Source organism: Callorhinus ursinus, unplaced genomic scaffold (genome assembly GCF_003265705.2).
Source record: "Callorhinus ursinus isolate GAN/ISIS: 27379988/994484 unplaced genomic scaffold, GSC_fseal_2.0 scaffold4, whole genome shotgun sequence".
Taxonomy (NCBI): Eukaryota; Metazoa; Chordata; class Mammalia; order Carnivora; family Otariidae; genus Callorhinus; species Callorhinus ursinus.
In genome coordinates, this window is record NW_027397066.1 from 40,698,164 (window position 1) to 40,754,935 (window position 56,772).

Below are 56,772 nucleotides of genomic sequence, written 5' to 3' on the forward strand. Positions count from 1 at the left end.
AACAATCAGGAGAGGCTTCATGAAAACGGGAGCAGACTTGGAGCTGGGTCCTCAAGTGCAGGTGGGATGTACACAGGCAGAACGGAGAACCATGATACCTAGACACAGGAACGGCAATAATTCCAAATACTCGCTGGAATCAAATGATACTAGGAGGAAACAGTTGGCCAAATCCAGGATGTAGGTCACTCTACAGGGCAGTTAAACCTGTTTTTTTCAGCAAGTCAGTGGCAGGGAGAGAGGAGGTGGTGGAGGGAAGGTTAATTTAGATTTGAAGAGACCTACTGCACCTCAGTATAGCAGAGTTCTCTGTCCTCCCTCCCTCTCTCCCTTTAGTCCTTCATTACTGTATTCAACAAACATTTATTCAGCACTCACGATGTCACGGGCATTGGGCTGGTTAGTCAATAAACTCTGTGGGTCCTTCCCTTATCAAGTCTCTCATGTTGGTTCTTGCCTTTCTGTCCCCTTCTCCCCACTTCATTAACTAATACTCAGATTACCTCAGTGGTCTCTATCTTGAGCAGCCCCTCCACACGCCCCACGCGCCCCCCCCTCCCGCCGCACGCGCCCCCCCCCCCCAGTCTCCCTCCAGTCTCACACCCTTTCCACAATTGGTGAAGCTAATGTGAAAACTGGCCTGGAATCAACAAATCCTAGGGAGCCTGGGCAGAGGCCCCTTGGTCACCACCCTGTGTAGGCGGCCTGCCCTGGCGTGGGAGCCCATGGAAAGGGGTGCCGTGGGAGCTCACAGACAAAAATCACGAGAGACCTGGTGAAGACACATAAAGAAGACAAATAGATTACACACCCGGAGTAATAGAAGTAATATTTTCTCTTTTTGAGAAAAATAAATTTGTCTCTTGGAGAAAGAAATTTTTTTTTTAAAGATTTTTATTTATTTATTTGAGAGAGAGAGAATGAGAGAGAGCACGAGAGGGAAGGGGGTCAGAGGGAGAAGCAGACTCCGTGCTGAGCTGGGAGCCTGATGTGGGACTCAATCCCAGGACTCCAGGATCATGACTGGAGCCGAAGGCAGTCGCTTAACCTACTGAGCCACCCAGGCGCCCCAAAAGAAATGGATTTTCATTAAAAGGCACTATGAACACTCTTACACCTAAATGTGTCTTTAAGTGGGCACTGTATGTAAATATAACCAGAGAGAAGGGATCCTAACAAATCCACCCTGTTGGTTCTAAATATAGACAGGATATTTACAAATCTACCCTGTTGGTCTTACATATTATTGACATGATATTTACCAAGTTCCCTGGTCAGTTTTCTATAAAAGACTGACCATAAAAGCCCTCAGTGGTAACCATTCTGGACTCCTCTCACTCTAGAGAGCTTTCCCTTTCTGTTCTCCCATTCAGTTAATAAATTTTCACTTCACTTTACCCTTTTGTCTGTGAGATTCATTCTTCCACTCGGAGAGACAACCCTGCAACAGTGCTATCAGTACTTTAGCAAGTACATGATCATTTCTGGTATTTGAAACAGTAGCTGTGGTCAAAATAACAAGGCTTGTAATAGTCTCAAAACCCAAACACAACAGGAAGCTGTGTTAATGTTTCAACCCCATCAAAACAAGGGAATGTGAGGAGTAACCGGTAATGGGATTGTCTCAAATATGGCCGCCAAATCCTGCAGCGTGAAATCTTATTATTCATCCAGTAGTTTTATTATCTGGGTTAATAGTAACATTTTTACTTTGGACTCATTTTGTGTGGAAGGATAAAACAAACAGGTAGTTATATTATTTGACTTTTTAAAAAGTTTTTACTTAAACTCCAGTTAACATACAGTGTTATATTAGTTTTACGTGTACATATAATGAATCGACACTTCCATACACAGTCAGTGCTCATCACAAGTGCCCTCCTTAATTCCCTTCACCTGTTTCACCCATCCCCCACCCACCTCCCCTCTGGTAACCAGAAATTTGTTCTCTAGAGTTAAGAATCTGTTTCTTGGTTTGCCTCTTTTTTTCCCTTGCTTGTTTTGCTTCTTAAATTACAGGTATGAATGAAATCATATGGTATTTGTCTTTCTCTGACTTATTTCACTTAGCATAATACTCTGCTCCATCCATGTTGTTGCAAATGGCAAGATTTCATTCTTTTTTATGGCTGTGTATATCAGGTCACGCCTGTCAGAACGGCTCTAATGAACAACACAAGAAACTACAGGTGTTGATGAGGATGTAGAGAAAGGGGAACCCTTCTGCACTGTTGGTGGGAATGCAAACTGGTGCAGCCACTCTGGAAAACACTATGGAGGTTCCTCAAAAAGTTAAAAATAGAACTACCCTGTGACCCAGCAATTGCACCACTCGGGATTTACCCAAAGGATAGAAAAATACCAATTCAAAGGGATACATGCACCCCAATGTTTAGAGCAGCATTATCTACAACAGCCAAAGTGCCCATCGACTGATGAGTGAATAAAGATGTGGTATATATTATTTGGCTTGGCAAATTAGGAAAGAAAAGCAGTTAAAATTTGGAATAGCAACTACAATTTTCAGTAGGTGTGTCACAGAGCAGATCTAAAATGAAACCTAAGAGTATTAATGTGAACTCTTGTATACAAAGGAGATCTTTTCTAGCTCTGCCCATAAATCGCCGGGCTGCAGTTACCCCATCACTACACTTGTCACGGGTCTTGGAGCCTCAGGTTCTCTAAACAATAGAAATTGACCAGAGGCCAAAAGGGAGTTCAGGGGAGGCTTTTACTCCCTCCTGCACAGGGGAGAGGGCCCAAAGGAAAGGGCCCTTTAGCCTAGCTCCCCATACAAAGGCTGGGGAAGTTTTTAAAGAGGCTGAGGTGGGAAAGGAGTAACCTCTAAGTCCTTTGGGGCGGGGAGAGAGACAGGAGGTTGGGCACGCAGGTGCAGTGGACAGACCCTGCACTGCATGTCACAGCATGTGAAATCTCCACCCCCGGGCGTCATTTTTAGTCTTATAATGAGGGAGAAAGTCGGTAAAAGGTCAGTGCTGGGGGTCCACCTTGGCGCAGACAGGTTTGGTTCGGTCTTTAGTCTTCTCAGTTGAGTCCCTCCTTTAGGTACGCATCCTGCTTCCTCGTTTCTGCAAGAAATGCTACTCAAGGGGCAGAGGGTTTCAGCTATCCAGGAACGCTGGATTTTGTGGTTGGGGCTGAGGGGACCCCAGTCCTGTCCCTGCTCTGTCTCACACTGAACACAAATAACCTATTCTGCATTCCCAGGCCTCATTTTTACACGCATTCCTCTATGTTCTGATACAACTATGCGCACACAAACCACCCTACAACATAGTGGCTTAAAAAAGCAATTTACTATTCTCTCTCACAGTTCTGGGGGCTGATGGGTTCAGCTGAGTTTCTCGTGCTGTGGCTCTTACGGGGTTGCAATCAGGGGGTGGCTGTTGCTAAAGTCATTGTCTTTATTCAGTGTCTGGCGTTCAGGCTAGGATGTCTGGGACATCCGGGAACTGGTTGGGCATCTCTCTCTCCATGTGGCTTCTCCACATGGCTAGCTTCAGCGTCCTTATGCTATAATAGTCTTAGGGTAATTGGACTTCCTACGTGGTAGCTGCTTCCTCCAGAGCAAGCTTCCAGGACACCCCAGGCAGAAGCTATAGAGCTCCTTCTGCAGCCTCAGAAGTCCTGCATGTCACTTCCGCTGTCCCCGTTGGTTCAAGCAGTCACAAGTCAGCTCCGATTCGAGGAGGTATGTGGAAGGATAGCCATCCCCTGCCATGTGCACTGCACGTGCACAGAGGGAAGAACTGATGGTTTCACGAAGCACGTTTCTACATGAATTCCTTCATACACGACTGGAGAATGATGTCGGTCTACCCTAGAACCCACGTTCGAGCATCTCGGATTTCTTTCCAGCCAGGGGCAGCCAGCACAGCAAGAGTAGCATCAGAACCTTCAGCAGGAAAGAAAAGAAAATCCCACAACTAAGCTGCTGTACTGTGTACTGGCAGCAGGATTCCTTTCGCTGTGTTTTATGAAAATTAAAAGGGAGCACCTGCCCCAGGCTCTCCAGACAGGCCCGGGCTGGTGCATCTGGGTCAGGGGCCGCTCTCGGCTGCCATGCCAGGGAAGCTCCCAGCTCAGATTTCCTTCCGCCTGCATTGTCCCAGCACCCCCAGCTCTCTCTAGCTCGACTGGCCAGTTTTGCCCTTCAAGGGGCTATGTGAATTTTCCCCATGAACCGTTGTCAGCCTGTACCAATGTTTACCTGCCTGCGGCACCCAAGGTGACTGTCAAGGTACCAATGACTATTTTCCTTAATGCTCTGGCCCCAAGGTCACCTAACGTTGGAGTGGTCTCCCCGACTTTGTTTGTCCCAAAGTCCCATGGCTTTTAATGTGTGACTTTACAGAACGGGAGATTTTTCAGAAATGCAAATTTCATATTATGGCAGAAAAACCTGAACTCTTTATTCTCTGCTAAGAGAAAGCAGGAATCTTTGGAGCAAAGCTGGTTCCATTCTTGGGGTAATGTTCTAGCCTGGTGTGGAACTTTTATTGCCAGAAAGCGATGAGGCTTTAGAAATTCTGGAGAAAGACACAGAAACCGGGTTAAAGGTGGGTCTATTGGCCAGGTTACAACAAATTGATTATCAAAACAAAAACAAAAAAATATGGTTAACTCAATATGTTGAGTCATGAAAAGCAAGAGTCAATAGATATTTAAAGAAAAATAATGAGAATTTTCTTTTTAAATAACAAATATTATATTTGCATTGTATTTATTCAGATGAGCAAAGATGTTACTCATGCTTAATCGTACAAATTGCTTCAGGACTATAGATACATAGACACCCAAAGGGAGATGAAATATATGTGAGAAAAAGACTGGAAAAAAGTGTAGGCCCCGGTTTGGGATGTCCTTGTCTATTACGGTGACCGAGGGGCATTCATTATATGCTAAATTATAAAGACTCTGTAAAACTTAAAAATTCAGTAACACTTTCATTGCCCACATTACCCAGAATCTTCAGATAGTAGTAGAACGTTAAAGTGGGATATTGAAAAATATAATTTAGCAGAAGTTTGTGCAGAAACTAGATTCAGTTAGCTAGAGGCCTTGTCCTCAAACTCTCGTGAATATGTGATTTTCAGGCAACAGAAAGAAGGCACCCTCTTCGCTTGCTTATTGGTGGACAGGCTCGTGAGACCTCCTGTTGTAAGGCCGTAGCCTGCCATTCACATTTGCCTAATGACATAGCAATCTAGTGTAAAGCACTCATGAAATTCATCAAAGCCTTTCATTCAAAGGCTATAAGAACCCCTTCTCCTCCTCCCACCTTCATTTCCCTTGGGTCTCAAGGCACTTCAAAGAAATTGTAGCCTTGAGTGGATTCGATTTTGTCTTTTAAATAGACTGGAAATGAGGAGACATCTGCTTGCTTGCATATATTTGCTGTTTGGTGGTTCCAGCGGTTACCCCTCATGACTCCCTTGATTTTCCCCTGCCCTGCATGACCACCGCAAAGAACCAAAGGCTTCTGGAGGGGAGAGAGAAAGGCCCAAGCCCTCACATCTTGAACCATTCTAGAGGGCTAAGAAAAAGGTTTTACCAACTTGGTTGAAAATGAGTTTACTGACACCCAGATATTAATATAACATTGTGTGTCAGCTTTTTCAATTAAAAAAAAAATACATTGAACCTGAAGGTGTTGTAGGAGGGAACATTAAAAAGACAATTCATTTATGGCACTGGTTGCTCTTCAAGAAGAATAAGGTATTTTCCCCCTGTTTTATTGAGATTTAATTGACATTCAGCACTGTATAAGTTTAAGGTCTATAGCATAATGACTTGACTTAAGAAGACTAAGATTTTAATGTTTCATATTTTGGGTTTACAGTCATTGGTCCAAGACTTATTTAATAGGTTTAGAAACATGTAAAGGTAGATTATACAAGGGACTCTTCAGAGTCCCTTAGATGAAAATATGCTATTATGGAATTGTGAGGCTGATAAAAATTGGAGCTACTTTGCTAGAAAAATGCAAACAGATTTATCCTAATGAAAGTAAGGTAAGTTTTAAAGGTCACTTATGCAATCATAGAACGAGAGACCTAATCAACATAAGGGAAGCTAAAACAGAGGGGAAACTTGAGGTGAAGAAGATCTGTGGGACTTTAGGTGGTTACAAATTTGAGGCAGTTTGCAGGCAGACCCCAAAGGTGAGCCGTTTTGGAAATCTGGAAGTCACAGGCCTCGGATCTCAATCACACCGAGCAGTGTCAGCCACGTTTACAGCAGGCACATTGAGAGGGGTTGTAAAAATTTATTTTTACAAGCGCTTGCTGAGAAACGGGGCTACTTACCTGCAATCCCTTTGGTGTTTATGCCACATTACCAGAAGCCTTTTTTTTTTTTTTTTGGAAGCGTGAAGAAAAACAAACAAAAACAGTCAAAACTGTGTATTTGCCAGAAGAGAAAGTAATTTTTCACCTCATAAAATAACCGCCCACCCTGAGATGATTTTCTGCTTCATAGACTCTAAGTCAGAACTGAATTTCACCCAACCGTTGCAAGTTGGCCAACAGAAGATCCGCTAGAAGATCTCACTCACGCCATGTGAAGCCATGTTTCTTCCACAATTCGCAGGGGCACAGTGGGGGCCCTGGGAAGAAGGAAGTGGTCCACTCTGCTTGGGCAGAATGAGCTGAGAAAGACTCACAGAAGTGATCCTTACACTGTATCTTGAAAGCAGAGTAGGTATTTGCCAAGCAGTTGAGGCAGGGCTTAGTGGAAAGGTCATCGGTACAACCCAGGAAGTGGGAGCAGTACGGGCTAAGGGGTGGTGGGGTGACATCGTCTGGGCCCCTTGTGACTTTGGAGGTCAGGAAGGAGGTAAGGCACAATGAAATAAATATGGGGTGGTGCCCGGAAAGCAGGGCCAGATTCATGGACATCCTTGTACGTCGTGCTCAAGAATTTATTTTCATTCCTTTATTTAATAAATTGGTGTGTTGAAAACGTACTAAACAACAGGCCTTGGGGAGATAAGACACATTTTGTTGTTGTTGTCCTCGTGGAGGTTATAGTATAAAAAGGGCAGAGACAGACATTAAATCAATAATCACACATATAACTACTTAATTTTACTTGTGATAAGCTCCTGTGGGTGAAGGACAATGCTTGTGTCATGAGAGTTTGTAATGGAAACATCTAACTTAATCTGAGGATCACAGAAGTCTTCCCTGAGGAAGTGACCATGAACCTGAGAACAGAGTAGAGGCTACTGAGTCAGAGGAGGGCTTATTTGGGTGGAGTTGTTGGGTGGGGTTGGAAAGAACGTTGAGGGCAGATGTGACAGGGGCAAAGGCCTGGGGATAGGGAGTTTGGTGGGGCTGTAGAAAAGCCAGAAGCCTATGGATAGACTCTAATCAGAGGAGCCTTGTGATCGTATTTGCATTTAAGAAACCCTCCCCAGGCGGTAACGTGGGATATAGCAACAGCATACGGGACTGGAGGTAAAGAGACCGTGTCCCGTGTCGCTGTGTGCTGTTATCCTAGCTCCAGTGGGAGGGTCAAGGTGAGAGCTAAAGCTGTAACAGTGTGGACAGAGAGGAGGGAATAGATTTGGTAGATAAAGGGCTACAAATGGCTGTTCTTTTTTAATTAAAATTTTTTTAAATCATTTTATTTATTTGAGAGCGAGAGTGAGTCAGAGGGGGAGCAGCAGAGGGAGAGGGAGAAGCAGGCTTCTCGATGAGCAGGAAGCCCGATGCGGGGCTCAATCCCAGGACCCTGGGGTCATGACTTGAGCCGAAGGCAGACGGGTAACCGACTGAGCCACCCAGGCGCCCCAGAAATGGCTGTTCTTAATGACCAGTGAATTAGATTGGAAAGAAAGGAGGAGGAAGTCAAAAGAATGACTCTAGGGTTTCTGGATGGAGCAACTGGGTGGATAGTGAAATGGAGCACAGAGATCAGATGTGGTGGAGGATTAGGAGGAGCCAAGGAGCTTCATTATGGACACGCTTGGTTGGAAGTGCCTACAGAAACGTCCCATAGGCAGCTGGATGCGAGCGTAAAGTTCCAGGAAGATTTCAAAGCTGGAGTCACAGAAATGAAACATATCAGCAATTAAGTGGTGGTGGAATTGAGAGCTCACCCCAGGAACGTGAACTGAGTGAGGAGACCAGAGTTTCCAAGACCACACCCTGGGAAACATAGCTATTCAATAGGTGAGCATAGAAAGAAGAGGTAGAAAGGAGCCCGAAGAAGAATGACCAGAGAGGTGGAAGAATCAGAAGAAAGTGTATGCTGGATATTCTCCATCTGCCCCTCCAACTCTGCGTTCTTCCCTTCTTCATCCTGCTTTGTGACCCCTGTGGACTGCATCTACTGGCTCACTGGCTCTCTCGCTCTCTGGCTTCTAGAGGTCAGTGGCTGGGAGGCACTGACAGAGAAGGGAGGGCCAGAAGAGAGAGAGAGAGAAGCTGGGTGATTCCTCCTGCTGGATTCTGGATTGTTAGTGGCTCTGTTCCTCTACCCAAGTCCACACCCCTGTTGTGCATGCATAGCTGCGGTTCTTTCGTCTCTGCAGACCTAAGGGTGGGAAAGGTGGTCCTCCTGTTGCTAAGTCCTTAGGTCCCTCATCTTCCTTTGCTGGTTCACCTTAATCCCATCTAGAGCTTTTCAAACAGTTCCTTCATTAACCTCTCTCCAGTCATTCCTGTTTCTTGCCATCTGCATCCTGTTGGGATCCTCACCTTTACAGAGTTCTAGCACAAAGCCACAGAATGAGTTTCGAGGTGGGGGTGGTCTCCAGCGTCAAATGCTGTGGAGACCTTGTTTGATGAAGGCTGAGGAGTCCATGGTATGTAGCAACTGGAGGGTGTTGTGGCCTCAACTGGCACAGGCTAAGGGAATGATGGGCTGGAGCCCGATGGCAGCACACCAAGGAGTCAATGGAGAGGCGCTGACCATTCCTTTGAGGAGCCTAGCTATTTAAAGAGCAGAAGGTGATATTTTGAGGGAGGTGTAGGGTGGGGTTTTCTCCCTTTGATTTTTAAAACATTTTTAAAAAGATTTTATTTATTTATTTTAGAGACAGAGAGCATGAGTGGGGGGAGGGGCAGAGGGAGAGGGACAAGCAGTCTCTGTGCTGAGCGTGGAGCCCGATGTGGGGCTCCATCCCAGGACCCTGAGATCACGACCTGAGCTGAAATCAAGAGTCGGATGGTTAACCACCTGAGCCACCCAGGCACCCCTCTTCCTTTTATTTTAATGTTGAAGGGACTTGGGCACTCTTTTAGTCAGTAGGAAGGAGCCACTAGACAGAGAAAGCTTGGAAGTGAAGGAATGGGAAACATGAATGGATCCATGCCCAGGACTGTAGCAGGAGCTGACCGGAGGGATTAAGCTTGACCACAGCAGAATGCCGACTTCTTAGCTCATAGCCAAGGAGTGAGTGTAGATGTGGACAGTAAATGTGTACTGCTGTGGGGTAGGGAAATGAGGGGGTTTCTTCCTGACAGCCTAAATTTTCTCAGTGAAAGTTCAAGGGCAAGGAAATTTCAAAATTGCAATTGTGAACAACGGGAGAAACTGATCAGGGACCAAAGAAGGTCTCAAAAGTTTGCTAAAATAAATGAATAAATGATTGGTCTAAATGATATAAACCAGAATGCAGCATGTGTGAAGTGATAATGTCATGAGATACAGTTGGAAAGGTAGGATGTATCTAGATTATGGAATTTGGTCTTTATATAGGCAATGGGGAGCATGAAAGTTTTCTGGGTTTTTGTTTGTTTGCTTATTTGTTTTTTTTAGTAACCTCTACACCTAACGTGGGGCTTGAACTGACAGCCCTGAGATCAAGAGTTGCATGCTCTACCGACTGAGCCAGCCAGCCACCTGCACTGAAGGTTTCTGATTAGTGGAGAGATGAAGAGAACATAAGACTTTTGGGGGGGGTGAGTGGGGGCAAGGAGAAGTACTAAAGGTTACAAAGAGGCCTTAAAATAATCTAGGAGCTAGATAAGGATGTGCCTTATTTGGGGGTTGAGAGTAGAGATGACAAAGTTAAGAGCCACTGAGGAGCTAGATCCTATGAGACTAGTGGTGATGCCAGCAGGTGGATTGGGGGATGGTTAGTTCCTTTCCCCAAATTCAATCCCCTCCCATCTTAATCCACCCTAAATATACACTCTGAGCAAAAGCAGGGTGCTTTCTGTGCAAACGCCGGTTTGACATGAACTGCCTAGCCCCATCCAGATTGCTACACTGAAATGTCTCCTTGCATAGACATACACGAACTTCCACGGCACAGAGGTTAGAAGTTACTCAGATACAGGAACTACAAGACAAAGAGTTGGAGATAAGGCAGCAATTTCAGTTGGCTTTTCTGGGTGGATGTCATGATACTGTTGATCAAGAAAGATCACATTTGTGAAGGAAAATGATGAATTTTAGGTCCCGGGATGATTTATGTGGATTTGGGCCATTGGGGTTGAGAATGTGAGTCTGGAGCTTGGGAGGGAGGCCGGGCCTCGCGGCGCCGATGCAGGTGCGGTCTGTATGGGGCTGATGGTGAAGTGGTGGGGCCCAGGGAGAGCGGTGCCTAAGAAAGACCGGGAACAGCTCTTTGAGGAATGCTCTCTGAGAGGGCAGGCAGAGGTGGACAAGGGGTGTCAGGAAGGAAAAGGAGAAAATGCCAGAAAAACAGGAGGATACACAGAAGAACACAGCTCCTGACAGCCCAGATTGGAGAGTCCCGCCCAGGAAGGGCTAACTGAGGATAATGGCATGGTAGCTTTTCCTTTTTACAAACAATACCACGTCTCTTCGTGAAGACTGACTTCTAATTTACAGTTCGGTCTACAAAATGGTCCCTCTTTTAACATCACTTATGAGCAAATATTTAGAGTTGCTGTGAATCCCCTAACCTTGTAGTTTCACAGTCACTGTCCAGAAAGCTGTGCCGTCCTGTGTGGAATTTGTTTAAAGAAAATCTGTTCAGCGGTTCTAAGGGCTTCAATCTGAACTCAAAATGTTACTTGAATTCCCTTTGATTTTCAAGTTCCACATCGTAGTAGAGCAGGTCCTCATACAGCAAGCCAGCTCCCAACAGGTGGCCCTGGGTCTGCATTTGAATATTTTCTAACTGCAACAGGTTCTCTTCTGAGTATTTACCCCAGTCTCTGCCACTGAAGGGCTCCTGCATTCCTGGTGAACTGGTTTCACTTGGGAGCTCTTGTAATAATGGCACCTGGCTTCTGGAACGGCTTTCAGCACAACCCCCCTCTCCTCTTTCACACTGAAGAGCCGTTTCATCGCTACAGGATTGTAACAATTGTGTGCGGCTTCTAACCTTTCTGGAATCCGAGTCCTCAAGAGTGCATACCAACCCCTCATTCGCATCAGTGTCCGTTAGGTGGGGATTCATGTTGCCCCCTTCCGAATTTTGTTGTGAGGGTGCTAAGTTTTCACCGGCAGTGATCTTGAGAGGAACATCATTTTGAGCTGTGTTTATTTCCTGAAGGCAAGGTTCATATTTACAAATGTCTGAGTCTCTTTCATGACAGTCGCTCTCATCAGGATCTGAGGGAACTTCAGCGGACCATGGTGGTGTTTGTGGTACAACATCTACATTTAAATCTAAGTCTCCAAGTGAGTGAAGCCACTCTACGGCCTCAGATTGGAGAGCTCTGGCATAATCACAGACGACCGTGCCTGGGGTCTCATCCCTGGAGGGACTGCTACTGCCCAGAGACCCAGGCAGGGTCAGTGGACCCTCAGATGTGTCGGTGTTAGAGGCACCTTCCAGATGAGTCTCACACAAGCCTGAGTCTGGACCAGAAATGAGAGGGTTTTCAAAACAGTCCTCCTGATTCTCATCCTTCTCCAGAATCTTCTGGCAGGGGATATAGTCCTCAGGGTCCTCTAATGATGTAACATTGTCCTTCCTCACCCCCGAGGCCTCGTCCTCTGGGGGCTTGCTGGGTCTGTGGCTCTTCTCACCATGTGCCTCTTCTTCGGTCACATTTCTTGCATCCTCTGAACTCACTGAACTTAGAGTAAATAAAGACCCTTCATCAGAATCAGAATCATAGCTGCTGTCCAATGGGTACTGAGGGTCAGAAGGAGCATGTTTCTGCCCTGGTTCCACGTCACTGAGTGGGACCGCACCATGGGAGGCGGGAAGCCCTTCCTCAGCACTGGCCCCCTGGAGCCCTCGCTGTCGTGCGTCCAGTAAATTCAGGTAAGTGCCCACTTGCATTTCCTTGGAAAACTCCGAAGGTAACCACTCATTCTCTCCAGCCCCCTGTGCTTTCGTATGCGTTTGCATTTTAGAGATAGAAGCTGCCATTTCTCCCGAGAGCGGTGTGTTTAACTCACTCGAGTCACTGTGAATTGAGCCAGAGACCGTCTGCAATCTGCCAGCTCGCACAGGGGCACCCGCTGAATGCGCACTGGGAGAACCTTCCGGGGCCAGAGTTGCGTAATTTACTTCCCCGAGAGCATCTTCCCTGCGGATGTGATCCTGCCCTGCTGGAATTCGTTGGTTATGACCAGCATTCGGCTGTCCTTGGAGAATGGAATGGGCTGCGCTGTCACTCAGAAGTATGTACTCCTTCCCACCTCCTGGCCCTCTGCTGTCCCCACACGGTCCCCTGCTCTGCCGCCTGCCAGGCTCCCTTCCGCCCTCTCCTAGAGGGCCGTCGGGGATGACAGCAGCGCAGGGGCTGGCGGGCCCTGGGAGGGGCTGATCTGTTCTCGGGTGCTGGGCGTTCCCTGCAGCTTCAATGTCGCCACAGAAGCCCTTGTTTGAGTACGCGTTATCCGCGTTGTCCGAGCTGGGCCTTTTGCGTGCGCATCTCTGGTGCCACAGTCTGTCAATGAAAGGCCTGGCGAAAGCCCCCAGGCAGAAAGCCACGAAGAACGTGATGAACACGGCCAGGCAGATGGCCAGGGCGAGGTCCTGGGAAGTGTCTCCCTGTCTGCCAGCTGTGGGCACATCCCTGGGGCTCCTAGCCCCTCTGGGCAGCCTGCGCGGCCTCTCGCTGGCCGGGGAGCCCGCGGGGCCCTTCCTCTGCACGGTGCCAGGGTGCTCAAACCAGCCTGCCTGGGGCCTTTTGGCTTGGCCAGGCGGGAAGCTTTTCACAGGCTTTGCAGGATGGTGAGGAAGGTGGGTCTCCCTGGAAATTTCGCTTTGGAGGGTCCACTGGTCTGCCTTCTCGTTCCCTGGAAGCAGGGTGGGGGGAAACACACAGTGAGTGGACACGGAAGTAAGGCTCTGTGGGTCCTCCTCAGTCCTTACCTGGCTATGTCTCAGGTGTACATTGCATGACAGTAAGCAGCTTTCCTGGCTGATCAATTGGTTGTAACCAGTAGTATGTCTCCGGCCACGTGTGCTTTTACACCTTTTACACCTGGCGGTCAGGCTTCCGCCTGCTACTTAGAGACCTGGGAGGCTGTCCGTTTCTTAGGCTTCTTGCCTGATTGCTGCTCATGGGAGGAAAGAAAACAGACGGGGACAGCTATACCACTTCTCCTTCCTCTGACTCCTCCACCTACTGCACATTTTGGAGAACATCCCATCAGCTACCTGCACAACCTGCCTTGGCTCTGCCTATGTGCACGATATCAATTTCTCACTGTGCCCCAGGGCTGGCAAACACAAACATTCAGGTTTCTCACTGGCTCCTGACATCCTGCCTTCCATACCCAGAATGCCAGTGTGGTTTTTACAGAGGAATGAAACAGGGCGGCTGACATTAAGACCTCTGTGATCCCGGCGCCTGGGTGGCTCAGGCGGTGAGCATCCGACTCTTGGTTTGGCTCAGGTCATGATCTCATGGGTGGGGAAATCCAGCCCCCATTGGGGCTCCACATTCAGTGGGGAATCTGCTGGAAGATTCTCCCCTTATGCCCCTCCGCCCACTCGCTTTCTCTCTCTCTCAAATAAATAAATAAATCTTTAAAATTCATAGATTTCAGGGTGCCTGGGTGGCTCAGTCGTTAAGCGTCTGCCTTCGGCTCAGGTCATGATCCCAGGGTCCTGGGATCGAGCCCCGTATCGGGCTCCCTGCTCCGTGGGAAGCCTGCTTCTCCCTCCCCCACTCCCCCTGCTTGTGTTCCCTCTCTCGCTGTGTTTCTCTCTGTCAAATAAATAAATAAAATCTTTTAAAAAATTAAATAAAATTCATAGATTTCTTCTAAACCTAGTAAGCATGGCCATTTTCTACTTTAGTGACAGTCATGAACAGAACAGAGTCCAGGACTCATTACAAAAAACCTTACCTCCCCCCCCCCCCCCCCCCCCCCCCCCCCCCCCCCATATCCAGTGAGGAGTTTGAGATTTAGCCAAGATAGTTAATGGCAAAAAAAGTTTTCCAGAATGTTCAACTCTAGTAACATAGTCTAGCATTTTGGTAGAATGTCAGGGAACCAATCAAAGTATACTTTTGAAATATATGTGTTTTTTTGTGTGTATATATATACATAAACATATATATACATATATAAACATATATAAACATATATATACAAACATTCATATATATATATACACACATACATATAATATATATAACAGGATTATACTTTCATAGGGTTAGCAAGCATTTTATTTTATTTTAATTCCAGTATAGTTAACATATGGTGTTATTTTCAGAGGCAAACACTTTAATCATGTTTTACGTTTTAAAAGTTTCTTTGATCAGTTATTTGTTAAGAATTGGGATTGGGGCGCCTGGGCGGCTCTGCTGGTTAAGCGTTTGACTTGAGCTCTGGTCATGATCTTGGGGGCCTGGGATCAGCTCAAGTTGTGATCTTGGGGGCCTGGGAATCCGCTCGAGCCCCACCCCCACCTCAGGCTCCGGGCTCTGCAGGGAGTCTGCTTCTTCCCCTCCATCTGCCCCTCCCCCTGCTCCTGTGCGTGCCCTTGCTCACACTCTCTCTCAAATAAGTAAAAATCTTAAAAAAAAAAAAAGAATTGGGATAAAAATGTGACATTTGGGGGCTTTTCTCTCCCTGTGAAATTACTGTTTTTGACCAAATCCAATTGTTTCTGAGCAATTTGAACTAGGTTTCTTTGACCATGTGAAGAAAATCATCCATGAACTGAGGGAAACAGGTACCAGTGATTATTCTGTGACACAGCCCGAGGCTGACTTAATCCCTAATCAACACTCTTGCTTTCAAGGGGACTGTCATGGTTTCCAATGAGACTAAATTTTTCATGGGTTTTTCTCAGTTCAGCTGGAACCACTTCAGAGAGACGAGATGCCACTGACTTACCTATAGACTCACTGCAGATGACATTCCATGTTTTCCTCCAGGATTCAGAAATGACCTTTTGGAAGGCTGCCACGCTATAATCACACTGCCATTGGTTATCAGCCAAGTCCACCTCCAGATGGGGAAGCTCCAGAGCAATGACCATCATGGGTAGGATGGTGGTCAGAACATTGTTGCTGAGGTCTACCACCTGTTTGAGAAGAAACAAGTTGAGGGCAGTCTGTGAATCAAGACATTTAGAGACAAAATAAATACTAGTTACAGGTATTGTTTACATTGCTAGGGAGGCAATACAAATTTAGCCCTGATTTGAGAGTTAGAGAATACTGGGTTTAAATTTCTGCTCTGCCCCCTAACAACTCTGTGAGCCTCAGCAAACTGTTCACTTTTTAGGAGGCTCCCTCCAAGGGTTGTTGTAAGGGTCAGATGTATGTGAAAGCTTTAAGTATGGTGCCTATATTAGATGCCCAGTCCTTTCCCCTCCCTTCTTTCCTATGAATTGTAATTTGTGCTCAGACAAAACTGAAACTCCCGGTGGTTATCAAGGTCTAGAATTAGATACCAGGTTGAGAATTTCTGGAAGCACTGTGATCTTGAAAGTGACCAAAGATACGGGGCCATGAGAACATAGAACACAGAAGAATTGTGGTTGACCAGAAGTAGCAAAGAGAGATCTTTTGCATCAACAATTATCTCAAGGGTGGTAGTACAATTCCCTGCATCCATGGCCACCTGGTATATACAAGATGACTCATTTTTCTAGTCTAATCAGAAACGAAGATGAACCTGGGGACCAAAAAGGCTTCAGTGGCTCTAGAAACATAGAGCAGGATCTGTGGAAGTTGGATATGGCCGTGACATGATTCAGCAGGAAAGGTAGTTGGGTGTAGCTCTTGCTACCATCCATTTGCAGAGTGCTGCTATGTACCAGTCATTCTACTGGGTGCTTCAACCTTCTCCTCCTCCTTTTCACAGAGGAGGGAACTGGGCTAGGTCACACAGTACATACCACAAAGCCCCTAGTACCAGGGCCTGGTACACAGCGGGTCCTCAGTAAATAATGGAGAAAGGAATGAATGAACGGAGTGGCAAAGTTGAGATCTGATCTAGCTCCACAGCTGCGTGCTTTCCACTCTGGAACAGGCTCTCTTGGAGCCTGGGCTCCCACTGCCCGGGACGGAAGGGCTGGGTGGAGGAGGCCTGCAGCAGGAGGCAGCAGGGGTGGGGGGTCGTGGGGCTTAGGGAGGGGCAGGTTGGTAGTTAGAAGAACAGAAAATCATAAAAGAGAAAATGTAAACCTTGCTGGAAGGGGAAAAAAAAGAAAGGAAAAGAAAATTGGACCATGAATGAAAGCCAGAGACGATGAATGTTATCCAGGTCAATGGTTTTATAAACATCAGGGAAAAAACAGCGTTGGCATCCTGGGTTATATAAATTCCTAAGAAGAACTGATTCAAACAATCAAATAGCACCATGACCAAGACCACTACGTGTAGAATCAGAATTCTCCCTGAACTTAGGTAGTGAGGGTGACCTTTCCAGTGCTGAGTAACCAAGCAGTCTTGACTCCCAAAGGAAGGTTGCCGAAAACAGGAAGGAGGAGACTTGGGGGCTCGGGGTAGAAAGAACCACTTCGCTTGGTCAGGCCTTTCCTGTGATCAATAGCTTTCTTATGTACCCCTCCTCAGCAACAGAGTGGAATACTCCGATGTGCTTCGGGTAGTTATTTTCCTTTTAGTGCACATCTGTATTTTCTTCATCCCAGAATCTTATTATATTAGAAATTACGGAACTGAAAACAAAACTGGATCAAGGACAGAAAACTAATAAAATGATTAAGGAGGAATAATTTCCAAGGAAAGATTAAAGCAGAACAGTCTAATTTGCCTAAAGAAAAAGCCATCCACCATCATTTGAAAGGGGTGTACACTATAGAAAGATTGGAAGAGGCAACTAATGTTGCTACACAAGTCATCGCATCTAAGAAGAATGGGAAAGATTAAGAAAAGAAATGCTAATTTGAAATGCCAGTGAAACTTACTTCGTTCCATTTAAACATGAGGATGAATTTATGCTTTGAAAACTCTATCTGGCTTCTGAAGATTCCCACATGGGAAGACACATAGCACAGTGCAAGTACTAGATGCATCTCCCGAAAAAGAAAAAACCAACATCTATTTTGATATTCAGCTTTCTGGTACCAAATAGTTCCATCAAGTTCCAAAACCAGTTTTTAGAGTTATTGGCAAACATGTAGAAGGGATAATGGAGGAGAAATTGTATGATTCTGGGCAGTTCAGGTGAAGCGAGAATTAGATGATTTCAAACATTCTTCAGGCTAAATGTTTTATGCTAAAAACACTTTTAGTTTGCCTGTAGCATCTCTTACCTGTGAGCTACAGAACACTTAACTTAACTTAGCTACAGAACACTTAAAGGGAAATAACAGACATAGGGCAATCGCAAACACAAATACACCTATGATCACTATACAGTATACTAAATGAGGTTCCCAGGCAATCCAACAACTCATTTGTGGGGAGCTGGGGAGCACTGCCAAGTTAAGCAGGCTTTCTCATCTGCTCTGATAATTACTGCAGCAAAGATGCTCCCCAATGGTCCTGCCTTCTGGTATTCACGCCCTTAAGGAATGTCCTCCCCTGGAGCACAGGCAGGGCCTATGACTTGGTTCTAAGCAATCAAATATGGCAAAAGCAATGTGATGTCACTCCCCTGATGACATTATATTAGCTTGTAATGTTTTTCTTGCTAGCAGGCTCTCCTTCAGGCTCTAAAGCAAGCCGCCATGCTGTGAACTGCCCTATGGAGAGGCCCATGTGGCACAGGACTGAGGCTGACAGCCAGTAAGGAACCAGTAAGGAACTGAGCCCTCAGTCCCAGAGCCCACAAGGACCTGAGTCTTGTCAACAACCACGTGCGCTTGGCAGTGGGTCCATCTCCAGCTGGGCCTTAAGGGGAGTCTCCAACCCTGGCCAACACCTTAACTGCAGCCTCTTGAAATACCCTTAGCAAAGGACCCAGGGCCTTGCCGGGCTTCCTGACCCCCCAAATCATGAGATAATATGTGTGTAGTTTTAGACTGCTAAATTAGTAGTTATTTGTGATATACCTATTCATGATCATCATCCATTTATTCATTCCTTTGTTCAGCAAGTGTTTTTAAATATGTGTTATGAATTAGACATATGCTAAGCACTAGAAAACAAAATAGATTATGATGTACGTCCTCAAAGAGATTGGGGGGATATAGGCATTAACAATTAAGCATACCTAAAGCTAAATAATTTCAGTTGTGATAAATGCAATGAGGAAAAAACATAGCACATTATAAGTGTATATAAAAGGGCGATGAATTCAATCTGGAGGCCCCAGGAAGGTTTGCTTGAGGAAGTGACATTGGAAAGATTCAGAAGAATTAGTTTTCCCAGGCAAAGGATCAGCACGGGATCCTTCAGCCTTGGTGTGAAGACAGAAACGGAGTGCAGTGAACAAGGGAGAGTGGTTTGCCATGAGGCTGGAGAGCTGGGCAGGGGCCAGTCCCTTGTTGGGAAAGCTCAGAAGGATTTTTAACAAGAAGTGGCACAATCAGATATGTATGTTTAGAGGGTGGGATACTGTGGCCACTTTAGAATTTCTACATGCAGTTTACATTTATAAAAACCTTGCTAGGGCGCCTGGGTGGCTCAGTCGTTAAGTGTCTGCCTTCGGCTCAGGTCATGATCCCAGGGTCCTGGGATCAAGCCCCGCATCGGGCTCCATGCTCAGCGGGAAGCCTGCTTCCTCCTCCCCCACTCCCCCTGCTTGTGTTCCCTCTCTTGCTGTGTCTCTCTCTGTCAAATAAATAAATAAAATCTTAAAAAAAAATAAAGACCTTGCTATATTCCAAGTACTATTCGAAGCACTTTATATGCATTAAAACATTTAATTCTCACAAACTTCTATGAGAAAGGAATGAAGTTACCTTCATTTTTCAGAGGAGAAAACTGAGGCACAGAGAGATGTGGTGACTTGCCCAAGATCATGTGGCTGCAAAGCGGCAGAGCCAGCCCAGGCTGCTGAGCCCAGAGCCCACCCACCTTACCACGGCCTCACTTTCCTCCCTTCCGTAGAGGAGGGACTTGGGGGCCCTGGCTGACAGGTGGCAGTTGGAAATTCATCTCCCACCTATACTTGAAGAACGCTTTTCTTAAACCTGGGGAAAATCAGCTGTCTATGTTGATGCTGTCTAATATGATGGCCCTTAGCCACACGTGGCTTTTCAAGCATTGAAATGTGACTCGTCCCATTGGGATGTGGGTTTGAAGTCTTAGCATGAAAAACAACGTAAAATTTCTCATTAATAATTTGTATATTGGTTACCTGGGTAAAAGATAATATCTGGGTATACTGGGTTAAAAAATACATTACTAAACGAAATTCACCTTTTTTTTTTACTTTTTGAATCTAGTTACTAGAGCGTCTAAAATTGCGTATGTGGCTCGCAGCTGGTTTCTACTGAATGATGCGGGCCTGTCTAAAGAGTGAGGGACTGTGATGGAGGATATGGAGGACTGAATCTTTCCCTAAGACCTAGCTAGATGTCCCGCTAGACGTCCCACTGGAAGCCCCCTGGCCTTTCTAAAGGAGCGCTGCGGGGAGACTGTAAATTATCCCCCAGAGAAGAGTGGGGAAGGTGGAGGAAAGTGCTTGGGGCAGGGGCTGAAGCGGCCAAGCCCGGAGCAGGGCTTTGGGGGGCCCGGGGAGCGGGGGGGTTCCTTCCCTTCACAGCTGTCAGCATTAGTGAGATTAACTGCAAGGCGCTTGAGAGACAGGGGTCCGAGATGGGTCCAATGTTTGTTCAGAGCAGTATATGGTACGTGGTAAGTACTCTACAAGTATGGGCTGTTATTATGATCATTTTTATTATTTAGGGCCCCGTTTGGGTTTGGAAGCAACAGTGTCGCAGGCCTTCAGAGCCCCATATCGTCCCAGGCTGCTCAGCATTGCCTGGGGTGGCTCAGAGGGGCCTCCTCAAGTGCTCCAGATCGCACAAGACCCCAGGGACCTGTGACCCACCTTGCAGCTCAGGGCGGGAGCCTCAATTATAACCCAGATTGAATTTCCTGCCAACTGGTAAGTGGAAACTTGGAGTTGGGTTTAATTTGATTTAGAAAAATAGTGTGCCAATTCTTGCGGTTGAGTATTATGTTCGAGTAAAATTCATGTCCATTACTGAGGCGTTTGAGTTCTGAGGCAAGAGAGAGACTTCAATTTTAGCAGAGCCTTAAAATAGAGTTTTTGACTAATAGCCCGTACTCCTGGGTGTGGAGAAACTCTTCCATAGAAATATTCTTCTAATGCAATGGCCCGGATGTCTGCGTATTTTAAATACTCTAAAAGTCACTTTATAACCTGTAACTTCTTGAGGTCCTTGAAGGCTTCTGGATGAATCCTGAATATCTTGTTGCTCTTTAAGTAGAGGTTTTCCAGCCGCAGGCAGTGTCTAAGGTCAGACAAACCGATCTGCGCTATCCTGTTGAAGGACAGATCCAGACTCTGTAATGATTTCAGTTTCCACAGTCCTGTTAAAATGAAAAAGCACGTTAAAATACACACGGGTGATATTTACTGTTGGTTATCAAGGTCAGACAGTGGAGGCACCCTGCCGGGGCTGTCCGTGCAGGACAGGCTGAACGGCGGAGGCTACAGGGATCTGCGCACGACCCACCGCGCAGGAAGGAAAAGGTTCTGTTGCAGACGTTCTTGGGAAAAAAAAGAGCCACATGCAAACAGATACCTATGTTCTGAGCCAGCGGAGGAAAAAGGCCGGGAGGGAGCTGAACAGAGCGATCAGTAGTAGTAACACTCCAGAGTTCTTGTTGATCCTGTAACATTTCTAGGCACTCGCTTATTTTTCAGAGGTAATAAGTTGTAGCGAGGTTTTGTTTTCTGACAAAAAGAATCTAATTGGGTCTTGGTCTCCAGCTTTGTATTTCACTTGATTCCAGAGAGTAACCAGGAGGCCCATTTGGCACAGAACATAAAGGCTGGGAAGGAGGTGCCAGTCATAGCAGACTTCCAAATCTGATTTCCCATATGAGTCTCATACGGATGCCCTGCATTTTCACATTTCCCTTCTGCTCTGTTCTCACATATAGCTTGTGTCTCTCTCTCTCTCTTTTAAGATTTTATTTATTTGAAAGAGAGCAAGCAAAAGAGAGAAAGAGAGAGCACGAGCAAGGGGGAGGGTCAGAGGGAGAGGAAGACTCCCGCTGAGCAGGGAGCCTGAAGTGGGGCTTGATCCTAGGACCCTGAGATCGTGACTTGAGCTGAAGGCAGATGCTTAACCGACTGAGCCACCCAGGCTCCCCCTACATGTAGTTTGTGTCTTTAACCAACTACTACTTAACAGATCAGGTTGGTTCAATTCCAGAAGGGCTTATTCCTTGTCTACTGTCTGCAAGATGCTCATTATCAGACTGATTATGCAGAGATGATGACTTAATGTAAATAGCTGTACCTCAATGTTATCTTATGTGCACATCAGCTGTACAGATTAAGTAAGAGATCATTAGGACAACTCAATCAAAACATTATGAGCCAGGCACTTCGTGCTGAGGACAGAGCATAGCATCCTTGTGTCTGAGTGAGTGATAAGACATACACACAAGAAAAAGTTACTAGTTATACAAGACGTTACACCCCCACCATCCTACTATAAAATTAACTGTTGTTTGCCTGTCAGCCTCTCCATCAGATGATTAGTCCCTTCGCGGAGGAATTCATATTTTTGTTAACTCTTACAATGCCTGGAATATAATATGTATTCAATAAGCCGGAGGTCACAGTGTTTGACCCGCACAGAGATTTAAAAATTATTGAGCTAACAATAAAGATTCAGCACAAAAATTCGCATTTCTAGCTTCTCTTGAAAAATTAAAGTTCCAGTGGCACAAGATAATGCTTTGTGAGAGCTGAATGAGGGCTGTCTGCTTTAGCTGGGGCAGGCACTTACAGAGGAAGATGGTTTCTTTGTACTCATGCCTCTATCAAAAACAGGAAAACAAGGGACAGACCAAGAAGCTGCATGTTTAAAAAAAAAATGGGAGAGAACCAAGGCTGATACTCAGCTGGCATAGGCTAGTAAGAAATATTTCCATATTGGTTTGTAAATAACCATTGCTGGGCCCTTGTGGGCTGCCCCACGGCCCTAGAAACCCAGTGGGAAAGCCCAGGTTATAGGCCAGTTGTTAAATATTTTGAATATAACCCCTAGAGAAAACATGTTTCTTCATGGAGTGAAGACTATTCCTATACATTTTAATATGCAAACATATGGGTCTGTGAGAAAAAACTGCAGCAGAAGACAACAATATAAAAGACGCTATAGTTTCCTTAACATCGTCATGGCACTTGCCTGGCCTACATATGGCTGTGAGCTCATAGTTCCTGTAATATCTTGCTGCTTAATTGAATGGAACACGGACCCTAGGAGTTCAGTGGAGGGAAGAAATCATTTTTTTTTTTTAAGATTTTATTTATTTGAGAGAGAGAGAATGAGAGATAGAGAGCACGAGAGGAAAGAGGGTCAGAGGCAGAAGCAGACTCCCCGCTGTGCGGGGAGCCTGATGCGGGACCCGATCCCGGGACTCCAGGATCATGACCTGAGCCGAAGGCAGTCGCTTAACCAAGGGAGCCACCCAGGCGCCCGGGAAGAAATCATTTTAAAACTCCTGTTTAATTGTATACTCTCTTTATGCTCTAAGCACTTCACAAACATCTCCTCTTAATCCTCACAAAGCCCTGGGTGTTGTTACCATCTTGTAATTGACAAAACCTAGGTGCAGTGAAGTTAGGAACTTGCCCCATGTCAGAGTAGGTGGAGCTGTGGAGCTGGGATTGAAACTTGGGGATCTCTCAACCATTTTGTTTAACCATGAACATTTCATACAAAACAAACAAAAAGGGCAAAAATAGTAACATGTATTGTAGGACTCACAATATATATGTAGAGGTAAAGTGTATGACAAAACTTGCACAAACACCAGGAGAAGAGAGGTGCAAGAATATTGTTGTTAAGTTTCAGGTATTATGGGCAAGTAGTATAACACCAAATAAAGATGTTAGGATGTATACTGGAAATCCCAAAGTAACCACTAAAACAACACAACAACAGCAAAGAATTATGGCTAGTAAGCCTACAAAGGAGATAAAGAGGATTAATTTTAAAGATACACAGTTAATGCAAAAAAAGGCAGAAAAAGATAAAAGGGGGAACAAAGAACAGAAGGAACAAATAGAAAAAATATCAAGATGATAGGTAGAAATAATAGTTTAAAAACACCGAATAAAAGGCAAAGATTCCAAGTTTGGATAAAAATTCGAGTCAACGATATAATTCCTACAAGAAACCTACTTTAAATATAGAAACATGAGTAGGATACATGTAAAAGGATAGAAAAAATAGTCTTTTCTACAAATGGTGTTGGAATAATTGCATATCTTTAAAACTTTTATAAGTTATTCATACCATGTACAAAAAATTAACTCAAACTATTTTAAAACTATCATAAACCTAAATGTAAAACCTAAATTTAAACCTAAATATAAATAAATCATAAACCTGTAATATAAAATGTAAAAAAGTAAAGTTATAAAACTTCTAGAAGAAAACATAGGAGAAAGATCTTTGTGACTTTGGATTAGGCAAAGATTTCTTAGATATGACACCAAAACACAATTTATAAACTAACAAAGTGATGAACTGTACTTAACAAAAATTTAAAATTCTGCTCTTTGAAAGATATTGTTAAAATAAAAAAAAAATACTCAAGCCACAGACTGGGAGAAAATATTTACAAGTCATATATCTGTGAAAAGTCTTGTATCCAGAAGATATAAAGAACACTCAAAACTCAATAATTAAAAAAAATTAGAAATTGGCCAAAGATTTATATACATCATCAGAGACATACAGATGGCAAATAAACACACAGAAAGGTAATTCAATATTAGTCATTAGGGAAATCCAAACTAAAACCACAATGATATACCACTATACATCTATTGGTATGGCTAAAATTAAAAAGATGGCCCATATCTGGTATGCGTAAGGATGTAGGACAACTGAAATTCTTACACAATGCTGGTGGGAATTTAAAATGGTACAACCACTGCACACAACACTGGTGATTTCTTCAAAAGTTAAACATCTACTTGACATACAACTCAGCCATTCTCCACCTAGGTTTTTTACCCAAGAGAAATGAAAGCATATATCACCACAAAGACTTTGTTTCATTCTTCTTTTAATGTTGACAGGAACAGTAGCAATGATCCCTCTTTCATCTCTAATACTGACAATTTGTGTCTTCTTATTTTTTTTCTTGGTTTGGCTAGAGGATTATGAGTTTTATTTTTTTTTCAAAGAAACACCTTTTGGTTTTGTTGATTTTATCTATTGTTTTCGCTGTTTTAAATTTCAATTATTACTGCTGCAATTTCTATTATTTCTTTTCTTCTGCTTGCTTTAGGCATACATTGCTCTTACTTCTTTAATTTCCCAAGATGGAAACTTATATTATTGATTTTAGACTTCTCTTCCAGTGGATGCTTTTAATGCTATACATTTCCCTCGAACTGCTGCTTTTGCCACATCCCGCAAATTTTGATAAATTGTATTTTCATTTTCACTTAGCTTAAAATATTTTCAAATCCCTCTTGAGACTTCTTCTGTGACACATGTGTTATCTAGAAATGTGTTGTTTAATTTCCAGAGATTTGAGGGGTTTGCTGCTTTCTGTTGCTGATTTCCAGTTTAATTCCATTGTAATCTGAGAACATACTTTGCATGATTTGTTTGTTACTCAAGTTTGTTAAGGTGTGTTCTATGGCCCAGAATGTGGTCTGTCTTGGGAAATGTTTCATGTAAGCTTGAAAAAAATGTGTATTCTACTGTTGTTGGAGGGAGTATCCCATACATGCCAATTATATCAAGTTGATTGATAGTAATATTCAAGTCAACTACATCTTTATTGATTACCTGCCTGCTTAATCTATCAATTGACAGGGGAGTGGTGGAAGTTTCCAATGATAGTGGATTTTTCTAATTCTCTTTTCAGTTGTCAGTTTTTCCTCACGTTTTGACACTCTACTGTCAGGTGCATTCACATTTAAAATTATTAGGTTTTCTTCAAGAATTGGTCCCTTTATCCCCTTTATATAGTGCTTTATTTATCCCTGATAGTTTCCTTGTTCTAAAGTCTCCTTTGTCTGAAATTAATATAGTCACTCCACTTTTCTTTTGACTAGTGTTTATCTAAATGGTTTATCTTTCTTTTTTTTTTTTTAAGATTTCGTTTATTTATTTGATAGAGAGGGAGAGAGAGAACACAAGCAGGGAGAGCAGCAGAGAGAGAGGGAGAAGCAGGCTCTTCACCAAGCAGGGAGCCCAATGCGGGGCTTGATCCCAGGATCTTGGGATCATGACCTGAGCCGAAGGCAGACCCTTACTGAACCACCCAGGCGCCCTTAATGGTTTATCTTTCTCCATCCCTTTAGCTAGCAGCTTTTTTAACAATAGCCAAAAAAGACAGCCTAAGTGTCCTCCACTAACAGGAAAACACATATCCATACAATGAATTCTGGCAATGAAAAGGAATGAACTTTTAATACATACAACACCATGGATGAATCTCAAAATAATTACGCTGAATGCAAGGAGCTATACCAAAAATGAAAGTACATATCATATGATTGCATGAATATAAAATTATGGAAAATACAAACAAATCTATAGTGTCAGAAAGGACATCAGTGGTTACTTGGACAGAAGGGAGAGGATGGGTGGGAAAGATAAATTATAAGGGGCATGAGGAACTTTTGGGGGTGCAGATAGTTCATTATCTTGATAGTAGTGATGGTCTCATGGGTCAGTGTGGTTCAGTGAGTCAAAGGACAGATCAAAGAGTGCTCAGAAGACAGAGGAGAAGGGGCCTCCAACAATGTACAGACTTACGGAAGTCTGAGCAGTAACAACAGAATTGTTGATAGGCACTTTGAACTTAAGAAAGAGAATGGAAATCACCTACAGTTACCCACTGTACCTCAAATCACAGACGTGACCATCACAGCAAAGACTGGGATGGTGGGGAACACAATTAGAGACTCAGGATGGTGAAAGGCACTAGAGGGGAACTGACATTTTTGAGCACCAGTTACGTACCATATGCTGTGAGAAATGTTTCACATGTATCATCACTCTCTGTGTTAAAAGTTTTTACAAATACCGGGACTCCTGGGTGGCTCAGTCGGTTAAGCGGCTGCCTGCGGCCCAGGTCATGATCCCAGGGTCCTGGGATCGAGCCCCACATCGGGCTCCTTGCTCAGCAGGGAGCCTGCTTCTCCCTTTCTCTCCCTCTGCTTGTGCTCTCTCTGTCAAATAAATAAAATCTTAAAAAAAAAAAACTTTTTACAAATACCATCTCTAACCCTCATATCCTCCCTGTATACACCACCATCCTCAGTTAAAAATAAGAACCAGGCAGGTTTTTATAGGTTAAGTGTCTTGTTTAAGGTCAATTAACAGGTAGAGTAATACAAGAAATATAAGAGTATAGAAGAAGAGTATAAGAGTTAATAAGAAGGATGGGACCAGAACATCCTAAGCATGAGGGGGGAGGGGTGGGGACTTTGAAGGCAGAGAGTTATAAGGATAACCCCTTATTCGACTCCCTTCATAATATCAAGCTAAGATTCCCCAAGAAGAAGGTAAACTTCTGCAGATGGGAATTAAGACTGTTAAGTGCAGTTACAACTCCTACATGAAAAATTTCCATCTATTTCCAATTTTAGAGAGTTAAGGTTTAATTGTATTAAGAGAACTGGTGGGGTCCTATAAATGACATTGTTTGTTTGGGGTCTCCCAGGAGAGAGTTGGGAGATTTGAGTAAACTCTTCCACAGTACTTGGCTGCATTTCTCAATGGGGGAAATGTGTTCTTTTAAAAATTTTGCATGGTGAATCAATGTTTAGGGGGGTACTCTGGTGAACAAAAGAAGTTGGGAGGGGCATTCATGGCCGAGGCATGGACATCAGAGGGTAGGTTCCATGTTTCAACAGAGGGGAGTTGAACACTGGGAGGAAAATACGGAGGCACTTTTGTGGAGAAGGAATTATTTATTGAACTGCTTTCTGATGATCACATAAGCCACGGGAAGCAGGAATCTGATCAGCTTTTGCATTTAGGTAGCCAGAGGCATTTTATTATTTCCAAGAAATTGTCTCAGTGTCTATTAGAAGAAAGGCCATAAAGGGTACGCCCAGACACTAAATTGCCTATGAATGTTCCTTTGGACTATGAACTTCCTAAATACTCTCCGAAAGCGATAATCTGATAACACAAAAAAATGATATTCAGGGGGTTATGGTTTCAAGTTCAAAGAGTATTAAGAATTGGAAGAGTCTGGAATGGTCCTAGATATTTTATTCATAAGGTCAGCCCTCAACGTGGTCAGTTTTATATAGGTGAGCCAAAGACTTTGCCCTCTTAGCTTACTGACATACATTCATGTTGCTATTTTAGAACCTGACCTGGTTTTGAGAACATAGGTTATTGGTATTTCCATAATCCAACAGCAATCAGGAGGAAATATTTAATTCCCTAAAAATAAGTAAGAATATAACATATTTTTGTTTTTACCATACACTGTTTTTTTTGTCTTTTTTTTTTTTTCCTCCACCAGTTTCAAAAGTCGGGTATTATTTCATCTCATTTGTAACACATTTATCTCTTGGGTTTAACTGGAGATTTATCCCATTGTTTTAAATGTTTTAAAACTGATTTTTCTGTTATTAACACTGTACTCCAGAGATCTGGGAGAAAGGTGGACTCATCAGGAAGCTTAAATTCATAGCTAGCTAACTGTTTTGTAAATTGCATTGGCTGACACCTCCTCTGGGTGTTTTTCCCAACATGAAGCTTACTGGTGACATCAGAGCTGACTCTGAAGGTATGGGATCAGTTGACTCTGGATTAGTTAGTGTGAGCTTTCACTCTTACAAAGATGGGCTTTCCTGAGTGAAAGCAACTTTTAGTTGCTTCTATAAGCTGTCACCATTTGAAGATGTGAGACATGATTTATAAAAGTACACATGTGTTACAAGGCCAGTTGCTTGATTGCTACTTTGTGAGAATCTCTGATTTATTATTATTTTAAATGAGTGCAAGCACTTATATAAATAGGTAGACACAAATGATTCTCTGCTCATGAATTATAGTGGGCTAGGAGTTCCATCTACTGCAATAGTTATTTAACATTTTAAAAGATAACTTGAGATTTAGACAAAACCGAATTTATAATTTGTTTCTAAATAGAATGCTATCCTGAATTTGTGCCAAGAGAGTAAAAATAACTAATATTTGCAAAGTACTTTACAAGTATACAAAGTACTTTTCACATATTTTAATAGCTACCATTTATTATGCCAAATGCCATGTTACAGTAGGTTCTTGAAATACATTTTTCCTTTAATCCTCATAATTCTATGAGTAAATATTACATTACCAAGATGTTACCTTTTTAAAAAAATGTTTTTAAGTAAACTCTACCCCCAATGTGGAGCTCAAACTCACAACCCCAAGATCAAGAGCGGCAAGCTCTACCCACTGAGCCAGGCAGGCGCCCCCAGATGCTACCTTTAAACAGGCTTAGAACAAAGGAATCAAAGAACAAAGGGAAGGTCAGAAATAGAATGGTACTCCAGGCAGCACCTCCCCTTTACCAGCTTTTTCCCTCCAAAATGGGATTTCAAAGTCAGAGTGACTGAGCCACAGTCCCAGAATCATAGAATGGCAAAGGGACGTTACAGGGGGCTCAACTGAAATATGTGATGATTAGAGGAAAAAAATTCAAATCACAAAATTCTATGGATAAAAGAACTCTGAATTATATCCAATTAGGTTCAGGGCTTCCATTGGCCTTCCATCATCAATTGGTTTCATTCATCTCTCTATGGTTTCATCTGCTAGAGTTCTAATAGAATTTCAGATACATGATTCGCTCATTTCACTTTTTATTCTCCTTTGTAAGTGTAACATTTTTCCTGATGTTTTCGGGAGGCAGAAGTTCAACTCCGAAAAGAAAGATGGGGTTGTATGTGCATTTTATAGGGGTGTTTGGTCCTTAAATGGAATTGTATTCCCTCTGACCTCCAATTAGCTCTGGGGAATTAATTCATCTGCCTTAAGGAGATATGTTAAGTGGCGGGATAATATTTTGATATATTAATCTTTTATCTCTATGTCTCTCTTTCCATTTCTCCCCATTCAACCAGAAAGTAGGCTCTGTGTTAATTACCCCAGGGGAGGCACAGTGCAAGGCAGAAAACAGAGGAGTCTACAAGTCTTTCTGGCTTTTGTTTTCCAAAGGCCTAAAACTTTAGAGGAAAGGAATTTCTAGATCTAGACAGAGGGTTTTGAAGAAACAAAAAAATGGGAAGAATTTTCTCCAAACTGAAAAAACTGAAAAGAAATGTTCTCCGGCTGGCAGGGGTAAGGGACACACACACACACACACACACACACACACACACACACACACACTTGTTAGGGTATAAAATTTGGGGAAAAGCAGAGGAAAGCTCATGGAAGACTAATGTTAAGTACAAGTATCTCTACACCCCATCCCCAGCTGACCCTACTAGAATGGGGGCTCAGAATCAGAAATTATGTTGAATTATAGACAACAGAAGGTTATATCTCTAGTACACCTGAATTTAGGGGTTGAAATTCACATCTACCATACTAGTTAAGAAATATGTTATATCATATGGATATGTGTAGCTATGATGATGATCATCACAGAGTTATAGCAAACAAAATGGCAATAGTCTAAATGTTGTTTGATTAACCTGGTTATAACATATGTATATATAAAAGCTATTCAACTATTTAAAATATTATTTATGAGATTGCTTAATTATATAAAGATGTTCAAAATACACTGTGATATGAAAATACAAATTAGGAAATATTATGGAAAGTATCCAATTTGAAAGAAAAATATGTACACAGGCATGAGGAATAGACTTAAAGAATATATATAGTTGATCCTTGAACAACACAGGGTTGAGGGGTGCTGATCACCCACAGAGTAAAAAATTTATGTATAACTTTAGCTCCCCCAAAACTTAACTACTAAAAGCCTACTGCTGACTGGAAGCCTTACCTGTAACAGAAAGTCAATTAACAAATATGTTGTATGTTATATGTATTATATACTGTATTGCTACAACAAAGTAAACTAGAGAAAAGAAGATGTTATTAAGAAAATCGTAAGGAAGGGCGCCTGGGTGGCTCAGTTGGTTAAGCAACCGCCTTCGGCTCAGGTCATAATCCTGGAGTCCCGGGATCGAGTCCCACATCGGGCTCCCTGCTCAACGGGGAGTCTGCTTCTCCCTCTGACCCTCCCCCCTCTCATGTGCTCTCTCTCTCTCATTCTCTCTCTCTCAAATAAATAAATAAAATCTTTAAAAAAAAAGAAAATCGTAAGGAAGAGAAAATATATTTACAGTGCTCTATGATATTTATAAAAAGAAATCCATATATAAGTAGACCTGCACCATGGTCAACTGTATTACACGAAGGACTTATGTTTTTTCCTTTAGATTTTTCTTTAATTACTAATGTTCTACAAATAACAGGTTTTTAAAAATAAGAATAATACAGTAAAAATTACAAAACATGATGCAATTAGTTTATACTTTACACTGAAAATCCTGCACATTGCTTTTATGGAAAAGCTTAGGGAGAGAAGACTCCTTCCCTTCTCACACAATTCTGTTGATTTCATGACTGGGATAGTCATTCCTTCACCTGGCAGGCTCTCAAAATGATGCTTAACACAAGACCAAAAGCTGGAGAAAAAGCAAAACAATAAAAATATGAAAGGAAAGAATGGAAAATAAGAAAAACTAAATATGTATAACTTAGGATGGAGAAAAAAAGACAATATCCTTACATTTTGTTTTTTAGCAGAATGTCTTATATAAAGTAAGTACTTAGCAAATAGCGGCCAAGATTAAAAACAAACAAGGAAAGGAAATTGTCTAGCACTCCTGAATACTAAAAAAGGTGAAGGGAGCTGTGGATTATGAATCTATTTTCTTAATAAAGTATTGGTGATTAGTTAAGGAGCTCCAACATGTAGATTACTGAATGCGGGAAGAGATGAAAATTAAACAACAGGAATATGTGAAGTATCCTATTAGAAACCAGGATAAAGAATTCTGATTTTGGGGCACCTGGGTGGCTCAGTCGTTAAGCGTCTGCCTTCGGCTCAGGTCATGATCCCAGGGTCCTGGGATCGAGCCCCGCATTGGGCTCCCTGCTCAGCGGGAAGCCTGCTTCTCCCTCTCCCACTCCCCCTGCTTGTGTTCCCTCTCTCGCTGTGTCTCTCTGTCAAATAAATAAATAAAATCTTTAAAAAAAAAGAAAAAAAAGAATTCTGATTTTGATTTGATAAGAAAGTTTACATACTGATCATACATTAGCATATTTCTAGTCTACATTTGGAGGACAACTAGACAAGCAGATGCAAAATGTATTCTAAGAAAACAAGTATTATAAATATGGCAATATAATTTGAATTGTGCTACACACTGAAAGTACATGAACTAGTTATTTCTTAGTGCTTTCTATATATAGTAGCAAATATCTGATAATCAAAGTAGGTAATTGGAAATCATGCATTATTATTTAGCACTTAAATACCTCCTTGTGTCTCCGACAAATCTATATTACATTAATGTAGATTATAGTAATGGAAGATTAAATTGCATTGGCTATGAATTCCACATATTATAACTTGAAATTTCACTAAGAAACTCATTTGTCCTGATAAAATTGCTTTACTTTCAGTGGTTTCCTCAAAACTGAAAACATGGAATTCTTACGGGCATAAAACATCTCCTTGTTTCTTGGTCTAGTCCGTCTTTTAAAATTGTACTTACCCTTGGGAATGTCGGCGAGTTTGTTTCTTTGAAGAATTAACAACTTTAGAAACGGAAGCCCATGCCTCCAGCTGCTTCTGCGGTGTTTCCCCCACGAGGACTTAGCACTGTGTAGATCCAATGCGATGGAGCTGAGGGAACTGTTGCTGAGGTTTAGTACTTCCAAAGCATGGAAGTGTGCAAGAGGGCTTAAGGTGATGTTTGGAATGCGATTGTTACTGAGGTCCAGACGTTTTGTATTCCAGTCTTTTCTCATGTGTGACCGTAAGAGAGCCCTAAGGAAACTGGCCCTTGTGTCCACTGTGGCTGCTGACTGGGGTCTGTCCACATGGATATCATCCTTTCCAGTAAAAGAACAATTTGTCAGAGGATACCCATTCCATTGGCACTCCGAACTGAATAAAAGACTGCTTTTTCTGGGTGGGTTTGTCATTGTTCCGGTAAAATAAAGGCCTATTAGCATTGTTAGGACTCTGAAATGTAGGTTTTTCATAATGCCTAGAGAAAGGAAAATGGACTTATTCAAAATAACGTATATGAAAATTAACAGCAAATTAGCAGAAAATTCAATTTTTAAAAAAATATTTTATTTGAGAGAGAGAGATAGCAAGAGAGAGCATGGTGGTGGGGGGAGGAGAGGGAGAAGCAGGCTTCCCACGAACAGGGAACCTGAAATGGGGCTCAATCCCAGAACCCTGGGATCATGACCTGAGCTGAAGACAGACGCTTAACCTACTGAGCCACCCAGGCGCCCCACAGTTTTCAATTTAAGATTTAGGAAAATTATTTTGCCTTGATTGCCAATTTAAGTGCATGTTTGATTTCTTAGAACTTGGGGCATTAAAATGTAGCTAAAAAATGTAAAGCTATGGGGCGCCTGGGTGGCTCAATTGGTTAAGTGTCTGCCTTACGCTTAGGTCCCCATCCTAGCCGGGAGTCTGCTTCTCCCTCTTCCTCTGCTCCACCCCCGCCCCCACATGCTCGCTTTCTCTCTCTCAAATAAAGTCTTTAAAAAAAAAATGGTAAAGCTATAGTATACAATTACATTTATGTCACATTTTAAAGAAACAACTCCCCTGATTTTTCAGAGAATACATACTCACTTGGGCCTCACCTCTGTGTCTGTTATTCCAGGAACACTCACTGTGCAATCTGCTTTGGATGGAAACCTACCAAGGTTAAAGACTTCTCTGTTTTCTTGCTGGTCCTTAGTACTGAGCAAAGTCTATTATGCTTATCTACAACCTGTTATCAGCTATGTGGTTTATTATGTGAGTGACCAGCCATCCAGTTACACTAAACTGTGAACGATATGAAGGGAAAGTTCAACTCACAAAAGGAGACTCTTGATTTTTTAAAATTAAATTTACATTTTTTTGTGACTTTAAGTTGAAATACAACGTAAACAAAATGGGTTATAAAAAGGATGTTCTGCATCAGCACCATGAAGATGTAATAAGATATATAAACATCAACTATCTTTTTCATCAAAGATTGAGAAGTTGAAAATTTTAAAATAAGAATCTACAATGGCTAAATGTATACACAGAAAATTTTAAAAGAAAATGGATAGTAAACTCCCCAGAAGACTGTCAGCTCCCAGAAGGGCTATGTTTTCCAAATATATATATTTCATATATTTCCAGATATATATATGGAAAATTTATAAAGAGTTCATTCACAAGACTCTTTTTTTAAATGATGACTAGAACTATATATATATATTATATATTATATAATATATATTATATGTTATATATATTATATAATATATATTATATATGTTATATATATATATATATAATGCTTCCCCCTTCTCCTCATGTTTTATATTTTCAATAGTCTGCAGTCTGTCTATGCTGTTTGGATGAATAAATGCATGGAGTGAATGAAATTTAACATGTAACTTTTAAACTTTGGTTTTATACAAGGTCAATTCTCCTACATTTTGAAGGGCACCTAAATCCAGGTACACATGGCCATGAACTGTAGAGGTGCCCTGCAGCATGGAGGAGTGATTTATTTTTATAGTGTGCCTCTTACACAATACCAGAAGTTGAATTAATTTGTACAGCCAGAAAGATATATTTCTATATGCAAAGCTGCAATCATTGTAAATACAATCGTATATACCAAGTTAATGTAACAATATGAACAACCAAAAAATATAGTCATCATTCACAGGCACGTTACTTTGCAGTATTGAAGAGAAACGTATGATTGAAAAATACTTATGGGGGCATAAGTTAAAGATTTTCATTGACCTGGTTCTTTTTAAGTTAAGAGATTTATACATTAACTAATAAATTTGAGTTCAAAAAAGCTAGATAAGGATAATTTTATGTCTTAAAATGAAATACATTGATTTGTAAAGAAAAATTATGTATACTACAAACTTTTATGTACTAGGTAAAGAACCCCTAAGAACTCCAGAAAACTTTCTAAGGAAATTGGAAACAATTAGGTAAAATGTCAGTCTTTAAATGGACACATTCAAGCCTAAGTATGAGGAAGCAGTTAGAGATATCGGAGGTGTGTGTGTCAGAGTGAGAGAGATAGGGAGAAGGCTGGAGAAAAAACAAAGTACAGCAGAAACCAAGGGCCATTCTTCTATAAAAGAGAAGTTAAAACAATAGGCAGAAAGCAGAAGAAGGTATGTTTGATAAGATGTAGGAAGAACACCACAACAGTAACAGTTTCTAAGGCATACCTTAGGTCCTTAGGCAGTTTTCAAATGGGTCTCTTTCTGGATCTAGCCAGGTGGGGATTTAGACCTGAGCCTTTGAGGCTCCACCCATCCACCCTTGGAGCCTGCCTGCCCTTGGCAAACCTTCACCTTTTCATCTTCCAGGCTCTGGCCTCTTGCCACAGTGACAGTGTGCACATTCCCCTGGGACACGGAGGGAGGAGCCACTAGAGAGAGTCTGCAATGCACAGAAGGTAGGACTATCCAAACAGGAACTGTACAGCTTCGAGCCAGGAGCTCCAGGATTCCAGACAGATTACATAAACACCAATGCATTTAGGTATTCTCAAGCTATAGTTAAATTCATCATGTTTGTATGATTATGTAGAAATCTGCTAGAATTTTAACCATTAAAAATTCAACAGCACACAATTTACAGAATCTTTATTGTAAACAGAGATCATTAATAGTTATTACAAACTGAGTTAACTGAAACTCAAGGTAGCAATCCGAAACAGAGTTATAGGTTTTTGTAGGGCATAATTTGTAGTCTTTGCCCCCTCAACACTTTTTACAAGACCAGTGTTCTAACCCCCGAGCTATATGGCCTCGTGTCCTCAACACTTTTTAAAAGACTACCAAAATTATCAGCATTTCAACGGTCTCTTTTTTGTTAAGTTTAGCACCATAACGTTCTTAAGAAAACAATTCATTCAAAGCTAGGTAGAATTTCCACATTTCATCAACAGAAGTATCACACAAAATTTATTTTTTTCATAATGCAAAAAGAATACAAATAAGGATATTTTTAAATCTTGCAGATTATATATAGGCAGACCCCACCTTGTGTTGTTTGCATTTCCCTAGCTGCCCATTGGACGGTTTCTGAAATACTTTGCTTTTATTTCATTTGTCTCCCTTGCCACTGCAACCTATCTCTGAAGTACTGCGGTTATTTAAACAAGCATATCTACCCCCCTCTCCTGAGAGCCTGTCTTTACTTTATCTACTTTCCTGAGTCGGCTGCTTTTTCCATCAGTGCTCAATGCAGGGGATGAACAACCAGAAGAAAGAGGCAAAGTTAACATTTCGGTTTTTGAAAATTACCGTCTGGTGGTGAGAATGAGGAGCTGAAGCTTTACCATTATGCAAAATAGATCACAAGTGAAATGGACGGTTTGTTCTTGATCTCATTTCCAGTGAGTTTTCCAGGTCTACATCTCAGTGAAAAGGCAAGGGCTACCGGCTACCTGCAAAGTGTCCTAAAATACCATACCTGTTACCTTTACAATCAGTTCTATAAAAACATTAAAATATCCTCTCATGTTAAAAGCACTTAATGGAGATGTATCAAAAACACAAGTATTTTTCAAGGACGAGTAAAAATAGATTGCTTTGTGAATTATATTCAATAAATAATACTTCGTAATGTAGTGTTTTGTGATTTTTGCAAAAATATTTAAAGAGACTTTCAAAACAAATCTAAATAGAGCAGACAAGTAAAGAATGTAAAATTAAAATATACTAAGCATCTGAATGAAAATTCCAATGGATTTTTCTGAACATCATTCAAATATGAAATGACACTGAATATATTCAAATAAGATCTGAATATCACAACAATAACACTCAGAGGTCATAAAGTACACTTTTTGGCTGATGGGCATTAAGGAGGGCACGTGATGTGATGAGCAATGGGTGTTATATGCAACTGATAAATTATTAAACAATACAACTGAAACTAATGATGTACTATAAGTTGGCTAAATGAATTTAAATAAAAAAATAAAGTTCACTTTTTTCCTTCATTTAAAAACTGCACTCCATATTATATAGTAAGTTGATATCTTTTAGTATACTTTAATGACTATTCATAATCTCTAAGGCATGTGGTTCTTCTATCAGAGAGAACTGTGACTAGATTGAATGCAAATTGTTTTTTGTCTTGATTTTCTTATCTACACAGTTCAAAGTGACCATGAGAGAATGCTGTTCTACTTGAATGCAGAGTGGGGCTTATGATTTATCTCTACTGTTTATTTTACAGCAAACTATTTTGAAAACTCAGCCCCTGATGCTCTGTGTGTAATTAATAATACCAGAGTTCCTTTTAAGTCAAATATAAAATGCATTAAAAATCAACTGGCTTGAGGGTTGTAAATCACTACAATGGGATTGTGATATGAGGAGCAGAGATCAGTTCTCATACTTACTCAAAAGTTACTTAAAGATTAATTTTCTGTATCAGCATCCGTTACACCAGTGCGGCCCGACTTTGTTCAAGGCCTGGTGCACACTGCAATGGGTGCTATTTGAACGGCTCACTGGGGTGAACTACCAGCCATTCCCAGCCCAGGGACTTGCCTGGGGCCATGGCCTCCCACTTCTCACTGTGTTGCCCTGAGGCCTGAGGGTATAAATAACTTAGTGACCCTTTTACCCAATTCAGGCATTCCCAGGTGCCAAGGCCCTTCAGTTATGACACTGCAGTAACCTACAACTAGGCTAGTTTCACTTCTCTGTAGTATAATATTTTGGAATTGGCTTAAGCTAGTTTAAAACCTGACAGCAGTTGGCCATTTTTTTTTTTTTTGACATGAGATTGACTGATTTTTTTTTAACTAGAGTAAGCATGGTTGTTTTATTGGATTCTTATCTGCTTAGGTAAGTTTGAATTAGTCTCTGTTCATTTTTCTAGAGTTTTAAATATTAAGACTTCAGTGCAGATAGTAAAAAGAACACGGTATTTGGAAGCAGGTACATTTAGGTTTGAATCACAAGCAAGTTCTAATCCCAATCCGGCCGGCTATTTCCTATGTGACATTCGGTAAGTTTCTTAACTTCTCTGATCCTCAGTTTCCTAAGGGGAAAAACTGGGATAGTGACACCTACATCCAGAGCTGTGGTGAGAATCAGTGACATTACAGATGCAGTGCCTGGGACAGGGCCTAGGGTGTGTCAGATGCTCAGCTGTCATCAGGATTTAACAGTTTAAGCTGGGATGGTGTTTCAATTTCTACCACATTGTGAACACTTCGTACTCATCAATATTTAACAAATTCTATTCTTTTAGAGTAAATTCCATTCTATTAGAGTATTTTCATCCTAACGCAAAACTAAGAAACCATAGTTTCTTACCAGCTTACATATGTGAAGTTCTTTAATGACTTCACTTGCATTGAGAATACAGCTGAAAATTAATGCACTAAAAATCTGTCTTTTCTCTTAGAAGCCCAAAGATGGAGCATGTAACATTTATTAATGGTGTACCTTTCAAACATCTTAAGTGGGTGTATCTCTCCATTAGTTAGCAAAATTTACTTATATCGAGTCTAAACAGTTGCTTCACCCCTTTATCCTTTAGACAAGGAACAGCGGGATTTTAAAAATACTTCTTTAAAGATTAATTTTGCTTGTATTCACTTCTGATAATTACTTTAGAACTGTAATTTGAAGATCAGTGCAACTTAATGAAATGTATTAAAATTTAGGCTCTCTGAGAGCTCTTTTAAATATGGAGATTATATAATAGATACAGTAGTGCTCTGTAGATAAAATAAGAATTATTGCAAACTCTCTAAAAACATGACTTGCATGCACACTCTTAAAAAAAGTCAAGTCAAGATATGAACACATGGGTGAATTCCCGGGTTCTTCTAGTGAGTGTTTCCACAGGGGTTGTCTGAGATCTGGCAGCCCATGTTCTGGCCTGTTACTTGTACTTTGAAGAGCGTTCCATCCGCACACATACAGAGCTTGTAGCGCACCCAGTCGCCAGTCCCAAACTGGTCTCCACTGGAGGAACTAGGTAGGCGACTTGTGCTAACCATCACAGTTCCATTTAGGATGATGCTGTTTTCCTATTAGGAGAATAATGGTATGATTTATTTACCTCCACAAGTGGTGATAGAACAAAATTAATAAACAAAACTTAGAATATTAACAAGAACAATGGGTAGTAAAAAACCGTAAAGTCATGACCAAAACCACAACAAAGAAAACAAAACCAATGTCAAGATTCAACTAGTGACCTCTTTAGTTCATAAAGTGTATCAATAGTTATAACACATTTTATAAAAATTTATCAAAATTCCTAAGTACATAAGACTGATACAGATAATTTTCATTTGTTACTTCCTAAGAGAGTTTTTACAAAGTTAGTGGCTGGTAGGTTTCTGATGATAAGAAGAAAAAGACTGTTTTTCTCCAACAGAAAATTAATTTTAATTTCTAATGTTTTTACACCACCACAAATAAAGATTCAAACCAGAGAATTCTGAAGACCAGGCACTCAAAGAAAACCACCTTGAGGTTCTCTTCTTCAAGCCCACTGTTTCAGGAACATTCTTGAACTGTAGGCCCTTTTTTGGGGGAACTCCTAAGTCTGTCTTTCCCTTCTTTCTCCCCTCTTTCCTTTTCTTCTTTTCACTCATTCAACAAATAATTATTCAATGTCTACTATGTGCTAGATACTATTTTAGGTGCTGAGGATATAGCAATCAACAGAGAGCTAAGTCTGAGTTCTCATACAGTTGACATTATCATGGGGAGGGGCAGACAATAAACACGTGAACAGGTAAAATAAATAAAACATCACTGGAGGAAAAAAGGTAAGTGGAGAGAGAGTGACCAGGCAGGGGCTCTATTTACAGAGGGTGGTCAGGGAAGGCCTCTCTGATAAGGTCACAGTGCAGTGGAAACTGGCTGCTATGAGTAAGCCATGTGGGCAATTGGGGAAGGGCCCTTTAGGCAGAGGACCCAGTACATGCAAAGGCCCCTGTGTGAAGATGTGCTATGTGTTCGAGGAACCCATAGAAGCCAGTGCGGCTAGAGCAGAGAGCACAAGGGAGTCGACTGGTAGATGAGTCAAAGAAATAACTCAGGGCCAGACATGTTAGGGAAGGGAATGGACTTTGAGTTTTATCCCCAATTAGATGAGAAGCCGTTTGGAGGGATCTGAATGTGGAAGTGATGTGATCTCTGAGAAAGGATCACTCCGGCTGCTGTATAGAGGACTGACTACAGGGGCGAATGAGGAAGCATTCACCATTTAGGAAGCTGTTCCAACAGTGCAGCAGGATGTGGTTGGTGGTTTATACCGTCGGTGGTGGTGGTGGAGGCAATGAGAAGCAGCCAGAAGTTAGAGCCAGAAGGCTTTTCTGATGGACTGATGGGCACCATTTAACAAGATGGGAACACTGAAAGAAAGGCATATCTGGGGAGAGGAAGGGTATGAAGATTTTAGACTTGTTGAATTTGAGATGCCTATTATGCACTGGAGTGGAGAAGGTACAAAGTCAGCTGGGTATGTGAGTCTTAGTTCAGAGGAGAGATTAAAGCAGGAGTTCCAAATTTGAGAGTCATCAGGTTATAGAAGGTATTCAAAGCAATAAGACAAAGTTGGGTTTGAAGAAATGGAAATAGCTGACTATGTAGTGTTAGTATGCATATGGAATAAAGAGAATCCTTAAGTGATGAAATTTGAAATTTTGTTCCAATATTGCCATCTTGTGGTCATTTAATTTTACTTTCTTTAAATTGCTAGAGCAGTTATTCTTTAAATGCGTTTAATTGATAAAATTAAAACAAATTTTTTTAATAATTAGCTATACACTTAAAAACTAGCCACTGATATTAACTGGATTATAAAGCTAATTATCTTTTCAGTACTGGGGGCTTGTTTTTCTTTAACATGTGGAGAAACTGGTATGTATGTATGTGTATTTCAAAGTATCTTAATGTTTCCCATATCAACAACAGACAGAATTTTCAGGTAGAAAGAAAGAAAAGATTTAGGTAACTTGCTAATGGCTATATGCAAATCTATCACACCTCTTGCTTCTTTGAGTTTCCAGTGCTGAGAAGAACAGCCCCACTATGACCGTTCTTCAACACTATTCTCTCAGAGGAATGGCTTCTTACTACAATACATGCAAAAAATACTCAGTTATTGCTATTGAGTTTCTGGCAAGAAACACATTTATGTTTATCTTTATTATTTAGAAATTGTAATACGTGTTCTATAGAGGAGAAAGCTATTTATGAAAATGGAAAGCTTAATTTTTTAAAGCTTATTTTTTCTAAATTAAATTAAATTTAAATAAAAGAAATAATTATTTTACAAGTCCTTAGGTTTAAGTTTATTTTTGTCATATATGATGCTTGGTAAAATAAATTTAATTAGCTTTAGTTAAGTGGCATATAGCAGGTGGCCAAAGACATTTTGAATAGATATGCTTTGATCAAAACTGTGAGCAGGTAAACCGTTTTTGGATTTCTGGCTCCCTTATATGAGATATGTTACCTACTGAAGTTCAGATATAATCTGTGAAGGACAAAGCTTCACTTTTCAATAGCTATAATAAAGGCAAAATCATTTTCCTTTGCAGTTAATAATAGATGGGTAAATAAAAACATTTTGTACATTTGCTAACTGATTTTCACATAGCTAGATATAAAACTCAGGAAAAGGCATGAAAAATCTTTAATTAAAAAAAACTCCAACAACTTCAGGGAATGGATACTTCCTATGATAATTCTTACTTTGAGAATTCTTCCAGAATTTTGGAAATTTATTTATTTTTGCCTTTTAAAATAATATAGGTATCATGTTATAAAAAATTGTTTTAGAAAACAAGAGGCAAGCAGAAAGAAAAATAAAATTATCTGTTATCCTGCTACCCATAGCCAACCACTGTTGACATTTTGGCATACCCTTCCAGGTTTTTAAAAACGTACATATGTACTGAAAAATGAAAATGAGATATTTCACAAACTGTAACTTTCTTTCACTTTAAAGTGCATTTTGAACATCTTTCCATGTCAAAAAATATACAACTACATTACCATTTTTAATAAGTGTATACTATTCCACATATAGATTTATGTGTCCAAGAATCTAATAATTCTCTAAAACTCTTAAGAAATACTCACTGCCTTTAACTCCATATTACCACCCATGTGAAATTCAATGGTTTTGCCCATAATGAATACACCTTCATTTCCACGCACGATGGCACGCCCGTCAACTTTTATATTTAAGTCACTAGTAGCATTGCTGGTAATCTGAAAATTAAAAAAAAAGGAATAAAAAGCATTTCTAAATTAAAGTGAGAATTATTATCAGACACAGAGGAACAGGAGTTTCAGCCATGGAATATGAAAGGCAAGTGTTTTCAGTCACGTTTTATAGGTGTTGAGATAGAGGGATGTGATTTGATAATGATCAGATGACAAATCTAGAATTAATCAATCCTCCCCACTATTCCAGAATTTATTCTTTCACATCACTATAAAACAGCAAAACTCCCCACCCGCTTTGTCACTTTAGACTGCAATTCTCTTCCATTAATAAAGTAAACAAAATAAATCATACCCTTTCAGTAGATGCTTTTTGAACATTCAAACTTTTCACTCCACTTGGCAAATGAAACTCATGAGTTTCATAGTCTGTGCTGAATAAGATATTCTGAGTCCTCGGGTCAAAAAATTGCATACCAATGTCACTTGTAATAGAAGTTTTGTTCTTTTCTACACTGAGCTTTGTTGTTCCTTGCTGAAAAACAATCTTCAGGAAAACACTTTATCATGAATATGTTTTCAAAGGAGACAGCAACCAAAATTCATCAAGAACATTATCAAAAACACTTTGTAATAACAGACTAACTTCAAATAATTTTAACTGCATCTGTCTGTCCCCTCTCTACTTGGGAAAAGAGTTCTTTCAAATGAGGGTTTATATGCTTGTTTGCTTATACTGCTCTGCACAAATCCATGGGTCACAACAGGACATATAGACAGACCTGGACCTAAGATGGACAGGGGGTGGTAAGATTACCTCCTTGAGGTTCTAGTCCATTGAAAACCTATGCTACGGCAGCCACCTGGCATGGGCTGCCACTGACCCGACTGGCATATTCCCTTCTAGACTCCCAGAAAGTACAGGGTATTCCAACCTGGGAAGGTGCTTTGTTTGCTGGTTACCTTGCATGGAGGAGAAAGAGAACACTCTATTCTTAGAATAATTAATCTATTACAGAAAATGCTACTACCGTATTAAGATATTAAGATAGCATGTAATATTAACAGATTATAAGACCAGCATTATTAAATATGCTTGTGAATATTCTCTCAAGGAAAATACCCATTTCCAATAATCAACTCTAGGTTTTTACAAAGAATTTTTCTCTAATGTCCCTCAACTGATACGATAACTTACAGGCTGGTTGTTGCCAGTGATAACCAAGTTTTCATTTCGCCTTCCTCCTACGGTGCTCTTATAAAGGGGATGTATAACTCCCATGTCAGACACTTGCTTAAACCGAAGCAGGCCACTTTCATGAAACTCCATGCTGTCACAGCCATTTGGTCCGATGCGAATCACAGCCCAGATAACAAGTGTTATCTAAAAGAGAAAACAAGACCCCTGCTAATAGGTAGCATACATTTAACATAATTAGAAAACAAACAGAAAAGGTAATTGCCAAAGGATTAAACTTCCTTAAGATGTCTCATCAGTGATACGAACACATCAGTTGGTTTTCCACTTATAAATAAAACCCAGTTTATTTTTATCAAGGTATTACAGGCAAATAGCTAAAAGTCAAAAAGTGCTGAAAGAGCAGTTTCTTATTTCTTCTGCTCTCTCCACATCTTATCTGGTGACAGCCACTTGCAACAATTTTAGGTATTTCATTTAGAATTTATTCCAGATTTTTAAGTGATACATTATTTCTTCACTCATCAATTTGAGGTTTTATCTATTAATTTCCTCCTTTAGCAGATGAGAATTTATCTCATTTATATTTCTTGTCCCCCGGGTCCCATCTCAAGTGCTGGCAAGACCCAGGTTCAGTATTTTTAGTATTGCAATCGTGTAAGTACCGTTCACTGCTAAGCCAAATACTGTAACTAAGAGAGCACTTCCTTTCTTGTACTCTGCGTCTCTTGGAGTTTCATATTTGTCCTTCTTCAGCACTGGACCACATTTGCTTAGTTTCTTTGAAAACCCGACTAAATCTTTTCAAAACCTCCAATGTTTCTATAAAATGACACTCAGTAAAAGGTTCTCAGAATCCAAACCTCTCAGATAGTTTATTCTATGAGTTCTGTTTTTCTCTCTCAGGAAAGCTTGTTGGAACTCTGATCTTGCTCCAATCCGGACTATTCCTCCTGGGTCTGCAACAGAGCTGTTAACTGTGAACTTTTCCTTCGCTTTCATGCTGGAACTTCCTTCCGTCTTTCTCTTGCGTTGGATACCCAATTTCCTGCATCCCTACCTTCAGCTTTCTGGGAGTTAGTGCCTTCTTGCGGTGAGCACCTCCTCCAGTGGCCTCCTTAGAAGGAATATATATGAAGGAAATTTTGAGTATGCATGGTTAAAAAATGTCCACATAAGCCCTCACATTTGATTAATAGTCTAGCTTGATAGACATTTCTAGGTTTGGTGTTATTTTCTGAATTTTGAAGGCCCTTGCTGTCTTGCTGTCTGGTTTGTAGGGCTGCATTTGAGAGGTCCGACGCCTCTGATTTTGTATTCTTCATACATAACCTGTTTCTATTTTTCCTCTGGGAGATTTGAGGATCTTCTCTTTATCTCCGGTTTTCTTAAATTTCACAGGAACGGCCTTGGTGTGATTCTTTTTTTATGCATGCCACTGGACCCAGAATGGTAGTCTTCAATCTGTTCTGGGAAATTTTCTTGGTTCATTTATTTGATAACTTTCTCCCCAGTATTCTTTCTTATCTCTTTCTGAAACTCCTATTAACAGAATGTTACACTTCCTGGATTGATTCTTTAATTTTGTTGAGCTTTCTGGAAGGGTTCTTTTTCTTTATCTTCTAATCTCTTTCTCTCTCCATCTATCCATCCATTCTTATGTATTTCTACAAGTTCTTCCTTATTCTTTAATTGCTCCTTTTTAATGGCATGTTATTCTTGTTTCGTGGATGTCATAGTCTCTCATTTCTCTGAAAATACTGGTTTTAGTTTTTTAAGTTTTCTGTCATTCATTGTTTTTTCTCTATCTCCCTGAATTCCTATTTTCCCCATGGTTGGTGTGTTTTTGGTCTCCATCATTTTTCAATTCTGGGAGCTTCCCAAAAAATCCATTGATCCCTGGTGACTCAGTGTTCATATTTATCAGTGAGGTTTAAAGAAGTGCACAGAAAGTTCTGTGTGTGGGGTGGGACTTGTGACAGGCTAAACAGTAGGAGATTAGGTGGCTTTTTCACTGGGACCTGCCAAGTGTCAGTATCTACAGGTTTTTTCTCCAGATGCTTCCGTTTCTCCAGAGCAGGCTATTTTCTCTCTCGCCTGGGGGACATAAGCCTGGCGCCAGGCAGCTGGAGACAGAGGCTGAGAAAAGAGCTAGAGATCTGGGAAACGGAGTCTCAGCACTCAGGATTCAGACTTCCCCACTTCCAGCATGGAAACCCATCCCTACCCTCTTCTGCGTAGCATCCTCAGACAGAAGAATCCTCTCCCTTCTATAACGTACCATGTGGGGTTAGGGGGCGAGGTTGCCTAACTGCTGGCTGGAAGGGACAGGAAGGCTCGGGATCTCATGGCTCCTTCTACAGGGTTCTCAAAAAGCTGTTTTCAGTTCCTGCCTCACTCCTGCTTTTCATGGTACTTGTATTTCCAATTCCTGATGATTCTGCATGGCACTTTCACCAACACACCCTGTAGCCCCATCCCCAACACACAGAAGCAGTTTCTTCTCTGGTAAGTTAGCTGCCATTTCGCTTCCTGCTTTTTTGTCTTCTTATATAATGGTTTAGGATTTGGTTGCCTCTCACGTTCTTTCAAGATATTTCTGTTTCCTGACATTGTCACCTTTGGATGAGCTTTTTAAAGAGGAAGGGTATAAAAATGTCTTCATTTTGCCACCTTAATCAGAAGTTTCCAACAACAACAAATAAATGTATAAAATAAAATAAATTCAGAACATATGCTCCTAGTAAACTATTTACAGTTACCAGCTCTTTCCAACTTAAGGGAAGAATTAGACACAAATGTTTTGGATGTACATAAAATATAAAGGACTGGCTTAAAAGTACTAGAAGTCAAAAATAAAAATAAATGGAATCACTTTAGAACCACTGTAGCCCATGTTCATCAGTCATTAGTATACCAATAGCCACCCTCTGAATATGTCATCTACACACATGCCACAGGGGTGCAAGTTTAACCCTCAGATAGTTACAACCTTGGAGTAAGTCTCCTTCTTTAGAAAAGCAAGTATCTTTGGAAAAGGCAACATACTGGGTCTTCAGCACTTTAGTGTAAACTGGCCTACCAGATCCTTTCCTTCTTTGACAACAGAGACTTAAGACTACAAAACATTACCCTCTGCTGTCAAACAAGGATTTACAATTTTAAAATCTGGTTGAGGAGGTGAGACTAAATTTAGGCAAAGCTGACTGAAAACAGAAAGGATTATATTTTCTAGGAGAGGTGAAGGCAATAAAGTCATGATGGCAAAGATCTCTTCTACCGAGCTGATTTTACCCTTTCAAAAGTCATGATGGCAAAGGTCTCTTCTACCGAGCTGACTTTACCCTTTCAAAAGTTAAAGGGAATATTCCATGCACATTTTCTTCTAAATAAAATTAATATGTGGTAATACTAGCATACTAGGTTTTTAAAATATATAACACATTTATGACAACTCAATAAGAAGAGGCACAGACTTATAATTATAAAATAAGTCACAGAGATGCAAAGTACGGCACAGGGAATATAGTCAATAACGTTGTAACAACACTATATGGTGACAGATGGTGACTACACTTGCAGTGAGCACTGAGTAATGTACAGAACCGTCAAATCCCTTGTGTTGTACACCTGATACTAATAATAACACTGTATGTTAACCACACCTTAATAATAAGTAAAAAAAAAAAAGGCCAGCGGTCTTTTCTATAAGTGTGTAAAAGATGGAATCTCTTGTTGTTTTTCAAAGTATATATCAGAAGAAGAAACATCTGATAAAATGCGCTCTTGAGTGTGAAATTTGGAAAACAGGATTCTGTTAGACAATATTTTGGACAGTAAGCAAGTCAGGGGCTCTTTGTACACACTGTGAAGGGTAACTGTGCATCTAAAAAAACTTAATAAGGGATAAAACATGTACAGAAAAGCAGAAAGCAAGAGGGTTTCAAAAGAAAGTACAGAAACAAAGTCCATGATTTCACTAAAAAATTCCCCATGGTAATTAAAAACAAGAAAATTCTGTACCACATACTTACAATTAAATTGATGACAGCCAGGATAAACAAGAGGATAATGACACAGATGGCTAGACTGCCCTTTCTCCCTCTCAATCCTGTTTTATGGAGGCGATCTTCATCAATTGGAATGTATCCGGCTTTGAAATTACTGTTGTGCTCCTTATTGACGTTCCTTCTCTCGACAGCCTTCTCACGCATGGACTTCTTTACAGGACCATTGGAACTTTGCTAAAAACAAAATACAACACATTGGAACAGCCATACCCACTCTTTCCAATGCATTTATTTATGAAGTGCAAATTCCTAATGAAAGAAAGCTGAACTGATTAGTGACATATTTTCCATGAATAAACTTTAAGTCATGCTGAGTTGTAGGCTCCAAGTCAGGACATTCGTATGCTTAGAGGGGTAGTGGAGAAGAACCTTTTAGTGTGACTCTTTGATAACACACTTCCACCCTTTGCTTTGAACAGTCCCAGTGTCCTTAAAGTGTACAGTTAGCTCATCTGGGGGAAGAGTTGACATATACATTCCACAGTGGGTCATCTTCTTTTTAACTAATGATTTACAGTGATTTGTTTCATTCATATATATATAGATAGATAGATAGATATCATGTATATATATTTTTCATTTATAAGAAAAGAATTTGGAAAGGCTGACACACTTTGCTATTTATCACCCCAATTGGCTAAAGCTAACATTATCCTAGATCAGCAGTTTTCAAAGTATGGGCAGGGGAGACCGGGAGAAGCCCCCTGAACCCTTACAGGAGCCTAGAGAGTAAAAACTATGTTCAAACTAATACCAAGATGTTATTTACCTTTCTTACTCTCCTTGTCTCATGAATGTTCAGTGGAGTTTTCCAGAGGCTAAATGACTGTATGTGATGACATCAATGTTCTAACAGCTAACGGAATGTGTGCTTGTATATTCCTGTGTTTCAAATTTTCTCAGGTTTAATTTTTAATATGGTAAATATCAATGAATATAACCCACATAAATAAAAGTTCTTTGGGATCCTCAGTTAACTTTTAAGGGCATAAAAATAACCTGAGACCAAAACGTTTGAGAACCTCTAACTTAGACTATGGGTGAAAAACACTTTTGGTAATACCTCATGAACACAAAATGGGTAGAAGTGGATACTGCCCAACTTACATATATTTTAGAGCTCTGAGAAAACTTATTTATTGAGTAGGCATTTATTAAATATTTTATGCTTAAACACTAATACCACAAATAGGAATACTAAAGAAATATAAGACAGGATCCTTATTCTCTAGCTATTACAAATGTGATTTGGGTATAAAATAGTTAGCAAAGCAATAATGGATTCTGTGTGTTCAGGTGCCAGAATCAGTAGTATGGCCAACATATGCTGTGGAGTTCAACGGGAGGAGACACAGGATGGCTTTGCACTTGTTTTCAAGGAAACAGGAAGTAGGTGGGTCAGAGCCGGCAACGCAGGGAGAAGTAAGGCAGGTTGAGAAAATTCTTGGACTGCCGGGTACAAATTCTAGTCTTTCTGTCTGTTTAACCGGGAGTCCCTGGAATGACATACATTTCAGGATGCTAAATGTGTAGGTGTTTGTAGGAGAGAGAGGAAACAGGACTACCAGTGAGTAGGCTGTTGGGGATGTTGTTGTAATGGAGGTTTGAGGTAACGAGGTAACGAGGGCTTCAACTCAGGGGGGACGAGAAAGAATAGGTTAAAAACATACTTCGTGAGAGGAGCTGACTGAATTTGCAGCCAGCTTCAAAGAATCTCATGTTTACTGAATGGTGACTAGCTAAATATGGGGAATGGAGGAGGGAGAAGATTCTACATATGTTGAACTTAAACTAAATGAGAAATAACCACATGACTCAAAGGCAAGGGAAGGATGGAATGGGTATTAGATCAGTCAGGACTAGAGATACAGATTTGAGAGTCCCTAGCTTCTAGGTAAATTAAATCCATGATAATGCATCAGTTTACTGTGAAAAACAGCATACAGGAAAGAGAACAAAGGGCCAAGGACACAGTCTTGGGAAAATTTAAATGTGCAGCTACAGTAGAAAATGAGAAATACAATGAATAGTAAGAAAACCAAGAATGTGCAGTGTTGCTGAACTTGCTTTGCCGAGAAGTGTTCTATAACCTTCAAAGATGAACTCTGAGTAGCAAATTGGTAAGCCGGACACAGTCCGAAAAGATGCCACATGTATACATCTATTTTCCAGTCCAGAAAGAGAAAAGAGGAAAAATGTAGCTAAAGAATTATGTACTGTCAGAGGAAAACTGTGCCTTTGTTGTTGCTGTTAGTAACCATCACCACCCCCCAATTTGGGGAAAGACTTGTATGTTTGATGGCAGAGGGAAAGATGCCAAGAGGGGCAAAGACCAAAGATCTCACAATAGGGCAGGATAATGTACGAAATGAGACCCTCTAGGAGGCAGGAAAGAAAGTGATACAGAATACATGAGAAAAGAATAAGCTTTAAGGATAGGCTCTCACTTCAATGAAACAGTTCACACCCAGGAGAGAAAACATTCTTTTTCTTTGGGATGTGGAAGGCAAGGCCATCTGCCAAGAAAGAGTGCAGAAGGCTACTGGAATCTTATCATGGTGGCGGAGGTAGCAGGCTGGTTAAGGGCTTATGGAAAATAGAAAGAGACGTGAATAATCACTGTGAGTAATGCAGCAGATACAATTTTTGTAATTCCACAAAGCAGTAAAGAAGGCTCTATAGAAGATAATTCAATCTACTCACCAGATTTTTCACAAAACAGGTTGTTGAGTGTTATGTAGGTTGTGTGTCTGCATGAGGTACATCTGTGAGGGTACAGTGATACTGCTGAGTTCCTAGAGTGGAATATGCATTTTGATACTTTTTGGCTGAAGGTATAGAATACCTTAAGGGAGGTACGCTTTCCTCTAATTTTCACAGATGCGGTATGGGCAATTTAAAAATCAGGGCTTGAATAAAGGTCTACATAAAAGGGAGACAGGACAAAATTGATCCCTCCTGGGATACATTCTTTTCTCTGCCAATTCGTGTACATTATTATTCAATTTGATACATTTATAACTTATTGAAGAGTTACTATATGCCAAATGCCTCAGATCACCAAGACAAGCCAGACATAGCACCTACCCTCAGTGAACTTCCTTACAGGCCAGGAGAGTAGACAGGCCGGGTCACTAACAATGGCAGTTTACCATGGTAAATGCAGTGGTAGCAAATGCACAGAATACTGAAAGGGTACAGAAGAGGAATGTAGCTCTACCTAGCAAGCAGGTGCATCAGGGGAAGGTTTTTAAGAAAGGCTGAGATTTCATTTGAATCTTGGGAGGATAAATAGGAGTTAGCCAGGCAAAAGCACAGAGAAAGGCATTCCAGGCAGAGGGAAGAGCATGGAAACTTTGAGTACAAGTCATCTCAGTGTGAAATCAATTTTGGTAGTTTCTGTGGATGGTGAAAAGGATGAATATTGAAATGGGGCAAAAAATAAGGTCAGAGATATGGTTAGGGGCCAGTAAATGAACAGACATAAGTACTCGAATTGTCAAAAACAATGGACTTTATCCCGAAGGTGATGGGGGAACTACTGATAATTTAAAATGAGTTAGTGATACAATCAGATTTGCATTACAGCAAAATCTAAGTCATGTACCAAAATGAGATGAACTGGAACAGAAGAGTTTAGAGATGAAGATATCAACAGCAGGTTTATCTAACAGTCCAAAGGAGGGCTTGACTGAGCTTTAGATGAAAAGAAGATGGGAAGAGGCATTAAGAGGAAGAACTACAGAACCTGGTGATTGATTGGCTGTGAGTGTGACCCAGAGGGGATCTAAGATGACTCCCAGCTAGAGACCTGCTAACAAAATGTGTGGAGTCTGGACGAAAAAGAAAATGTGAAGCCCTTTGCAAATATCACACCTGGGACAGCAGAAATGAAACCAAGTGTGGGTCCCTTCTGAGCTCCCTTAAGCTGGTCCGGCTCTCAAGTTTCTAGCTAGGTTAACCAAGTGAATGGATGGTCGTAACCCTTTTAACGGTAAATATGATGCAATCCAGTTTTGTATATTTTTGAGTTTGGGATACCTGTGGAAAATTCAGTTCAGGCTGGAGACACAAATGTTTAACTCTGAAGTGGAAACTAAGGAATGGACCAGATTGCCCAGTTTATGTGTAAAGCAAGAATAGAACCTTGGTGGAGCCTCCAGAGCATCAATAGGTGATGCGGATGAAAAAAAGAACCATCTAAAACAAGAGCTGGTAGAAAATCAGGAAAACCAAAAAACAATTTTAATCTCAACAACCCCAAGAAGTTTTGTCTCCTTTTACTTTCACTCATTCCTTTAGATTTTATTTTATTGTTATGATCTGTAGCTTGCCCCCTTTGCTGATTTCTCTGCAATTATTTGGCAGTCTGACTTTAAGTTCCTTGAAGGTGGATTTCAAGTCTTTTTTATGTCCTTTAGAAGGACTGTTCCAGTGATATATAAAGCAAATACGGCGTTAAGAAAGTCTTTTCTGAGAACAGCATGCTGGCAACTTGACTTACATTTATTTTTTCAACAACGTTGCAGAATGAGACTTTTTCAAAGGAAACTATCCTATCATAGTTTTGTAAAGGGAAATAACAGTTAAGGGAAAAAGTGACTATGAAAATTATTTTTATTACAACAAAATACCCTAGCAACTATAGATATGTATATGTAACACATGCATGCATGTGTATGCATATTCATAGCTTGCTTTTGGGGGAAAATAGTCTTTTAAACTACTCTAAGGTACAAGTTTACAATGCAGATCAGGAAATACTTGATAAAGCATTAAAAAAATAATTTTAAACCAACTGCACAGGAGGCAGTTTTAAACTGGTGACCAAATTTCCAAAACCAAAGCGGGAGGAGAACCTGATGCCTGCATATCGGGGATGGCAGGCACAAGCAGTGGCCCCAAGCTGACATGCAGGCAACAGCGGACTGGTTCTTGGCTGGTGTCAGAGGAGCCTCCCCCAGGGGCTGAGGCTATTTTTACCAGCATCTTTGCTGGCCACCGAAGCGGGCACGTCCCTGGCACGTCCTGGCGCAGGCTCCCGGCTGCCACGGCCGCCTCCCCGCCCCTCAGGCGGCGACCCCTTCTCAGCCCGACCAAGGGGCAGTCGGCCAGGCCGAGAGCCGCCGCCTGCTTCCTCTCATCGACCCGGAGCCCCTGCCCGCAGTGCCGCCCGGCCCTCGCCAGCATCCCGGGCTGCGGACAGCTCCTCCCGCCCGCTCCGCCCCCCCCCCCGGAGCCCGGCCCGCGGCCCCCGCGTCCCGGCCTCCGCCGGCCGGCCCCACGCCGTACCCCACCGGCGGGACCCCGGCCTCCCCGGGCCCTCCTGTCCCTGGCCGCGGCGGGGCTCCCAGACCTGCTCAGCCGCCGCCGCCGCCGCCGCTGCCGCCATCTTCCCGCGCCCGGCGCCGCCGCCCTCCCCGCCGCACCCAGCGCGCCTGCGCCTGCGCCCTGGCCCGGTGGGGGGGGGGCCCCCCCCCGCCCCCCCCCCCCCCCCCGCAGCCCCGCCCTAGGGAAGGGAGGTTCTGTGTGAGGTGGGGGGTCAGCCGCTCCTGCATCCAGCGCTGTGGCCTCGGGGCGCGCCTTCCCGTCCAGCGGTGTTCATGCGAGCTCGGGCCGCTTCTGGATTCTCCCGAAAGGAGGACGCCTCTCCCTTCGCCCTCCATTCCCATCACGCAGGGCTAGTGCGGTCCCGAGCTGTGACGTCCTCCTTGCATCATGGACCGGGACCTCCCTGGCCAGGGTGGCAAGGGGGCGTTCTGGAGAGCACATAGGGGCGGGGGTGGTGACAGTGTGCATGGAAGTTAACACGTTGCCAATTAGCCTGCTAAAATCTTGGAAACTGAGAGGCCTCAAGGAGGACAGAAAAGCACTTTAGGGATGCTTCTTAACTTTGGAGGGCCTGTGAAGTCTGATGCTTTTTTCTGTGGTATTGGGGGTGTATTTTCCATTTAGTATTGGAGACAGCGTTGTCGATATACATCGTGGGGAACCCAACCTAACGGATACCCACTGCACACCGGGAATGTGCCGCCCAAATGTACAAGTAACTTGAATACACATTCCTTGTTCCTTGTTGTCAATAGAATCCAACGCTCTTCGTAGTTTTTTGGTTTTTGGTTTCAGTGCAGTGAAACTGAGGTGTAAGAACTGTTCCCCAGGTGGCTGAAACTACTTCTAGAAAGCACCTTTGGGCCCCAGCGCTGCCTAAGTCAGCAGGAAACTGCAAAGACACCAGCTGGCAAAAGCTTTCTTTCTCTAGGAACCAGGTCAGTTTTGCTTTTTTGATGACTGGGGCTGTTATTTCATGGCTCTGCTTGCTTTCCATCAGAACATTGCTGTGAAGTTGAAATTAGATCATCTGTTGCATGAGAAATCCCTCATAAACTTTCCCCTTCTCTCTGGATTTTGGCTAATGTCAGTAGCTCACTGGTCATCAATCTCTATATATCTTCTTTCCCAAATGCTAGAACCACTGACTCACATCTCTATGCTCAGTGCTGCTAGGATCTCTAGGACAAACCTGCATCTTAACCAGGACAACTGCAAATTGTAGCCCAAACTGTTGGGAGTCAGCAGTAAGTCTGTTAATACTCTGGCTCTGGTTTCATTTATCAACTCAGATAACTGGGCTTTTGACTGATCCTCAGTTCCTGTCTCCAGTTCTGGTCCTTACTTCCTATGCTTTGCCTCTTTTTCCTCTGCTTGGAAAGAGCTTCTCTTTTTCTCTCTGGCAAGCACACTCTATTCATCCTCCTAGAATCCATCCAAATGTCACATTCTCTCTAAAGCCTTCCCAGGCTCCCACAGGCAGTTTTTAGCTGGTCTGTCCCTTAACTCTGCTGTTTTTTGTAGTACATCATGTTGTGTTATATTTTATCTTGTTTACTTGTCTGATGTCACCTGAAAGATGGTGAGCTCTGTCAGGAAGGTTCATGTCTTACTTGTCCTTTTACCTGGAGTGCCTGGCAGAGCATAGAAACTTCATAAACATCTTAGAAATCTGCCTGATATCCCAGTTTTTAAGACTAGAAGCCCTGCCTTCATTTTGCTAACTTCTCTTTGACTTAGGTGGTGAGATACCTGATAATTGATTTTCTTGATGCCAAATGCCCCTTAGAGTCCAATTTTTTGACATGTTGGGCTTGAAGTGTGTGTTGGTTTGGAGTCCTCATTGCTGATCTCCATCTCTCTGACAGGACACCTCCCAGTTCTTCTTGTTGTCAATTGCTATAGTCTAAACACTCAGTATACTCACATAACCCCATCTTTAATGTGGGTCATTCCCAAATGTGTTATCTTCAAGCTTATTTTTTTTTTTTGAAATAATAGCATCTACCATATACCTGGGAATGAGTCTTTAACTTCCCTGCCAGTTTTATAATAGGTCATATTATTCCCATTTTACAAATAAAGAAATCAAGACTCATAGAGGTTAAAAGGCTAACCAGGTTTTCAACTAATATAGAGTCTGGATTGAACCTAGATCCTTCTGACTAGTTTTTGCTCTTTCTACAACATAACATAGTCTTTAATTCTGCATTTCCTTGTGCCTTTGGAAGTGCAAACCAAGCCTAGAGTACTAGTCAGATTATGAAGACAGTTATCCCTTCATTCACTTTATAAATGCATTGAATAGTATCCCCCCCAGCAAAAATATATCCAAGTCCCAATCACCAGTACCTGCAAATGTGATGTTATTTGGAAATAGGGTCTTTGCAGATATAAATAAGTTAAATATCTCAAGAGAGCTCACCCTGGATTTGGGTTGGGCTCTAAATCTCATGACCGGTGTCCTTAAAAGAGGAGGAGAGGACAAAGACACACAGAAGAGAAGACAATGTGAAGGCAGAGGCAGAGATTGGAGTAATGTTTCTACAAGGCAAGAAATGCTACAACTTGTCACCAGAAGCTAGGAGAGAGGCATGGATCAGATTCTCCCTAAGAGCTTCCAGAAGGAACTAACCCCGCTGGTTTTCTGAATTCTAACCTCTAGAACTGTGAGAAAATAAATTTCTGTTGTTTGAAGCCATCAAATTTGTTACAGTGGCCCTTAGGAAACCAACACACACTTCAAGCCCAACACGTCAAAAAATTGGACTTAAAAATCTTTCCTCCCCAATCTGCTCTTTGGGTGTTCCCTTAGTGAATGACCCCACCCTCCAGTCCGAAACCTTCAAAGTCATTCTATACTCTTTGTAGTGTGATCTTTCTAAAAATACAAACGCAATCATGACACTCTTCATCCTGAACTTGAAAATCCTCCAATAACTTTCACAATGAAAATTCTTTATATTAGCACATAAAGTTCTGTACTTTCTGGTCCCTGTCTACCTCTTTTTTAGCCTCATTCCCTGCCCCTTCTACAAACTCATCCTACACTCCAGCCATGTGTGGTATTTGCAGTTCCCATCTGTTTGCCTGAATGCATCAAGTTCTTAATGTCTCTGTGCTTTTGCAGATGTGGCTATTTCTCTATTTTATCTAGCTATTCTCCTCCTTGTCCGCCAAAACCTAGCTCAAGGGATATCTCTTCTGGGAAGCCCTTCTTTTTATTTTTTTATTTTTTATTGTTATGTTAATCACCATACATTACATCATTAGTTTTTGATGTAGTGTTCCATGATTCATTGTTTGTGCGTAACACCCAGTGCTCCACGCAGAACGTGCCCTCTTTAATACCCATCACCAGGCTAACCCAGCCCCCATCCCCCTCCCCTCTAGAAACCTCAGTTTGTTTTTCAGAGTCCATCGTCTCTCATGGTTCATCTCCCCCTCCGACTTACTGCCCTTCATTCTTCCCCTCCTGCTATCTTCTTCTTTTTTTTTCTTAACATATATTGCATTATTTGTTTCAGAAGTACAGATCTGTGATTCAACAGTCTTGCACAATTCACAGCGCTCACCATAGCACATACCCTCCCCAATGTCTATCACCAGCCACCCCATCCCTCCCACCCCCCACCACTCCAGCAACACTCAGTTTGTTTCCTGAGGTTAAAAATTCCTCATATCAGTGAGGCCATATGATACATGTCTTTCTCTGATTGACTTATTTCACTCAGCATAACACCCTCCAGTTCCATCCATGTCGTTGCAAATGGCAAGATCTCATTCCTTTTGATGGCTGCATAATATTCCATTGTGTATATATACCACTTCTTCTTTTTCCATTCATCTGTCGATGGATATCTTGGCTCTTTCCACAGTTTGGCTACTGTGGACATTGCTGCTATAAACATTGGGGTGCATGTACCCCTTCGGATCCCTACATTTGTATCTTTGTGGTAAATACCCAGTAGTGCAATTGCTGGATCATATGGTAGCTCTATTTTCAACTGTTTGAGGAACCTCCGTACTGTTTTCCAGAGTGGCTGCACCAGCTTGCATTCCCACCAACAGTGTAGGAGGGTTCCCCTTTCTCCACATCCCCGCCAACATCTGTCATTTCCTGACTTGTTAATTCTAGCCATTCTGACTGGCATGAGGTGGTATCTCATTGAGGTTTTGATTTGGATTTACCTGAT

The 56,772-nt window shown here is 41.6% G+C and overlaps 2 protein-coding genes across 3 annotated transcripts; both read right to left on the reverse strand.

The window, feature by feature from the left end:
• Positions 1-7,610: 7,610 nt before the first annotated feature.
• On the reverse strand, positions 7,611-35,006 carry LRRC66 (leucine rich repeat containing 66). Of its 2 annotated transcripts, none has more exons than XM_073891654.1 (5): positions 34,982-35,006; positions 32,272-32,769; positions 20,674-20,843; positions 15,262-15,451; positions 7,611-13,203 (listed from the first exon to the last, which is right to left on the reverse strand). In XM_073891654.1, exons 2-5 carry the CDS (start codon positions 32,762-32,764, stop codon positions 11,012-11,014), a joined length of 3,045 nt encoding a protein of 1,014 aa, XP_073747755.1. In that variant the 5' UTR covers positions 32,765-32,769; positions 34,982-35,006; the 3' UTR covers positions 7,611-11,011. The 2 variants fall into 2 exon arrangements, with proteins under 2 accessions (XP_073747755.1, XP_025742756.1); XM_025886971.2 differs by lacking the exon at positions 34,982-35,006 and adding an exon at positions 33,375-33,405.
• Positions 35,007-35,386: 380 nt separating this feature from the next.
• SGCB (sarcoglycan beta) lies at positions 35,387-52,688 on the reverse strand. The gene is made up of 6 exons (XM_025887622.2): positions 52,602-52,688; positions 47,210-47,419; positions 43,176-43,361; positions 42,333-42,524; positions 41,891-42,022; positions 35,387-38,817 (listed from the first exon to the last, which is right to left on the reverse strand). Exons 1-6 carry the CDS (start codon positions 52,635-52,637, stop codon positions 38,614-38,616), a joined length of 960 nt encoding a protein of 319 aa, XP_025743407.1. The 5' UTR covers positions 52,638-52,688; the 3' UTR covers positions 35,387-38,613.
• Positions 52,689-56,772: the final 4,084 nt, after the last annotated feature.

Coding starts and splice junctions, on each gene's coding strand:
- SGCB (XM_025887622.2), bottom strand. CDS start 52,637: ATGGCGGCAGCGGCGGCGGCGGCGGCGGCTGAGCAG. Junction 43,362..47,209: donor TGGCTGTCATCAATTTAATT/GTAAGTATGTGG, acceptor TTTCTCTTTTAG/ATAACACTTGTTATCTGGGC. Junction 38,818..41,890: donor GTAATATGGAGTTAAAGGCA/GTGAGTATTTCT, acceptor TTCTCCTAATAG/GAAAACAGCATCATCCTAAA.
- LRRC66 (XM_073891654.1), bottom strand. CDS start 32,764: ATGAAAAACCTACATTTCAGAGTCCTAACAATGCTAATAGGCCTTTAT. Junction 15,452..20,673: donor AGGACCTCAAGAAGTTACAG/GTTATAAAGTGA, acceptor CTTCTCAAACAG/GTGGTAGACCTCAGCAACAA. Junction 13,204..15,261: donor CATCTGCAGTGAGTCTATAG/GTAAGTCAGTGG, acceptor CCCTGCTTCCAG/GGAACGAGAAGGCAGACCAG.